The sequence below is a fragment of the Tamandua tetradactyla genome, chromosome 1 (genome assembly GCF_023851605.1).
Source record: "Tamandua tetradactyla isolate mTamTet1 chromosome 1, mTamTet1.pri, whole genome shotgun sequence".
NCBI lineage: Eukaryota > Metazoa > Chordata > Mammalia > Pilosa > Myrmecophagidae > Tamandua > Tamandua tetradactyla.
This window is the reverse complement of record NC_135327.1, coordinates 210,860,865-210,932,953: the sequence shown is the minus strand read 5'-3', so window position 1 is coordinate 210,932,953 and position 72,089 is coordinate 210,860,865.

Below are 72,089 nucleotides of genomic sequence, written 5' to 3'. Positions count from 1 at the left end.
TGAAAAGGAAGGGGTTGATAGAAGTATGATTCATCTACCTCTGTTGTACCAAGTGCTGCACTAGGTGAGGTTAAAAACAATGCTTCTTGCTTTTTAGAATGAGTTTTGAGAGCTCACAATTTGCTGTTGTAGCACACAAATTTTACAGCTTTCTGTAAAATGAGCTATGAAATATGAGCGAGGAAAATAAGTAGCTGCCGCAGTGAGAGATGTACTCGTTTGGAGCTGGAAGACCAGAGTTCGAATCCACATTGCAATATTTAACAAATATTAGCTTTAACAAATTAACAAATTTAGCTTTGTTATTTGAAAGAGAAAGAGAAAAATAATCTAAGAAGGCTTCCCTGAGTGCCTCACATGCATCAAATCCTTTATTACATCGTATAGCTTCATGTAACTCTTTTGTAATTTCTTATCAGAGCAAAAAATTTTGTTTACATATGCTTTATTTGTTCAAAGTATACAATCACCACAAAGTATGATCTTCAGAGTAGCAACATTGTTTTTGCTTACCATTTTAGTCGCAAGGCTTCCATGAATGCATGAGGAAAAGCAGACGAACTCAGTCTCCTCCTCTATAAGCCAGGGATAGCAACAAAATCATAGGGCTATTTAGAGGATTAAATAATGATGCCTATCTGTTACTGAGTGTTTGATGTGCGCTGGCTGCTATTTTATATCATATATATTCTTTCATTTAAACCTAAACAGCAATGTTATAATGCTTTTTAGGCTCATTTGATCTGGAGAACCATCAGGTTAATCATGCCAGGACACTGGCTGTGAGATGGGGGAGACAGTGAAGCAGGAGGTGTGTCTCAGAGCTGCATGCTTCAGTACTCATCAATACGACCATCCCATGGAGGGGGGTGGGTTAAGTGGCAATGAAGGATCAGGGTCACCAGACCCTAAGAAATTTAGGAGTGTGTCTATTTGCCAAGAGGGAAATATGTGCAGTATATCTTAAGGTCCATTTTTTTCAAAGCCAGCAATATCTGAATACTTACATATCAGCTTTCTGTCTCTCTCAGAATGTACCTTCCTTATGTATATGCTTCCTAATGATTTGTTCATTAGGAAGCATATAAACCTGCTTGGAATTTTGAAAATGTAAAGAATGGATGGAAACTTAAAATTTTAAAACGTTTATCTACTAAGTGTGGCTCCACAAAAGAAAAGTAATGAGCTTAGATATCTGACTTAAATGTCTAAGTGACATTTATCAAATTTGATAGGAACTAAAACTGGACTGCTTTAGGTTGACAGCTGTATCGCTGCGGTCCGTGGGTGGTATATGATATCTTTAAGGACCAAACATGCATCCGGGTTACAAAGAATTCTCAATCGGGTTGCGTTTCAACACCGCTCAGTATCACTTCATAACTTCTCCTCTCATATTTTTAGATAGCAAAAGGAGATAGTGATGAAGAGTGCTGTGAGAGAGATGAAAGGTAATGGAAAAAGTCAGCCTTAAAAAGCTCTCGGAATGGAGTGAAAGCAGACAAATTATCCGATAATACCGAAGAGTCAGTCTCAGGCAATGCTGATTTTATCAATAAGGGGATTTGATAACCATTTTCTTCTCAAAAGAAAAGACAGTTACTTTGAAGTTGCCTTAACATGGACCTTTCATCTGAGCTTCCACTAACCTAAACCCAGAATTAGAAATAGTTTTCAAAATCTTGAGGCATCTTTTGTGAACATCATGACTTGGATTTTTAATTATGTCTTCTTTCCCTTGTTGTCTGCACATATAGACTGCGTGTCACCAAAAATGAAATTTCTCTTACCTCTAGTAGCATCCAGGTCTTACCGACACAATCAGAGCTGCCAGCTAACACCTCAACCAATTTGTAGTGGTGCCTTCCCTGCAAATCAGAAGCATTTTTTTTTCTTTTTCCTGTCTATTTGCCTAAGGCTTTAACCACTTCAAACCTTTAAGAGTTCTGAGTAAGTGATGCCTGAATAGATGTCTTTCTAATCTGGTTATAGGTAAAGAGACTTACATCTCAGAATCAGAGAAGAGGAACAAAAAATGTCCATGGCTATTGAAACTCCTGGGGTGAAATTCTTTTGGTAGAATAATTAAATATGCATTTTAAGTAACTGCCTAACATCCCAAAATTCGGGGCAGAAGGTATCTGTTAGCCTTATTGGTAGCAGTAAGCTCAGTGCCAGGATTAGTACTTTGAATAGAGAAGTTATTCATTACATTTTTTTCTTTAATTTAATGAATGGATTAAAAATATTAGGTTTGCAGGTCAGAAGTACTAGTTCTGAGGAATAGAATTGGCCAAAAATGAAATACTTTGGCAGTCTTTAAATTATTGTTCACATCCATTGCCTAAGCTATAAAATTGTTCTACAATGATAAAAATTCAAGGTGTTTTGAAAAAATAATGCAGAAAAAAAATGAAAGTCTGGCCACCTTATTTTGCTATTTTGTTCTCTACTTCTCTTAATTAATGCCCCTCCCTTCTCTTTAATAAAAAACTTTAGCATAACACCTCACGCACTTGAGGTGCAGTCAATGCATGCTGCCTTCTCTTTGCCTGGAGAGGGTGGGGAGTTTTGTTATACTAATGCTTTGCTTAAAGGAATAAAAATTATATGCATTTTCCTTTGGGCCTAGAATACACAATTGATTTTGTTCTTCTCCAAGTTTAGAGATACAGCCATTTCCTGGGATGGAAGTCCTCAAATTGTTCAGATGTCTGGGAAGTTGGAAGTTCTTTTAGAACATTATATACATTAATGAAACTGTGAACCACTGATCTACCTCATCATATCTTGACAACCATGCTAACATATTTCCCCCCACCCTCAATGAGCTGTTAAATTCCATGATCAGCAGTTTATATGTTAAACATGAAGAAAGGTGATTGAGATTTAAGAATATTTTACAGGAAGAAAATATCAAATCAAGAAAATATAATTTGCTAAATTTTCTGCAGAATGAGGAAAAGTCTACCAGCACTCAATTTCAGGAGCAGGATACCCTCAGTCTAGCTCTCAGAAATCCATATTCCATTGTAATAAAATTCGAGAAACACAATAGGAAGATGTGTGTCATGTTTGTTTGTTCCACATCGAAAATTTAGGAAGGATTAGAGTCATTCCGGAGAAGTGGAAAAAGATTCACAGATGGTCTTTTCTCTGCTCCAGGCTCCTAGCAGTTGGCCTTCTCTCACCGTCCCCTTTGTGATGGTGGGAGGGAGGCAGTTATAAATTGTTTATGCTCCAAGCAGTCTTTTGTTGCTTCTTTTTCAAAACCTTTCCCCCCCTTAGGGGAAAACATAAGTACAGTGAGGAACACAGATCTTAAGTATGCACCTCGATGAATTTTTACCGAAGGACATGTCTGTATACTCACTATTGATCAAGGTATAGGAACCTTCCAGTGCCGCTGAAATCTCCCTATCCTCCAGGGCTCTCCTCCAACCCCAATGGTAACCACTGTTCTCATTTCTATCCCAATGGATCAGTTCTGTCTGCTTTGAAATCACCCAGCGTGTCCTCTTTCTGTGGCTGCCATCTTTCACACAAACATTTGTCCTTCAAGTATTTCAATATACAAAAAAAAAAAATTCTTGGGTTTTCCATATGGAGGAATGTTTAATTAAGAGCGCCAATGTAGCATCCTCGTTTAGAAGCTAAGGTTTTAATGCATAGAAACCATGGTAGTATACTGATGTTAAAGGAAAAGCAAGTGACCCTATAACAAATTTATTGCTGATCCATCTGCATTTTTCCCCTGCCCTCAGTCATATTAGGTAACCAAGTTCTTTCTTTGTTATCATTCTCAATTTAACACACTATGCAAACTTCAGTATAAACTCAGATATTTAATATCCAGTTATATAACTAAGATACAAGTGTTGTCAAAGTTTGCTTTGTTGAAATATGACTGTTAGTTGTTTCTGTTCTTAAATATTGTAGAATGAGTTGATCATATGTAGCATTGCTATCTTTGGGGAAATAGTATGTTGCAATCTAACTTAGATAGCTAATTTGACCTTATTTCAAATTTTGGAAATATAAGCAATAATATGAAAAAAGTAAAAAAAAAAAAAAAAATCTTACAATGAATGGGTCCCTGTCTCATACACACAAGGGCCTACAGAAATTTGCCACAGAGCAATTTCTGGGTCAGAATAAATTAGAGTTTGTAATGCATTTGCCTATATTGCAAAAGCATAAAAAAGAAACGAGGTAATTTTGTCAGGGTTTGATGTGCATTGTTCACTGAAACATAATGCAAGTTATGTCTTTAGCTATAAAATAAAATAATGAGGCAATATATTCCAAGTCGTTCTCATAGATTATAAACTCAATATTCCAATTGTGTATATTTAATGACTTTACAGTGCTGATCACTTATTTTCAAATAGAATTTGGAGATAATAAGCTCAATTCTTTGCAGTGTGCTGTGGAAATTATTTTCTCGAAATGAAGGTTGAAAAGAAATCTCTTTATACTACAAGATTCAGTGCATCCCATACCAGAATCATTTTAACAAAGCAAGCCCCAGCAGCTTTTCTTCCTGGCCTGGCAAGCCCTACAGTTTTTTTAAACAAGGAATAAAAATCTATACATTTCAATGCTGGATTGCCACTTCATGAAATGCCTTAATTGCTCTTAATTGTTTAACAATAATTTGGCTTCTGAACCCTAAGGTAGAAAATTAGATACAATGATAATGACAGTTACGAATATACGAATGATGGTCAATTTGAGGTATGAAAAATAATCATAGTACTTAAATACATGTTAACCAAAGGCAGGACAGGAAGGGGTTAAAATATAAAAGCCCAGAGTAAAGTAAATGGTAGTTATCTTTAGTTTTATATTACCCTTAGTGTGTGGAATTGTTTTTCATATTTAGCGCCCCTCCTTTAGGTGGCTTCAATAGAACCATTAAAGTCTTGGTGCTTCTCTCCATTATAATTACCAGAGCCTATTTATTGGGGACCCATTACAATTGTTGATTCAGTATTTCTAGTTGGGGAAAAAACACAGATGCATAAAAGCTAGTAGTTGCTATTAACAAAAAAACTGTATATTAAAGGCAAAATCATGTGTACAATTGAGAATATAATAAAAGATAAGGTGTAATAAATATTAAGTAAGAAACTTAGTGGATACAGTGATTTTTTTTTTATATGAAGCAGGGAGAAAAATTGCACTACTAGCTCTACTATATCAAACGAGAAGGTGGGCAGGCCATGGTGGCTCAGTGGCAGGGTTCTCTCCTGCCATGCTGGAGACGCGGGTTCGTTTCCTGGTGCTTGCCCATGTAAAAAAGAAGAAAAAAACGAGAAGGTTTACAATTCCAAAGAATATTTGAAGAGAAGGCACAAAAAAGTATGAAAAGTCATTCCACAGTGAGGAAAGCGGCCTGTGAAAATGCAAACATTCTAAAGGTGGGTTATCTACGTGAACTCATCTAGAAGGTTATTTGGACTAGATCACATGTGGTCTTGTACAATTTGCTGAATGACTTGGATTTCCTTCTACACTGAAAGAGTGATAGATTTTTAAAGAAGAGGAAAAAAAAACCTTTGATTTTGAGAAATCAGTTCCAATGACCATACAAAGTAAAGTGTGAGAAAATGAAAATAAGGTCAAACATTTATTATGATATTCTGCAGAGTAGTCCATATCGGGAAAAGAATGATGACCAGAAATAAAGGAAAATCTGAAGCAATGGAAAGGGAAGGACGAATATGTGAAACTTTCTGCTATTAAAACCACTTGGATTAAGTTGGCTCTTGTGTGTGCTCATTATGTGTGATTGTGTGTCCTGATGAATAAGAGAACTTAAATCGCAATGAATACCTTATGCCGCAATTAAGAACACAGGCTTGACTCTTTGAGACGTTGGAATTGAGAGTTCTACATAATGGAGTTAAGTGTTTTAAAAAATAAAATTCATAAAGCTGTTTTACTCTTATTTCCATGTTTTTCCCATTGCCTTTGAAGTCATGTAGCAATTGTAGAATATTCACAAGAATGAGCATTAGATATTTCTTGTCACTGCCTAATGGGTTATATCCCATCCAGGTACTGCTCAGACTAGCTAGAGAGCAAAAGCACAGATACACTTATGCGGGAGGAAAGCACAGTTTTTAGTTGATCTCTTCTCTAAGTGTTAATCCAAAAGCCCCACAGAAAGAGACTTTATTTTTCTAAATTTCATGCTCTGCATAAGTTAATCAAATCCGGGCATGAAACTTTTACCAATTTTCTCCTCTCTTCAAATCCCACTACTATCACACTAGTCATCTACTAAGTCCAGAACGACATTTTCTACTCCACCAGTTTTCTGTCAATAGCTTGCTTCAATTGAAACAAACATAAGTGAGTATGAATTGTTGTATAATCTACCTAAGGTGATGTGAATATGTGCTTGTTTTTCACAGCATGCTAAATCAAGCTGCAAGTTAATATTAATATATTATTTTATTGTGTCCTCAGATCACAAGTAATCAGATGATTTTGGTCAAGAGAAAATGAAAAAAAAATTAGGTAATTCATTCAACTAAATTAGCTGTCTGCATTAATTACATTTACCTTTAAAAGACAATCTCTGATTTCTTTACATGTTATTTGCCCACAATTATTGTGCCTAATACAATCTCTCATAAATTTTTTATTTGTTTTTAAATTATCTAATCAAGCCTGCTTTTTATTATAATATCTCATAATTTCCCAAGTAAATGTCTGTTTACTTTATTATACCTTCAGTTATTAGTACTTTCTTCAAAATTGTTTCCTAAGAGGTATTGTTCACTAGACAAACTGGATATTCCTCTTCCAAAGTTCTGTTGCTTTCATTTGAACTCATCTAACAAACACTACTTAAAAACCTCCAAACCAAGCCCTTGTTGCTTGTTATGATGTCAGATCACTGCCATCAAAGTGTTCAATTCACAGTCTAGTATGGAGAGAGCTTTAGGAGTAGATCTTTTGATGCAATGTGGGAAATGCTCAAAAGGCTGAATTCATTGAGTAGAACTGATTAATTTGGTTTAAGGACCAAAATGTTTTTTTTTCTCTCATTCTATATAGAAAATGGGTTTTATTAGGATATAATAAACTGATGAATAGCTTTAGAGTATTTAATTGCTTTGTTGTGAAAAAATAATCTAAAATCTTCATATAGGGGACAAAGTTGCTAATATAAAAATAAATACTATACCATAATATATTATCAGCCTTATAACATATTTAAGTATATATTATCTAAGCATATGCTATTTATATGCACACTTTAGTATTGGACTTTGTTATATATAACAAACGCATGAATTATACTGTTCTTCACATTTTTATTCTAAAAACTCATGTCTCAAGTAAATACCTTTGACTTTATGAAATACATGATAATTGCACATATGCCTATACTTAAGGATGATTGATTTTAAATGTGAAGCCATACAGACAAATAGCTTCTTTGAAGTACAGATAAGTAGCTTATCACAAACCAGGAGAAAAATGTGACTTAATGATAAAGTCACAGTGGTGATTTGGCATTTTCAGCCTCAGACAAATAAGTTGTTATTAATCACTCTGACGAGCAGCATGCTGTACATTTTGAAAACATGAATATGACACCATGAAAGGAGACATATTCATGTGCTTTCAAATCAAGCTTGGAAATTTGTCTTGAATGTTTGATTAATCATAAAATTGAAAGTGAAATTAGAATGATGTCATTCTGACATATAACATCTATACTACGGTTCTAACAAATGATAAAAGACTCTTTATTCTCTGAAGGTTTTTTATGAATGTAAAATGGGAAGATTTTGAGGTTCTAAAAGGGGAGGAGAATTTATTATAAAATTCATTTTCTACTTTGTGTAGTTCTTAAACTAGTCCTGAAGATGCATTCCTTTAGGAATGGGCATAATAGTCTCCGGTTATATCAGCATCCAAAATACACGTGAGCTTTACTGGATTTTGTCCTATAGTGGGCAAAGTCTAAACCGTACTAGCATAAAATAAAACCTTAGTAGGTGTTTCTTTGCCACTGACAGCATGTGTGTGGGGACCCGGGCTGAGGTAGAAGTATTATCAATTCATCTACTTAGAAATGTGCAGGGAAACTAACTCAGTACACATGCTGAGACTCATGTAGAATCGAAAGCGAGATTATCTAGGTCGCATATCATAGTATTCTGCTCTTCTTGATCCACTGCAGTATTTTCTTTTCCTTAAAAGCTTCAAAAATGTATAAATCATCAGTCAAACTGATTTCCATCAACTTCAGTTACAATATTTCCATTACTGCCTTGAAGAAGAGTTACACAGTCCACAAATTTTATGAGCAAATTTGAACATTATCTAAGTGTCATACTCAAAGTCAGCCAACCAAATGCAAATGGTGTACACCTATTAAATTGCTTACAGGGACAATATGCTATCCTGATATTTTAAGACATTTAGAATGCTGACACCATTTTTTTAGATATCAGATAGTGGGAGAATGCTAAGAGGCCCAGGCAGCAATCATCTACTCCTTAGCGTCTTGTGAGGAGCAGATGTTTTCTGAAAAGGCCTCTTTAATACAGTACAGTTTTATTGCTTTGAAATCTGTATGATTGTGTGATAGTTACATGAAATGGAATATTACTCAGCAATAGAAAAGGCAGAAACTATTGACACATACAACAAGGGTGATTGTCAAATGCATCATGCAAAGTAAAAACCCAGACTCTAAAGGGCACATAGTGTATGATTCCATTTATGTGACCTATGAGAAAAGGCAAAATATAGAGACCAAAAAGAGGCCAGTGGTGACCAGAGACTGGCAGAAGGAGGAATTTATTACAAAGGGAGGAAGATTTTGGTTTGATGGAAATGTTCTATGTCTTCATTGTGGTGGTAATTACATGACTGTATGCATTTATCAAAATTCTGAGTGCCATATTCTAACAATATTAATTTTTCTGTATGTAAATTATTAAAATATTTAAATTCAAGAAGTAAATGTTTGTTTATATCTGTCTGCTTTGAAATGGGTAGTTAAATTTGATGAATTAAAAATGTTCTGAACTAATTATAGTTTCTTATTTAAAGTGATAATACATAATACAGTTCAGTATGGTAGCCAATGGTTTTCTCTGTCAAATGAAAATGAACTAATGATTTACACCTGAGCACACATTTATTTTTATTAAGCCAAGACAATTGACCTGTCCTGCATTAAAAAAACAAATACACAAAGAAAAAAGCAGAGCAATTAGTGTGATGTAGTGTTGCTGTGTTAACTTTGTTGTCCTTATTAAATATTTGAAATAAAATACTAAGGTAATTGTTTAAGCCTTTACACACATGTAATAAGATGACATGGCTTAAGAATTTCAGAATACATATACATAATTTAATAATACTTACACAAAGAAAATTTCAAAATTTCTCACACATTATTCAACAGCTGTTATCCTCATTAATGTTTCTTTTAACCCTTAAAGACTTGACTCATACAAAACTATTCTTAAAAGAAAGCTAAATATTTAAGCAGTTGTAGGTCTATTATTTTATCTAAGACACAGATCCATGTAGTATGTCTTGCACAAAGGCTTGAGTTATAGATACCATTAGTTTTAAAATTTGTTTATAGATAAACTATTTTTCTCTTATTCAAAAGAATCAACCTCTGCTTTTCTAATCTAATCTGTTGTAAACCACTGTGAACTTAAACAGGAGTTCCTCACGATGCTCCTGAGACCATTCACAAACATCCAGAAATTTAACTGTTCTCTTATTCATGTGTCCAATGCATATATAACATTCATTTTGTGTGCCAGACACTATTCTTTTCTTTTTTTTTCTTTTTTCTTTTTTTTAAGACTAGTCAAGTGAAGCAGTGGGAGTGGAGAACAGACACTATTCTAATTGTTGGGAGTGTAATAATTAATAGGACAGACAGAGTCCTTGGCCACATGGAGATTATATTGAAAAAACCTCATTACATTCATTTCATTTAGATCAGGAGCTGACTTGTATGTTGTTACGAAACTATAATTTTAAAGATAAATAATCAACATTCCCTTATGAGCAGCAATTACTTGCCAACCAGAATATAAAGAAGACGGCAGTCTTTGTTTTTTGTTCCTACCCAACCTGCTCAGTTAAAATTTAATAAAATTTAGAACTACGTGACTGGGGCATTCTCAATAGTTACAATCGCTAATGCACAGTCATGTTCAGAATTCATCATTTCACTAAAGAATTTTATTTAACTTTGAAACTAATTTAAAGAGAAAATCAGTAAATTTCTTTGCTAATGTTATTTTATCGATTGTCAGTGAATGTTTTTGTGTGCGTACGTGTGTGTGCATGTGCGTGTATGAAACGAATGCAATATATAGTCATGGAAAAATAATTGAAGAAAAACGCAGCATTTTTCTCATTAGTCTCTAATCATAATAACTATGCTTACTAAGTTTTGCTATGATAAGCCATGCTTAAATTTTTAGAATACGCTCTACTTAGATATGATGTCTTATTTCTGGTCTATAATCCTAAGGAAATTTTGCTGATAATTTTGTCCAAAGAAAGCAAATGCCTATGTACTGAGAAGGCAAATTAAGATTCTGAATTAGAAGAAAATAAAATAAAAGACTGAAAATAATTACTGTTTTTCTAACTTTATTTTAATTTTATATTTACCTATATATGTTAGGGATTATTTATGATAAAAGAGGCATGTCTGAGAATAGGTCAGAGGGCACATGAAATATCATATTTTAAAATTGTTTCTGATATATAATTAGAAGGAAAAAGATGATTACTCTTATGGATTGAATTTGTCCTACAAAAAGATAGGCTCAAGACTTAAACCCCAGTACTACAAATGTAATCTTATTTGGAAATACGATCTTTGACAATGTTAGTTAAAATGAGGCTGAACTGTTTTATGGTGGGTTCTAATCTAATTATAATTGTGTCTTTACAAGAAGAAAACTGTAGACACCGTAGAAGAGAGATGGAGAGAGAACACCATAGATTGTTGACAAACCACCAGAAGTTGGAAAAGGCATGAAACAAATTTCTCATATAGAGTTCAATGGAAATATAGCCATTCCAAAACCTTGATTTTAGATTGTGAGAGAACAAATTTATGTTGTGTTAAAAGTTTGATACAAAGTACCATAATTTGTGGTACTTTGTTCGGTAGCCCTAAGAAACTAAGGTAATCACAAGGCAGCACACCTAGAATAATCTAACTTGCTTAAAATTTCTCCTGGTAGCAGTTGAACTCATAATTCATTGAAATCACAGAGAAAATAAGATGCCTATTCCTTTTCTCTTTCTCATGTCTTTCATTCCCCATTTATCACTACTACTTCTCCACCTTCACCTTAGCTTAATTGAAAGAAAAATAAGTTCATAGTACTCTTTCTAAGCATGCTGCCTACAGAAGCAGTTGATTACCAACTATTTTCCTTCTATCAAAATGGCTTGGATGTGACCTATTCATTCATTTGTCCATTTTCTTCTTTGATAAATATATTTGGAGCAGCTACATAGCTCTAGTCTCTATTCTTAGCACTGGTAGTACAGTCATGAAAAAAACAGGCAAAAATTTCAGCTCTCTTAATCTGGAACTTGTATTACAGTGCTCTGGGAAACACATACTAACACACATGTATATAAAGGAGCATTAAAATGTGAACAGATATGGCCTAAATAAAAATAATACATGAACACGTGATGTCAGGGTGAGAGAGCAAGCATATCTGAAGAAAGAGCATCCCAGACATGAAATATAGGAGTCTCTGAGCTGGAAGTATGCCTAGTATATTTGAAAAAGAACATGGGGGCTGTGTGGCTGAAGCTTATTTAGAAAAGGAGATGAGGATGTGCAACTAATGGTGTTAAATCGCTTGGAATTTTGAGAGGTAAGGTGATCATAGACTCCAGTTTCCCAAGGGCAGTCCAATTCATTCCTGCTATTCAGCTGTACTTACTGATGTCTCCATTTTAAATGAACCAATTTGGACTATAATACATATGGTCATCTTTCTTCTAAGCCATTATAAGTTCTGACTTTTCTTGAGATGGGATGATGAAGGTGTTTCAGAAGAGAATTGAAATTATCTGTCTTTTGTTTTAACAGTATCATTCTGGGCGATGTGTCACAAAAAAAAATAGGGATCATCCAACATTATCTGTAAAATGCCAAATAGTAAGTATTTTAGACTTGTGGTTCACCCAATCTCAGCTGCAACAACTGCACTCTGCTGGAGTTAGCAAAAGCAGTCACAGAGCATCTGAAAACAAATAGGTAGGGCCGTGGTCCCATAAAACTGAATTGTGGGCACTAAAATTTAAGTTTCATATTACGTTCATGCCATGAAATATTTTTTTTATATTTTTTCAATAATTTAAAAATGAAAAAAAAATCTTATTTACAAGCCATACAAAACAGGCTGAAGGCTAGACTTGCCCCACAGGCTACACTTTGCCACTTTCTGGAATTAAGTGAAAGAGTAAGGTAGAAGCAGGGAGACCAGGTAGAGGCTATTTCAATACTCCAAATGAGAGATCATGGAAGTGAGGACCAGGATAATAGAGGGAGCATAAGTGAGAAATGGATATATTTCCAATATAGTCTGAAAAATTGTCTTGAACATTTTATGAGGGCTTGGATGTAAGGCACTGGAGAAGGAAAGATTCAAGTGCACACAAATATCCTTTGGTCTGAGTAATGGAAAGGAACATCCAGAAGTAGAGATGGGGATGATGGCAGGTAGAGAGGATTGAGGTGATGAGAATAAGAAATTCAGTATGGGACATGGTCAGGTTTTGATAATTGTTTCATATTCCATTGATGATAAGGAGAAGGCAGTCGGATACATAGATCTGTAATTAAGGGAAGATGTCCAAATTAGCCACATCAATTTAGAAGTCATCAACCAACATGTCGATGATATTTAGCACCAGGATCTTGAATGTCATCATTCAGGGACTGAACATAGTTAGAAGGGGGAGGGATCCAAGGCCTGAAGCCAATATTCACTGATGCCCACCAACAGATGTGATCCATAAGGAGCATCTAGTTAGGAGAAGACACAAGTGAAGACAAGGTTTCAAGAATGAATGATGGATCCGACTGTATTAAATGCTTCCATTAGCTTAAACAAGAAAAGGTCTGAGAACTAGCTATTGGATTTAGTGAGATGGAAATCATTGCTGACTGTTACAAGAGCAGTTTTGGTGGCGTGTTGAGGTGATGTATTGAAATAAAGTGGGTTTTAGAAAGAATAGAAGAAAAGTCATTAAAGAGAGTAGCCGTAGACAACCTTTTAGAAGAAATTCCCTGCAACTCAAAAGAGAAAAGAGAAGTATAGCTGGAGACTGTACTGGGTTAATTTTAAATTTGCTTATTATTAAAGAAAGAAAACCCATATATAAACAAAAGTAGAAATAATAGCATTAAAAAAATTGGCATGTACCCATCATCCAGAATCAACAAAACCAGAATTGTGCACACTTGTTCATTTATCTTTTTATAGCTTTTGAAGTACTAGAAAGCAAATTCCTGACCTCATGTTATTTTACCCATACATATTTCAATGCTCATATCTAAAATAGGGATCATTTGTTTTATAACCACAATGCTTTATAAGACCTAGTAATAAAACGTCTTTGGTATCATGAATACCTAAAAACAATTTTAAGTTGTGAGAAATAACAGCTGAGTTGCATGTTGAGGAGAAAGATGCCATATAGAGGGGGAAATGAGAGAGAACCTGGAAAAAGAGTGAGACAAGGGAATAGAATCTAACACAAGGACGGAGGTTGCATTTTGCAAGGTGCACACTCAATTCCTTAAAAACAATGAGAAAGAAAAACACATGGGCATTTTGTACGGAGGTAGATAAATTTGTTCCCTATACATTATACAAAGTCATGACTCTCTCCGTATCCTGGAACAACTTTTAAAAATCCTGGTTCAGCAGAGAAAATTGTCAACCAAATACTAAGGATTTCACAAAATACCATTCTGCTTATCCTTATGTGGATGACAAATGGAAATATCAGCATAAATTTTAAAAAATTCATAACTTCTGTGTGTTAGTTTGCAAGCTGCCAGAATGCGATTTACCAGAATTGGAGCAGCTTTTAAGAAGGAGAATTTAATAAGTTACAAGTTTGCAGTTCTAAGGAAGTGAAAGTGCCCAAATTATGGCACCAACAAGGGTTACCTTCACTCAAGAAAAGCTGTGTGTCAGGAGCAGTTCTGTTTCCTGGAAAGTCACGTGGCTGGCATCTGCTGGTCCCCTGCTCCTGAACTCTGTTGCTTTCAGTCTCTGTTCTTGTGGGGGGGTTCTCACTTTTCTTCTCTGGGGCTGGCACTTTCATCTCTTGGCTTCCTTTGGCTCTCTCCAGGTTCTGGCTTGTTTAACATCTCATGGCAATGTCTGCTGGGCTCCAAGCATCTCCAAACATCCATGTCTTTCTTCTCTAAGTATTGGTATTTGTCAGCTCTGGGCTCTACTGGGTCTGAGGCTTCTGTCTTCTCTCATTTCTTTCATATCTGTTGTTTCCGACTCTCTCCAAAATATTTCCACTTTTTAAGAATTCCAGTAAATTAATCAAGACCCACCTGGAGTGAGTCCAGTCACGTCTCCATGGAGATAATTTGATCAACAGTTTTCAGCCTACAGTGCTGAATCAAGATTAAAAGGAATGGCTGCTTCCACCAGATTGGATCAGGATTAAAATATGGCTTTCTGGAGTTCATAATACTTTCAAACAGGCACACTCTGTTTGAGAATTAGTTTTAATAAAATCTAGCACTGTTATACAATTTCATAATAATGATGCTTCTTAAAAATTATTTCAGAGAAAATTAACAAATGATACTATAAAATCTCCACAACTTTAAATTGAAGATAGTTGTTTGATATTTTCATTGAAATACTGGCATCTTTCCATCCATCTAAATGTAATTTTCTCATTCAGTTGATAGATCATTTTAATACTTATACGTCTTTATCTCAGTAAGGCACAGGTTATTGGCAAGGTTAAATTTATTTAAAAATGACCATTTCTTTCATGAAAAATACTATAAGATCAGCGTGTTATTTCCCGTACTCTAGATACAACATCAAAAAGTACTTGAGAAACTATTATCTTAGCTGAATTTCAAGTATTCAAGTAGAATTTAGTTTCAAGATCATGTTCATTGGGGCAAGTTCAAAGCTAGGTGAATTTAGTGTGAAATGGCAGTGTAGACTTCCCTAACATATTAAATATTATTAATAAGTCTATATATTTTAATTAATTCTGGTTTTGATTAAATAACATTTGTTTATATTTCTCTTGGAAATCCTTTGTAAACATGATTCTTTTTTTTAATTAAAGAAAAAAAAGAAATTAACAAAACATTTAGAAATCATTCCATTCTACATATGCACTCAGTAATTCTTAACATCATCACATAGATGCATGATCATCATTTCTTAGTACATTTGCATCGATTTAGGAAAAGAACTAGCAAAACAACAGAAAAAGATACAGAATGTTAATATAGAGAAAAAATAAAAATAATAATAATAGTAAAAAAAAGACACAAACAAACAAACAAACAGACAAAAAAAAAAAACCTATAGCTCAGACGCAGCTTCATTCAGTGATTTAACATGATTAATTTACAATTAGGTATTATTGTGCTGTCCATTTTTGAGTTTTTGTATCTAGTCCTGTTGCATAGTCTGTATCCCTTCAGCTCCAATTACCCATTATCTTACCCTGTTTCTAAGTCCTGTTGGTCTCTGTTACCAATGACATATTCCAACTTTATTCTCTAATGTCGGTTCACATCAGTGGGACCATACAGTATTTGTCCTTTAGTTTTTGGCTAGACTCACTCAGCATAATGTTCTCTAGGTCCATCCATGTTATTACATGCTTCATAGGTTTATTCTGTCTTAAAGCTGCATAATATTCCATCGTATGTATATACCACAGTTTGTTTAGCCACTCTTCTGTTGATGGACATTTTGGCTGTTTCCATCTCATTGCAATTGTAAATAATGCTGCTATAAACATTGGTGTGCAAATGTCCGTTTCTGTCTTTGCCCTTAAGTCCTCTGAGTAGATACCTAGCAATGGTATTGCTGGGTCGTATGGCAATTCTATATTCAGTTTTTTGAGGAACCGCCAAACTGCCTTCCACGGTGGTTGCACCATTTGACATTCCCACCAACAGTGGATAAGTGTGCCTCTTTCTCCACATCCTCTCCAGCACTTGTCATTTTCTGTTTTGTTGATAATGGCCATTCTAGTGGGTGTGAGATGATATCTCATTGTGGTTTTGATTTGCATTTCTCTAATGGCCAGGGACATTGAGCATCTCTTCATGTGCCTTTTGGCCATTTGTATTTCCTCTTCTGAGAGGTGTCTGTTCAAGTCTTTTTCCCATTTTGTAATTGGGTTGGCTGTCTTTTTGTTGTTGAGTTGGACAATCTCTATAAATTCTGGATACTATACCTTTATCTGATATGTCATTTCCAAATATTGTCTCCCATTGGGTAGGCTGTCTTTCTATTTCTTGATGAAGTTCTTTGATGCACAAAAGTGTTTAATTCTGAGGAGCTCTCATTTATTTATATCTTTCTTCAGTGCCCTTGCTTTAGGTTTAAGGTCCATAAAACCGCCTCCAATTGTAAGTTTCATAAGATATCTCCCTATATTTTCCTCTAACTGTTTTATGGTCTTAGACCTAATGTTTAGATCTTTGATCCATTTTGAGTTAACTTTTGTATAGGGTGTGAGATACGGGTCTTCTTTCATTCTTTTTCATATGAATATCCAGTTCTCTAGGCACCATTTATTGAAGAGACTGTTCTGTCCCAGGTGAGTTGGCTTGACTGCCTTATCAAAGATCAAATGTCCATAGATGAGAGGGTCTATATCTGAGCACTCTATTTGATTCCATTGGTCGATATATCTATCTTTATGCCAATACCATGCCGTTTTGACAACTGTGGCTTCATAATATGCCTTAAAGTTCGGCAGCGTGAGACCTCCAGCTTCGTTTTTTTCCTCAAGATACTTTTAGCAATTCGGGGCACCCTGCCCTTCCAGATAAAGTGCTTATTGGTTTTTCTATTTCTGAAAAATAAGTTGTTGGGATTTTGATTGGTATTGCGTTGAATCTGTAAATCAATTTAGGTAGGATTGACATCTTAACTATATTTAGTCTTCCAATCCGTGAACACGGTATGCCCTTCCATCTATTTAGGTCTTCTGTGATTTCTTTTAACAATTTTTTGTAGTTTTCCTTGTATAGGTCTTTTGTCTCTTTAGTTAAATTTATTCCTAGGTATTTTATTCTTTTAGTTGCAATTGAAAATGGAATTCATTTCTTGATTTCCCCCTCAGCTTGTTCATTACTAGTGTATAGAAATGCTACAGATTTTTGAATGTTGATCTTGTAACCTGCTACTTTGCTGTACTCATTTATTAGCTCTACTAGTTTTGTTGTGGATTTTTCCGGGTTTTCGACGTATAGTATCATATCATCTGCTAACAGTGATAGTTTTACTTCTTCCTTTCCAATTTTGATGTCCTGTATTTCTTTTTCTTGTCTAATTGCTCCGGCTAGAACCTCCAACACGATGTTGAATAATAGTGGTGATAATGGACATCCTTGTCTTGTTCCTGATCTTAGGGGTAAAGTTTTCAATTTTTCCCCATTGAGGATGATATTAGCTGTGGGTTTTTCATATATTCCCTCTATCATTTTAAGGAAGTTCCCTTGTATTCCTATCCTTTGAATTTCCTGTTTTCAACAGGAAAGGATGTTGAATCTTGTCAAATGCCTTCTCTGCATCAATTGAGATGATTATGTGATTTTTCTGCTTTGATTTGTTGATATGGTGTATTACATTAATTGATTTTCTTATGTTGAACCATCCTTGCATACCTGGGATGAATCCTACTTGGTCATGATGTATAATTCTTTTAATGTGTTGTTGGATTCGATTTGCTAGAATTTTGTGGAGGATTTTTGCATCTATATTCATTAGAGAGATTGGTCTGTAGTTTTCTTTTTTTGTAATATCTTTGCCTGGTTTTGATATGAGGGTGATGTTGGCTTCATAGAATGAATTAGGTAGTTTTCCCTCCACTTCGATTTTTTTGAAGAGTTTGAGGAGAGTTCGTACTAATTCTTTCTGGAATGTTTGGTAGAATTCACATGTGAAGCCCTCTGCTCCTGGACATTTCTTTTTAGGAAGCTTTTGAATGACTGATTCAATTTCTTTACTTGTGATTGGTTTGTTGAGGTCATCTATTTCTTCTTGAGTCAAAGTTGGTTGTTCATGTTTTTCCAGGAACCCCTCCATTTCATCTAAATTGTTGTATTTATTAGCGTAAAGTTGGTCATAGTATCCTGTTATTACCTCCTTTATTTCTGTGAGGTCAGTGGTTATGTCTCCTCTTCCATTTCTGATCTTATTTATTTGCATCCTCTCTCTTCTTCTTTTTGTCAATCTTGCTAAGGGCCCATCAATCTTATTGATTTTCTCATAGAACCAACTTCTGGTCTTATTGATTTTCTCTATTGTTTTCATGTTCTCAATTTCACTTATTTCTGCTGTAATCTTTGTTATTTCTTTCCTTTTGCTTGCTTTGGGGTTAGTTTGTTGTTCTTTCTCCAGTTCTTCCAAGTGGACAGTTAATTCCTGAATTGTTGCCTTTTCTTCTTTTCTGATATAGACATTTAGGGCAATGAATTTCCCTCTTAGCACTGCCTTTGCTGCGTCCCATAGGTTTTGATATGTTGTGTTTTCGTTTTCATTCGCCTTGAGGTATTTACTAATTTCTCTTGCAATTTCTTCTTTGACCCACTCGTTTAAGAGTGTGTTGTTGAGCCTCCACGTATTTGTGAATTTTCTGGCACTCCGTCTATTATTGATTTCCAATTTCATTCCTTTATGATTCGAGAAAGTGTTGTGTATGATTTCAATCTTTTTAAATTTGTTAAGACTTGCTTTGTGACCCAGCATATGGTCTATCTTTGAGAATGATCCATGAGCACTTGAGAAAAAGGTATATTCTGCTGTTGTGGGATGCAATGTCCTATAAATGTCTGTTAAGTCTAGCTCATTTATAGTAATATTCAGATTCTCTATTTATTTATTGATCCTCTGTCTAGATGTTCTGTCCATTGATGAGAGTGGTGAATTGAAGTCTCCAACTATTATGGTATCTGTGTCTATTTCCCTTTTCAGTGATTACAGTGTATTCCTCACATATTTTGGGGCATTCTGGTTCGGTGCATAAATATTTATGATTGTTATGTCTTCTTGTTTAATTGCTCCTTTTATTAGTAGATAGTGTCCTTCTTTGTCTCTTTTAACTGTTTTACATTTGAAGTCTAATTTGTTGTATATTAGTATAGCTACTCCTACTCTTTTCTGGTTGTTATTTGCATGAAATATCTTTTCCCAACCTTTCACTTTCAACCTATGTTTATCTTTGGGTCTAAGGTGTGTTTCCTGTAGACAGCATATAGAAGGATCCTGTTTTTTAATCCATTCTGCCAGTCTATGCCTTTTGATTGGAGAATTCAGGTCATTAACATTTAGTGTTATTACTGTTTGGATAATATTTTCCTCTACCATTTTGCCTTTTGTATTATATGTATCATATCTGAGTTTCCTTCTTTCTACACTCTTCTCCATACCTCTCTCTTCTGTCTTTTCGTATCTGACTCTAGTGCTCCCTTTAGTATTTCTTGCAGAGCTGGTCTCTTGGTCACACATTCTCTCAGTGACTTTTTGTCTGAGAATGTTTTAATTTCTCCCTCATTTTTGAAGGACAATTTTGCTGGATATAGGAGTCTTGGTTGGCAGTTTTTCTCTTTTAGTAATTGAAATATCATCCCACTGTCTTCTAGCTTCCATGGTTTCTGCTGAGAAATCTACACATAGTCTTATTGGGTTTCCCTCGTATGTGATGGATTGTTTTTCTCTTGCTGCTTTCAAGATCCTCTCTTTCTCTTTGACCTCTGACATTCTAACTAGTAAGTGTCTTGGAGAGCGCCTATTTGGCTCTATTCTCTTTGGAGTACTCTGTACTTCTTGGATCTGTTATTTTAGGTCTTTCATAAGAGTTGGAAATTTTCAGTGATAATTTCTTCCATTAGCTTTTCTCCTTCTTTTCCCTTCTCTTCTCCTTCTGGGACACCCACAACATGTATATTTGTGCGCTTCATATTGTCATTCAGTTCCCTGATCCCCTGTTCAAATTTTTCCATTCTTTTCCCTATAGTTTCTGTTTCTTTTTGGAATTCAGATGTTCCATCCTCCAATTCACTAATTCTAGCTTCTGTCTCTTTAAATCTACAATTGTAGGTATCCATTGTTTTTTCCAGCTTTTCTACTTTGTCCTTCACTCCCATAAGTTCTCTGATTTGTTTTTTCAATTTTTCTATTTCTTCTTTTTGTTCAGCCCATGTCTTCTTCATGTCTTCCCTCAATTTATAGATTTGGTTTTTGAAGAGGTTTTCCATTTCTGTTCGTATATTCAGCATTAGTTGTCTCAGCTCCTGTATCTCATTTGAACTACTGGTTTGTTCCTTTGACTGGGCCATATTTTCAATTTTCTGAGCGTGATCAGTTATCTTCTGCTGGCGTCTGGGCATTTAATCAGATTTCCCTGGGTGTAAGACCCCACAGGCTGAAAGATTTTTCTGTGAAATCTCTGGGCTCTGTTTTTCTTATCTTGCCCATTAGGTGGCACTTGTGGTGCTCATCTGTCTGCGGGTCCCACCAGTAAAAGATGCTGTGGCTCCTTTAACTTTGGAAAACTCTCACTGTAGCAGGGGGGTCGCCAGTCGAAGCGGCTTGGGAGAGTGCCAATCTGAATCTCCCAGTCGGCCTGGGGATCTGCATGCGGGGAGGGTTGCCGGCCTCCGTGGCTTAGGGGAGCGCCTGTCCAAATTTCCCAGCCGGCCTGGGGCGCCAAGCGTGGCGGGGGTTCACCAGCCGCTGCGGCTTGTGGGAGTGTCTATCCACCGTTCCCAGTCAGACTCGGAAGCCACGTGTTTGGAAGGGACCCTGGTCACCATTCTCCACGGTTTGGGGATCTCCGATCCAATTCTCCCAGCTGGTCCGGGGGGCTGCACGTGGGTGCTAGCCGCCACAGCTTGAAGGGACTGCCTGTCCAATTCTCCATGCCGGCCCGGGAAGGAGAGAGGGAGGGACTCTTGCTGCCTGCTGCCCTGGGCCAGGGAAGCCCATGCCCCTCGGTGATCTCACCGGAGAAGATTCTCCCAGCCAGTCAGCCATTCCAGAATGGCTGACTTCTTGGTCTCTGTCATGGCTCCGGGAGCTGTTCTGTATCGTTTCTACTTCTCTAGTAGCTGTTCTGGAGGAGGAACAGTGGCTGCATGGTCAACAGCTCAGCTGAGAATTGTCTTCCTCTGGGTTTACACTCATAACAAGATAAGCACCAGGTAAGCAAAAACTGCACGTGGCCCATGTACTCCACGAGTTATTGGTGCCTCCTCCGTCAACATGATTGTGTTTTTATTGTGTGTGTGTGTGTTTGTGTGTGTGTAGGCCTAAAACTAAGGTAAAATAGCAAAGTGCAGGAAAGAGAGTAAGAACATCACTGAAATACCATAACCTGGAGATAACAGCAGCAACAACATGATTAATAAACTATTCTCCCCACGTAAACCCCAAACACATACTGGCCCACATATACTTCCATAAATCTGTATAAAATTGTGATGACTAATGTTATGTATCAAGTTGACCAGGTGATGTTGTCCAGTTTTTAGGTCAAACACTGGCCTAGCTCTTACTCTGGAGTGATGTTCTATAGATGAAACTAGTATCTGCAGGTAGTTTTCTTTACGCAAAGGATGTTCCCCCATAATGTGGAAGTGCCTCATCCAGTCAACTGCAGATCTTAACAGCAAGAACTTAACATGTCAGAAGTTCCAAATTGACACTTCAACATGAACTCTTACCAGAAAATCCAGTCTGCTGCCTGACCTATGGAAATGGGACTTGCCAGCTCCCACAGTTGTGTGAACCAATTCCTTGTAATAAATCTCTTGAGATACACACACACACACAACACACACACATACACACGAACATATCCTGTGGTTCTGTTTCTCTGGATAATCTCGACTGATAGAAAAACTGACAAGGAACAAATCTTAATGTTTTCTATAGCCTCTTTTATTTACTCAATGCTATGTTGAGGTATCCTTCCAAAACGATACTTATTTTTCTACTTTTAAAACTTCTTTGATTGTGGCTACTAGGTTTGCTTGCTTGCTAATTTTATTTATTCCTTTGACAGTTTTTTGTAGTCAAATCTAACTCTTTTTCTCTTGTATTTCTATACAAGCTATTTAGAAAGACAATTCCTCCTTGACTTATTTCATTCATATTATGTCCTATTCTCTAACATTAATATCTTCATTCTATCTGTAAATTTTTCAGCATACTGAATAAAATAAAAAAGAAGCTTCATCTATTTTTCCCAGATTATGAACTAGTTGCTGCAAATACATTTATTGAAATATTCTAATTTCCCACCACTTATTTGAATCAAAACACTATCACTCAACAAATTTTTATCTGTAATGCTATTTATTTTTGGCATCTTTGTTTTTTTCATGACATCTATATATTCAATGTTGACCAGGACCACATTTCTGTCACTAAATCAGATGCCATGACTTCATGACTCTTTTTACATCTCAGAATGATCCTGTCTATTCTTCAATGTTTAGATTCTCAGCAAATAATTACAATTGTATTTTAAGTTCAAAATATTTCTGATACTAAATAAGTTTACTGTATTTCTGGAATTTGATATACATGCAATATTATATTTTCCCCTTACTCTTCAGGGATACAGTTGTTGTTTCGTTTATTTGTTCTCCCCAAATTTCAAATCTTCCCGGTGGATTTTGTTGTTGTTGTTTGTTTTTTGTTCCCCTGGTAGATTTTTACACTTAAATTTATATGGATACATTTCATGAAAACTTTACTGCTAGAAATTTTAATTTTGTATTGCTAGTGTGAATGGAATTTTTTACTTTAATACATATTTTCATTACCTATTGGGATATATAAGAAGACTTAAGAGTATGTGATCTTTTATATCATTTTATTTTTTTATTGTTAAAGACATTCCCAGTTATTTACTCTGTATATTACAACTAGAACTTTTTACTGAAAAAATAGGAATTTGTATCCTCCTTTCTGATAGATTCTTCTTCTCTTTTCAGATTCATTGCCTAGAACTTCCAAAATATTATATGGGTCTTAATAAACAGAGATGCTTAGTCCTTGGCTTTTCTGTCACATGCAATGCACATGGCAGCCTCTCCTGGCTTCTCTCTCTTCCAGATTCCATTAGCTTTTGGCTTCTGGTTGATCTCTCTGCTCTCTCTCTCTCTCTCTCTCTGTGGCCTTCCTTATAAGGCCTTTAGTAATAGGATTAAGACCCATCCCAATTCCATTGCACCACCCATAAGCTAAAGTAACCTTATCAAAATGTCCTATTTCCAATGGATTCATCCAGGAATGGATTAAGTTTATGAACATATTTTTTTCTGACATATGTAGCTCCAAGTCACCATGACTATGATTAATTTGGTTGGAGCAGAAGTAAAGGATGTAAGAAGTAAAGTATATAAGAATGGTAGTAAATGGTGCTAAAATACATTTTATGGCCATATATTGATGGGCACTATTGACTGTTTGATGTGGTCATTATCGTGATATACTAACCTACTTGTGATTTCCTCAATATCAGTTGTAACCCATTTGGTAAAGGACAGAGACATCAAAAGATGTCAGAGAGCCTGAAACATTCCTGGAGCTTTCTGCCACATGTGCTTGAAGAGAATAATACTTAGGGAAGTGAAAAAGAGAAGCATAGGTGATTCAAGAAACTTGGGAATTAAATACAATAGTTTAAAAATGTTTTTAAAATATGGCAAATGTTAAGGTTATGATCCATCAAATCATGGTTTTTAGCATAATTCTAAAATCAAAACCAAATGCTCTATTCAAAGGTATAATGTAAATTAAACATTGCATTCTTTTCATCTTTCCTTTTTTACTAAACTTCTTAGAGATATTTAATTAAGAAGATGCCTTTGTTTAGGGAACATCCTAAAAAATTCCTTAAGAAGGAGAGTATCATATGTATTGTCGCAAGATGAGAGAAATAAACCCTCACTAAAAGAGAAGTCAAAATATCACACAACTGAAGGACAATAGGGATAACAAAAAGGAGGGTTTTTTCCCCTCACACTTAATACATTAATCTATATGAACAAAAATTGGAATATTAATTCATAAGTCAGAAGTAAGACTTAGCTGTCATAAAATGATAAGTAATGATACCAATTAAAAAAGTCTACAACGTATTTTGTAAATGTGTATTTTAATTCATAACTCATAGATTTTATTATTGCAAGGAGAAAGCGACTGCTGAAAGCACATGCTAACATTTAAAGTGCTATTTGCACCTCCTTTTAACTGAAATAGTACATGCATAGGTTTTAAATGGGCTACCTTTTTAGGATTTTCCTCCTGTATTTGTCTATTCAGACTTATATTTAAATGTACCTTGAAGCTTCATCACCTGAAAAAGAACTGGATGCTTATCTGCCTAACAAATAATATCTTTTTTCTAAGAAAGAAGAAATACAAATGGTTGAATTCATTTAGTCTCCAAACTACTCTAAACATTTCAATCAGCCGTAAAATTGCTTAAACATTTAGATAACAACTTAGCTTTAATATTGTCATTGGGCATAATTGAAGATCTTAGTTGCAGTAAATTTCATTTCAAGTACATTAAAATATAAATTCACTATAGTTTAGGACAGCATTCTACTCTGACAAATTTATTAATTTTTCATGCAACAGTGAAAAATCATCTGGAATCCTTGACTGGAAGAAGACATAAAGATTAAGGTCAAACTAGGAGTATGGATATTTTCATTATAAGGCTCCCAAATAATAAAATATTGATGCTTTTATATTATCCTATATTCTAGAACATAATAATGAAAATACATACATGCACACATACATACACACCCATACACTCACACACACACACAGTAAAGGCTTTAGTGGAACATTGAAAAGAAATATGATAAAGTGATCATGTTATAGCTGTGCAGGTAATTAAATATAAAGATGAATGTTGAAGAACATGGGTTTTTCTTATCACATTGAAACCAGCCCCTGAGTTCTTTAATTTAGAAATTGGAAAATGCAGAATTCTTTGTGATGAACAATATTTTTAGTTAGATAATAAAAACACTGTGTAATTACATATTGCTTTTAAGCTGAGCACTTGGCAAAAATTGCCTGAAAGCATTGCTGCTGAGTTGACCATGCTTTTTGATTCATTTGGAAACCCTCATTTATATGTGCTGAAAAGAGTTATAATGTTTAGAATATATAATGATAAAAGTAGGGGAGCAGAGGGTGAATATAAGTTTTGCAGATTATTTTCTAAGGACGACCAAACATGTAATTATAGTTTTCCTTATGTAAATAGTGGCTTACATATTTTCTTATATTCATTTATTTGTATGCACATACAACAAACTTCAGTTGAGTGTCTACTACCTGCTAGAAATGTTATTAGGGTATGAAATTAAGCACCTAGCTGCTGCAACAGCAAAACAAACAAAACACCTCAATTCCAGGCTTAAAAAGATAGAGGGCCTTTGTTTGTTCCCTCACATGGTCTAATGCCCTCAGTGAACGGATTGGGATCCCACTGCTACATGCAGTCATTTAGCATCCCAGGTACCTTCCATCTAGGAATCCTCACAGTTCTGTCCTTGCTTGAAAACAAGAGAAAAGTCTTTCCCCAATAATACCATGTACACTTCCACCTGCATGTACCTTAATCATATCTGCAAATTCCCTGTTACCACATGATATTGCACTCATAGGATCCAGAATTTAGGGTGTGAATATCTTTGGGGCCATTTTTCAGGCAACCATATTATATAAAGCCAGAAAAGCCACATCTTTCCCAAGAAGATCCAGTCAATATTATATTTATGAAAACAATAAAAAACACAGAAACGAGGAAATTCGCAACACCAGCGAGAATTTTAGTGGTGTTTCTCTTCTCTAACTTATAGCTGACATTAACAGATGCTGTTGCAGAACTAGACTCAATGACAATGATTGAACCTTAAACAGATTAAGAAAGTCTCTGTCTATGGAAATCATATAATAAATTAAATCTTGGCAAAAAGTCCAGCTCGCAGGGAGTCTATTAAATCAGTGGACATGTCAAGTGATAATTTCCCTAGTTTCCAAATTTGTAAGTAAAATGGACATACTTGATAGTTGGCTTGTGGAGTAAGAGCTGCCAGTGGACCAGGTCAAATGGAAGTCTCTGAATCTGCCTTCCCATCCCCAACCTCCATTCAAAATAGTAAATAAAAAAGCATTTCAAAGGCAATAATGGTAGTACATTAGTACAATAATACAGTGCCACCCTATATACAGGTGTACTAAAGGATATTAGCTTTCAATTAGGGGCCAGAGTAAGAAAAGTTTGTGCATCAGGTTAGATATCATTGTGAGCATCCCTTTGAACTTTGAAGACTAAATCCCACAAACTCTATAAGCAGTGCCCACAGTGGGACATGATTGTTTATGGCAATAACCAGTAAGGAAATTGCAACATAAATCTATTAGGTTCTGGAGCAAGGCCATGACACCTACAATGAAGAAACACATACTTTCAGAAAAGAGCTCCTGGTATGTCTCTGGGCTTTTAATATTAGAGGACCTGACTATACATCATCAACTGAATATGCAGTCAGGATTAGCCACTATGAGTTGGCTTCTGTCATGCTCACAAAGTTGTAATGGGCCCAGCAGCAATCTCTTAATAAGAGCAAAGTGTTACTACTAGGGTCATGAATAAATAGAGACAGAAAACAAAAGTCAGTGGTTCAAGCAGGTGGGCTGGACCTGCATGTCATCCCCATGGTGGCACCAGTGCCTTTTCCTCAGCCCCTACCACTGGCTGTATGGAGATTCCACTAAGACTAGCTGAGAAAGGAAAAAAAAAAACGTCTGTATATGATTAGCAGATTGTTATAGTTTGAAGCTGTTTAGCTGTTTGTACCCCAGAGAACATGTTCTTAAATTTAATTCATTCAGGTGGGTGGGAATACTTTTGAGCACTTTTGATAAGCCTACATCTGTTAGGATATGACCCACCTCGACCAGGATGGGTCTTCATCCTATTCTTGGGGTTCATTATAAGAGAAAGAAATTCAAACCGAAAAAAAGAAAACTGCAGGAAGCAAGAAACTGAAAGCTATGAAACCTGGAAGAGAAGAGAGAGACCAGCAGATGACCCCATGTGCCCTGCCATGTCGCAGAACAGTCAAGGATTATTGGCAGTCACTCTTCAAGAAGGAATAATTGCTTTGTTGATGCCTTGTTTTGAACATTTTCCTGGCTTCAAACCATGAGCAAATAAATTCCCAGTGTTTAACCTGAACCGTTGTCTGGTATTTGCTTTTAAGAAGCCTGGCATACTAAAACACAGATCAATTAGTTTGGTTTTGGTGCAAGCTAATATGAACTGTGACAACACTAAACTCCCACCACAGGGTAAGCTTAAAAGACATCACTGAGAAAAATTTTCCCATTAAGCAGAGTTCTGAACATCTTTTTTTTTTTTTTTTTTTTTTTTTGTGGAAAGATAATTAGCCAGTGGATAGAATATATACAAACCAATGGTCAGTGATGAATGGCCTGGGCAGTTCATCAAGAGCCTGGAAGAATAAATATTGAAAATAGAATGTAAAGAGTTAAGGAATGTGGATAAACCTTTGGGAGTTAGCACTATGCTTGAAGATCATTGTAATGCGTGAACACCCACAGAGATCATCTAGTAGGGAAGAAGCTTTAAACAACCAAGGAGGCAAAATGATTTGGCCAGCTGATATTATCCAGCCCCTGTCATCATAAACACATCATAAAAAGTGCTGAAACAGTGATCAAAAATCATTGATGCGTGGAGTTGCTATGGTGACAAGGAGTGTGCTGTTTTGAAAGGATGTATATCCCTTAGAAAAGCCATGTTTTAATCCTAATCCCATTTTGTAAAGGCAGCCATTTCTTCTAATCCTTATTCAGTATTGAATGTTTGAAACTGTAATTAGATCATCTCCCCGAAGATGTGATTTAATCAAGAGTGGTTGTTAAACTGGATTAGCTGGAGGCATATCTCCACCCATTTGGGTGGGTCTTGAGAAGTTTCTGGAGTCCTATAAAAGAAGAAACATTTTGGAGAATGAGAGATTCAGAGAGAGCAGAGCAGAATGACATAGCCACGAGAAGCAGAGTCCACCAGCCAGTGACTTTTGGAGATGAAGAAGGAAAATGCTTCCTGGGGAAATGACACAGGAAATCAGGAGAGGAAGCTAGCAGATGATGCCGTGTTTGCCATGTGCCCCTCCAGATGAGAAAGAAACTCTGACTGTGTTCGCCATGTGCCCTTCCACTTGAGAGAGAAACCCTGAACTTCATCGGCCTTCTTGAACCAAGGTATCTTTCCCTGGATGCCTTTGATCGGACATTTTATAGACTTGTTTTAACTGGGACATTGTCTTGGCCTTAGAACTGTAAACTAGCAATTTATTAAATTCCCCTTTTTAAAAGCCATTCCATTTCTGATATATTGCATTCTGGCAGCCAGCAAACTAGAACAAAGAGGGAGATTATTCATGAGTTCAAAAGCATTAGGTGCCACTCACCAAGGCTAACCCAGATACTTTCACTACCAATTTCCAATATCAGAGACTCCCAACTAAGGTCTTGATAGAGAATCATCCCTTGAGAAATGATTAGGTGAATCTGCCAATTTAACAACATTAAGCTCCTTCTACTATGGACGGGAGAGCAAATTATTTTGACTGACACAGGCAGATGCATTAAAATGGTCATGCCTTTCCTACCCCAAAGGCTTCAGCCTACATCACCCTTCAAAATATTATTGAAAGATAATATGATGCAGCAATGGGGTGACATACACCAGGACGTAAGATGCACTCTAAATCAATTAAATCAATCAACGCTTTTTCACATAAATGTTTTTGCACCCCAACACATGAAAAGAAAAGTGAATTTAAGAGTGGCCCTACTTATCTTGACTTCTAGAGACCCATTTTGGGTTCTGAAGATTTAGAAATTCTGGTCCCTCAGAAGGAACCTTCCATCAAGAGAGAGAGAGTCAAATTGAACTCTAAGGTGTGACTTATACCTGGCCAGTTCAGATTCCCATGCAAAGATCCCTTCCTATTGTATTTCATGAATTCAAGGTTATGTTCAAAATTGTATGTGAACACATTCTGTCAGCATAGGTACTTAAAGCCTAAAGCAATACATCTTTAAATTTGAGAATTGTCTAAGAGCAATACCAAGATGAGATCAACATGATTAGAAATCCTGGTTATACTTACTTTTTTTAGCAAAGAATTATCAAATCATTTTAACCCGTAGACTACAGTAAAGCAAACTGCCTAAGGTAATGAAAACATTGAACTTTACCAGAGTCCTGTAATGTGGAAAAAACAACAATGGTTAAGAAAGCCCCTCACTTTAATGTGCTCCAGGAAATACTTTTCTACAAAGAACCACTCTTCCTTATCTTCTATAACATAGATAAGATTCTCTGATGCCCTCCTTGTTTATCTATGGCAAGGCCAGACACAAACCCTCCAAATTTCCATTCTTTGTTTTATACATTATTAGCTGAACCATTTTTCCTCCCTGGAACAAAATGTTTGATAACCAAACTTTGACTAACTTTTCTCCTTCCTCCTGAACTTTGACTCTTCCTTAGCTGAGCCAGCATGCATACATATGCTCCTTAATAGGCTGAGCACAAGGTAAAACATTCTCTGACCTACTCTCTCATCAGATCACCCACACTCATCCCATTTCCAGACCTAGTTCTTGTTAGCCTACTTACTCCTCCCAATAAGAAAAGTCCTTTTCTGCCTAACCTTTGAGACATTTTCAGACCTTACTCAGAAGAGCTTGACTCCCTTAAACAATAGTCCATCTACTCTATAGCATTAGTACCTTTCTCCTGCTCCTTCTAATAAATCTTTCAAACAAAGTCTCTCCTTAGCTAAGACCAGATTTTTTTTTTATTTGACCTATGTAATTAAGGAAGCTAATATTACATATTGGCAGCATTTTATCTAAGACATAGCATGTGGTATACATATGGTGGCCAGTGGGATTCATTGAAATGAGATTAATGTTTAATTGCCCCAAGTTTGCAATCATTAACCATGTATACATAGATAAATGAGCTAATTTTTCTGAGTTATCTATTTATGTTTTAAGTATAGTATTTGTTCTCCTTAACTTCTAAAGTTGATCAGTGGGCTAAAAGTAAGGTAATAAATGTGAAAGAGATTTATAAGCAATAAACAAGTAAAAAGAAAAAAAGAAAAAGATTGCTATATAAGCTTCAAACAAATTTTTTAAGGTCACGCATGCAGAACCTTAAAAATATTTAACTGGAATTATTACCGACAATAGCCCAAATAAAAATTAGAGAGTAATTCTAACCAAAGGTTTAATGTATATTTTTTACATGATTCCTTTTATCATTAGACTTTGTAGAGCACGCATAAGCTATGGAAGACACTTAAGGCAGTTTCCTTAAGAGGAATAAAACAGTATGTTTGGATGGACCTTTATTAAAAAGGCCAAATTGGCTGGTGTCATTGGCAACTGTGGGCAATCCCAAGGTGAGTCTGATGCCAACTAAATTTTCTTGTAATGCTTTTCATGATTTTGGCAATTTTTTTTTAACCAGAGTATTTAGTCTTTGCAATTTGCATTGATTCATGATAAGTTATCTCTTTATTATACTGTAAATACATTATACTGTAAAATAAAGATTCATAATCACATAGATGGGAAGATAGATCTTCTGCAGTTTAAATAAATCTAGCTTTAAGGAGACTTAAACACACAATGTCTCCTTTCTTCCTTCCCTCTACTCCAGAACTTTGCTGTGGGTTCTGACCTCCGTTCTTCTCCTTTTATTCACTCTGGGGCTGTGGGTGAGATGGAGAAGATGTGCTCCCAAATATATATCAGCCCAACAGCACTAAGTCTCCTTCTTTATTATTAAGAAAATGAAACAACGAAAAATGGCATCATGGATATGAATAGCATTGTCAAGTATATTAGTTGAAGTATTTTTCTTTTTTGTATTGAGTTCTCAAATTTAATAGATTAATGTGCCTTGTATATATGTGTGTGTATATATATATATATATATATATATATATATATATCAAAATGCTCTTCTTTTATATGAAGGAGTCTAGCATTTATGGAATGTCACAGTCCAGTTGATCATTAATTATTGGTTCCTTTAGAATTGGAATTATGTCACTGCTTTTATATATTTTTTCACAAGAAGGCCAGCAAAATGAATATCACCTAGTTAATATGCAAAACTACCTGAGGATTTGCATTGACAAAACTGAAATTTCATTACTAGAAATATTTCTTCACCTTTCTATGAAAGAAAAGAATGATTCATTGCCACTAGTGATGGGTAAATCAATTTTTAATTGTCACTATTTCTCAATGAAAGTAGTCTTTTGCTCTTTCATTTCACTTTCTCTTATAAAGGGGGAAGAATGAAAACTGAAAAATAAATCAGTAGTAAGTTGAACAGATTTAAACAGAAAGAGGAATTCTACCTTCTCCCAGTCCTGGGTGATGTTATATTAACAGGACAGATTTTCCTTTTCCTTCAAATGTTCGTCAAAGCTATTCATCTATAAAAGGAAAGCATAATGTTTTCTATGGCTGAAGGCAAGGTGAATTTTATTTTCAGAGGAACTTGTCTTTTTCCTGGAAACTCAGTAAAGACCACTGAGGGAGCTGACATGTGGTTCTAAAACTAATGTTTTGTCTTGGTCATTAAGCTAGAAGGCTGGGTTACCTCAGTAATTAAAAAGCTCAATTCACTTGAGTCAAGAGACCTTCCTATAGCCAGTGGTGCTGGCCAGACTGCTCTAGGCAGGAGGCAACATTCCAGCTGAGAGAGGTTTTTAAAGTTTAACTTGAAAACATGCTAAGAGCCTCTGATCCCATCAGGTGGCTACTTGTAGAATATGTTCTGCCACCATTAGCTGATCTGGGGAATAATTTGCCTGCCCTTCAAAAAAAAAAAATATTGCCTGAGAATCCAGGCTTTCCTAGGCTAGGAGCAGCAGACTGCAAGACTATTTGAAAGTATAGCTAGCTGGGTCACGAAAGGAAAATTAACACCTGTCATAGTAATTGCACTTCTTCTTCATATATTCATGAGAAAAGATCATCTTCATCATTTTGTCAAAATCAATGGTTTTGTTTCTCAGCTGTAGAATAGTGGTTGCATCTGTTTGACAGAACAATAAGTTTCCAGGTCCTTAACTTGCTCTTAAAAATGGTATAATCAAAAAGACAAAGACTATTTTTCTTTAGACATTGTTTTCTTATTTTACTTCATCAAATAATTACTTTGGGGTAGTTAATAAATATGTATTAAGTCCTGTGTCAGACAAAATGACAAAAAATGGATGAACAAAATTCGTCTCCCAAAGTGCTTACAAACTGTGCCTGTTTGAAACAATTATGTATATTTAAAAAGCCATGTTTTAATCCTGATCCATTTTGGAAGGCAGCTGTTTCTTCTAATCCCTATCCAGCACTGCAGGTTGGAGGCCTGATTAGATTATCTCCATGGAGATGTGACTTGAATATGGGTATTTAACTTTGGTTAGAGGGAGATGTGACTCCACCCATTCTAGGTGGGTCTTGATTAATTTATTGGAATCCTTTAAAAAAGGAAATATTTTGGAAAAAGCTTCAGAGTCATGAGATCCACGAGAGCCTTGAGCACCCACACAAGCAGAGACCTTTGGAGATGAAGAAAGAATACGCCCCAGGCGGAGCTTCCTGAAATAAGGAGCCTGGAGAAAAAGCTAGCAGATATCACCATGTTCACCATGTGCCTTTTCAATTGATAGACAAACCCTGAACTTCATTGGCCTTTCTTGAATGAAGATAACCTCTTGTCGGTGTCTTAACTTAGACATTTTTATAGACTTGCTTTAATTGGGACATTTTCATGGCCTTAAAACTGTAAACTTACAACTTAATAAATTCCTGCTTATAAAAGCCATCCTGTTTCTGGTATATTGCATTCTGGCAGCTTGCAAACTAGAACACAAACAAACTTAGAAAAGAGAGGAACCTATGAAAATGATATTAAGAATATATTAAGTTTTATGATACTGCAAAGATTCATTAAAAATTCATATGGTTTACAGATTGGTCTGGCCCAGAGTAGTTGGGGATTTTCATAGAGGGCATGAGAATGTTTCCTATGTTCACTTTTCTAAAACATAGGTGTTAACAAAAGCTTTCATCAAAACATGATATTCTGCTTAGCTATTTAGACTCCTAGGAATTTTGAACTTTTTATGGAGAAATGTATAACATAGGTATATAGAAACCCATTAGTAGTGACATTGGATTTTTCCAAATAAGAGGGGAAATATTTTTTAAAAAGTTGCAAAATGGAATATCAACCACTTACTGCTTTTATTCTACAGTATTCTAAATACTTTATCCAAAACTTTGAAAAAGGCATTCCTCTATATCTTCATTTATATAGCATTGATTCTGTAAAAATACTAACAATACCAAATCTTGAGAAGAGCCAGAGTACGAATATGATTAATGCCTTCAAAACACATGTAAGAACTTCTCTAGAGAATTTTGAGGTCTCCAGTCAATCACTTAATTAAAAATTGACAATTCTACAACAATACATATAAGCTGAAGAGGGAGCAGTTTTCAATCCCAGAGAGGTCCTCAAAAAGTAATAAATGTGAAGGATTATTGCCCTAATATATGCAAATTCTCTTTCCCCTCACTATTTTTTGTTTGCTTAAGTGCAATGATCATAGATAATAAGATCGCATCATTAATTCCTTCAGTAAAGAGTCATTAAAACACAGAAAAAACATGCCAGCACTGGATGTACAAAGATTAGCCATGATCTATACTCAGCTAATACGTTCACTTGCACATGGCCACCACACTTTTTTCAAATGTTCCTAGATAGATAGATTGTGAATGCTGTGTAAGATGTACTATATGGTGAGGAATCTGATTGTGACTCAAGACATACTAACAGCAAATTTACTAATTAAAAAATTCATATTACTAATTGCATCAGTGTACATTTGCTACAGGCAGACCATACTTTTTACAAAGTCGATAGCGTTCTGGTGGTAGCTTGCCCGCAATCTGTGACTCAGTCTCTGCCTCTATCACCTGGCCATAGTTCCTTTCTGTCTTCCCCTCATCCCTACTGCATAGAAGGACTTCAGTCAGATTGGATTAAAGCCCGCTGTGATTCAATCTGGTCTCATCTTAATAAGATCTCCAAAGACCCTATTTACAAATGAGTTCACACCTATAGGACTGACAATTAGAACTTGAATATGTCTTTGTGGGGAACATAATTCAATTTATAACAAGGGGATGGATCTAGGGCAGGTGAAGAATTGAGCTCAACCACCCAAGATAGCGTGCTGTCACTGTGGCAAGCTTTCTTAATTGCAGACCTGAAATGAATATCAAATCACATCTAGCTCCTCAAACACATTCGCAGCCTGTTTCTTCCTAACCAGTGCCAAAATAATACCATAATAACATTACTCTGGACAACAGAAAGACCATTGACAATAAAACAATGCTGAAAACACCTTTGGGATTCATTTGTATGAAGAATGAACAGGACCACAAGCAAATATTATGTGACAGGCGAATGATCAGAAACCAGTGGACAATGAATGTCTTAGATTCTCTTAAACAAAAAACTGGTGATGTATCATTTTCTCTTAGCTCATTGGTCGCAATACTAAAGGCAATCCAATCAGCTGTGTAGAATTAGATGCATGTTTGACCAGTGAAATATTCCCATGTATAAATATAGGCTGAAAGTCACTATTCCTAGGCTTGGCAAATGCACTGTCAAAAGGCTAAGAATAAATTTTCTCAGCCACTCTCAACTCCTAATATTTCCTTTATAGATGCATCTTCAAACGTAAAAAACTGAATACTATTGGATCTACTGCAATATTTAAATCCCCAAGAAAGTTGTCATATTTTTTTCAGTTTTTGTTTGAGTTGTATTGGCTTAATACCCAAATTGAGATCTGCAAGAAGCATTTTTAAAAGTTCATAGCAAAAAAAGTTCATAACAACTTTAATTCAATTTTATTTGCATTGTTGACATAGATACCTTCATTATGGTTTTAAAAAAAAGGATTCTTTGAAATTTTAGGTAGTATTTTCTTGAATTGTCAGGCACAGGATATGTCCCTTGGAAGGAGATTTTTTTTTTTGCCTATGCTAACCTTCGTCTATCTCTAATTAATTGGCCTTCTTTACAAACTTATACTTTGACAACATACTTGACTCCATATAGATGCCAATCTCTCCACAAGGTAAGTCAGTTTTTGTACTTATTAAATGTACTTAACTATGCCAAAAATTAGTCAATGGTTTCCTCTTTTGTGTTGCCAGGGAGGTTGTTTTCCTCTTTTGTGTTGCAAGAGAAGTTATTAATATTTCTGATTCACATTCCTCAGAAATATTATCATTGTTTTTTCAGATACTTAGGGAGTTCTTAAAAGTCTCCCACTGTCAATATTTCTGTCTAAAACTACTGGAAACTTTTGTAAGCTGCCCTGACCCTTTGCTAAAATATTGGGAGGGATTTCCCCAACATTGAGAATGAATGGACCATGCTTGTGGAACCTAACAGATCATAACGAAAAGTTCTACTACAGAAATGAAAGACTATAAGCCCTAGATTTTCTTCCCTTTTATTAGATTTAAACTATTTTTGAAGGGAGGGAACCCGAGAGAGTCTGAAACATGAGATTATGCCTTTAAAATTCAATTTTCTAAATAGACAATTATCAAGGCTATTAGTAGAAATGAACATTTTCTAATCCCAAATTCATTATTAGCTAGCAATGGATGATCTTAAGCAAAATCATTTTTTGCATTTTATTATCCTCTTGGAAAAATGTGAATAATAATAAATATGCTTTCTTCCAAACATCATCATGAAGATAAAATCATCACCTCTAAGATTACACAATTATTAAAAATAATAATTTCAATGGCAATAATATTTCTTATAGATTGTCAGAAGGAATGCTAAAAGTAAGGAAAGGAAAAGTCATTTAAGAAAGGGAAAGAGAGTAAGAACTGCAGAACATTATCCTTTTCATTAGCATTATACAAATGGGAGTGCCAATTCTGAGCATAGATTATTTTCTGCTAGTTAAGGCATTGTTTAGTACAAGAAGAAACAGAAGAAATACAATCAATATATTTGTGGAAGAGCGTGATACCATTAAATTGTTTAAGTCGTTGAGCTGCTACATTATTGTTGAGATTTAAAAAAGGAAAAACAAATCTTAGAATGACATGCCTATTTGCAAATATTCTCATGGACTGAGTTCTGAACATCTTTAATGGCAGCCAAAATTAATCACTATTTCAAACATTTTAAAAGGTAGTTCCTTGTAATGCTGATATCAACTCCAAATTTAAATTAAAATACAAGCAAAAAAAAAAAGGAACATATAACGGAGGTATTAGACCTTTATGAACCTGGTTTCTATTGCTCTGAGAAGCATGGAAAAGGAATAAGGTGAATTTCTCCTTGCTTGTATAGTCATTGTTAGGTTTAACATAGACTTTATCACAGCAAAGCAAAGAATCACACAGCACAAAGTTGAATATGGGACCAATTCAGATAATTCAGGCAAAATTAGCTCTCTCTAATTCTTCTCTTAGTCACAATGTATAGATAAACATATACTAATTCATAGCATAATCAGAATTTACCTGGACACATTAAAAAGGAGGAAAGCACATATTTTGTGTTGGGAGGATTATATATCAATGCAATTAATTTAGGAAGTTTATAAGACCCTGGGTTCATCATTGTTTCTCAGTGGGAAATCATTAGCAAGTGAAGCAGAGAACTAGTTCTGTGGAACTTGAAAGCTGCTCCGGACGTTATAGTCATGCTCAATTATATTGAACCGCAGCCATCTGCCAGGCAGATGTGCTGAAATCTTTAGATGCCATAGGGCAAAAGCCGAAGTTTCTCTTCTCTTACAGTTTGGTGTTTGGCTCAGGAGCTCACAAATAGCTGTTCTGTTGATATTGCAAAGATGTCCATTTATATTTTAACAGGAAGAACTCAATTTTGACATTGAAGTATATCAGAGAAAAAGTGATGCTTTTTTGATTGGCATTGGACAGAGTAATAAGATTAGAAGGAGATAAAAGGGAAGATCGCAGTGAGAGAGGCTGGGGAGGGGAGAGAGAGAAAGACTGAGAAATATGTTGAATCAGACAGTTCTGGTTTTTCTGTTCTGTTCTTGGTGATTAGTGCACTTTATGTATTTGGAAAATGGGGCACTTCAAACCTTGCGAGTCTTTGGCAATTGACTTATTGTGCATACTAAATTATCCTGAGATATACCAACAAAATCTTCTTAGATTAGGGTTTTTAATTAAAGATATAGTCTTTTCAAAATCATTTACTTGCCTATCAGCTTGAACTCCTTGCATAAAAACAAGGTATAAAAATAATGTTTTCTTTCTTTTGTAACCTCTAAGAGTATTACTGAAGATCCAATTTGTGTTCTTATATTAAGCTTTACTTCACAATTCAAAATTTCTATCACTTACCTTTTTTTCTTCTAGAAAAGTAATGTGCAAGTTATAGATAATCTTGACCAAAAATGGTTGGTTTTGTGATACTTAAAAACATACAGTTTAGAAAAATATGCTTATGTTTATAATTCAATAATAACAGCAAATACATAGACTGATATCTGCTTGGATTATCCACTAATACTCTTTATATTTGTCAGATATTTTTCTATACTTCACTTCCCTTAGACTGTGCAAAAATGATCTAAGAGAGCATTATATCCTTTGCCTATGGACTCTGTTACAGATTTTCACTGTTGTTTTATTTTCTCTCTATAGTGAGCATCATCTTTCTGTGTTTGGCTATGAATAATTGAATAATTGAGAAAAAATTCAAACATATTTCTATTGAACAAATGTATTTTCATCAATATAATAAGTGGTAATATCTATTCATAGATGATAATCTTTTCAAGTAATCTGGATGATGTGAGGTGATATAATGATAAAGAACAAACCATAATCATGCTGCAACCACATCCTTCAATTCTTAAACTTTTCCCCTAAAAGGACATTTTTGGGCTTTTAATTTCAGTAGAATCTTGAAGATACAGAGTCATTAGAACTTGCAAAATTCAAAACAAATCAAAACAGATCAGCAATATCTACAATACAATTTTTGCTATAGAACATATTGCCTAAAAAGCTTTTTTAGCTCTTGTATCACTCATTTCATTGCTCTTTAACAAAGTGCAACTGTCTAGTTGGAGATATTATTTGTTTTTATTATAAAATTGACACCAGTTTCTGCTGTTCCAGTAAACACTTATTTTTGATGTAGTACATTACAAATTCATTAAAATTTCCATTTAATTGGCATTGGTGTCAACATATATTGTCAGTTATAGCAACAAGCAACCTTATTATTGATCACATGGAGTCCTACTTCTGACAGAATATTTAAGCATTTCAGGTAATTTTCCTTTGATGAAAAAGGTAACCATCACAGATTGGGACCATTGTATTGGGAGATAATTTTCATGGATTTCTCACTTCCCTGCATGGTGCAAGTCTTCTGAGTTTGAATATCTGAATTCAAATATGCTTTAGAAGACATAAATTGCAAATCCCCCTGGAGAGATTTAAAATGTCTCTCTCCTTAGAGACATTTCAGTCTGATAAACATAGAGAAGCCTTTCACCTCTCCCCTGGAAAAGATTCATTACATTCCTGGATAATGAGTAATCTCTCTGTCCAGAGGAGAAGTGAGGCAGATGTATCATCAGTCTGACAAAAAGTCTCCTATTTAGTGGGTTCCTCTCCAGTGGTACAATGTGTTGCATTTGCATGTAAACACCTGTGTCTCATGACATTATCCTTTGGGCCCTGAGACACCAGTGCAAGATTTCTTTCTGGCTGCTGCCTTGTGCTGTGAATAACAAATGGTCACTTTTTCTGACCCAAGGGGCTTGTGTTGTATACACAAGAAACTGGCACAGTAGCCTTTAGCTTGCAAGGAAGTTAAAATCTCAGATTCTTTCTAGTTTCGATGTAAATAAGTAAAACGCAAATGTATTTACAGCAAAATTTTAAAAACATAGAATATCTAGATCAAAAATAGTAAAGGAATGATTTAAAGATTCACTTGTATTTCTGTGACTATAAAGAAAATATATATTGTGAATATGACCAGAGGAGTTTCGCATTATTCAAAGTTTTCTATACAATTTCTATGCTAATTTCATTCATGGCATTGTTGGCTGAGAAAATTGTCAAGCAAAACAAAAAAATCAGGGAAAGGGGTCAGGCTGCTTGGAGTTGAAACTGCTAATGTCAGGATTTGGAAATAGGAAGTACATCAAAGAAGAAAATAAGGAACCAGTGATATCAGAATGCGAATGTCAAGACAAATACAGGATCAGAAAAGGTGAGAATCCTAAAGCGCTATAATTCAGATATTTAAACTGCCACATGGTAGAGGAAGACAACGACAGAAACAACTAGGACTTAAATGTCTAGATGAAGCAAGAAGAAATCCTACTTTCTCCTTATCTTATTTTCTTCAGTGGCCCCACCAAATCATAGTAAATTTAAAATGAATACTGCACACTCAGCTACTACCTGAAGATGTTGGGAATTTAGAGACTGAGACAGATTAACTCTGTTCTGTCATTACGACTTCAAAAAGACATTCAGGTCAGAATCCCAAATTCAACTAAAATCTTATCTGGATAAAAGAGTTACTCTATTATAAATTTTAATACTATTATATGACATTAACTCAAAATTCAGTAGAAATTCTAAAGCAGCTGAAAAAGTTTGATAGTCTCTCATATGGTTTCCCCTTTGATTGTGTGTTAATTTCCTCTTCTAAATACAATTGTGAGTTTTATTTTGCAAGCACTTTTCTTTCCTTTAGTTGCTACTTCATGAATTTGCCTATGAATTTAACTGGACCCTGAATCATTTATTTTTCTCAAATGCGATGGTAAAAAAAATAAGCGCTGCATAAGGAAATTAGTTTATTTTTAATTACAAAATCAGTAGTTCAAACCCAGTGAATGTAATAGAAAAGCGCTCCAAACTTTACTTTGTTGGGCTTTTACTCTAGTTAAAATGTATATGTATATATATTTGTCCTTGATTTACCTCTGAAACTGGAGCTTTTTAATATTTCAGTTCTGCATGAGCTGCTTTATTTTCTAGAAGAAATATGGTTCTGAAATCTTTTCATATCATTGCCTTCACAACTGATTTCTGTATCCTTTTATTGTTTTTCAAATTCCATCAAATTTCAAGCAAGTGTCTTGGAAGGAATAATCCCTAATGCTTATTTATTATTTACTTTGTGCCAGACACTCTTCTAAGCCCCTTGTATTCACTGACTCATTTATTCTTCTTGACAACTCTACTGTATAAATATTCCCATTTGACTGATGAAGAATTTGAGAGGGTTGAGACTAAGCTATTAGCTTAAGTTCCCAGTAATATTTGGTGCAAGAACTAAGATTTTTAACCAAAGAAGTCAAACTATAAATCTTGGGCCCCTATCACTGTAGTGTGCTGCTGTATACATTGCAGTTTTAACAAACACTTCTGAAAACAACTCTAGCAATTTCCCAATAGCACAGTAATACTTGAATTATAAAAACAAAAGCAAAAATAAAATAGTAAATAAAATTCATTCCACCATGTAAGTTAATTACCACTGCCTGGCAAGAGAGTCCATGGACTACTTCTTGAGTGAGGAAGAATTTTTAAAAAGACATCCAATGTAGTCCATAATATCTGAAACCATCAGTACAATTTAAGCTACCTTTTGCTTACATGAATCTCGGGGTGGGGGCCACAGGGAATGGAGATCACCTCATAAGAAAATAGTTGGGACATTGTGAGAGCAATATTCAGAGATAAATCCATAGCTTAAAAGAACCTGTATCTGCTTTCCCCCACTTCTGTCAACCTCCAACATTTTATCTCTCAGTGCATGGAGCCCATAACCGTAAAGGATAGCCTCTCTTTCTTATTCACATTTCCAATTTACCACCAGTATCTATCATTCTGCCTCCTAAATTTCTTTCAAATAAGTTCTTTTCATCTCCAATGGTACTGTTCTATTGAAGTTGCCACCATCTCTGTCCTAGCCAACTACAATTGTCTCCTACATGTTCTGTCTTCATCTCTTAGCCAACCCCAACACCAACCATATCCACACTGCATCCAGAGTGATGTTTCAAAACACAAATCTGATCTTGTCACCCAAAATTAAAACAATTCAATGGCTTTTCATTGAATTAAAAAGAAAATCAAAATTCCTTCACATGGCCTCCACTCTCTGAATTGTCCAGACCCTTCCTTCCTATCACCCATATCACATCTTGCTCAGACTCCACCTAGTACTTTAAGCTCCAGCCACATAAATGTTTAAGCCCTTGAATCCCTGCTCATAATGCCCACCCTCTTCAGGCCCTTTCCACATGCTCTTCACTCTGGCTAGAACACTCCTTTCTCATTTCTTTGCTCATTTAATTCTACAGAATCATGAGATCTTAATTAATTAATACTAATGCAATGGTGAAAATTGTAACAAAAGAAAATTTTCATTTAATTAACCACATTGGGAGAAATAAATTGAAAACATTATCAAAGACCTAAATATCTAAATACCCTTGTTCCAATTCCTTAAGCGATGAATAATTGAAAAGCTGCAAGGCAAAAACTTGTTCTCTACCCATTCTCACAATAGGTTTAAATTGGTTTAACAGAGAAAGAAAACTGCTTTACAGTGCAAACATAGTTGTGGTTCCAGAAACTGATAAAAGAAACAAACTGAAAAAAAATTATATCATTTAAGATTGTTAATTTACACAAGATACAGGTTAAATAATCCATCAAAATTATACCATGTTTATTCCACAAATGGAAAGTTCTCTCTTAATAAATCTAGTAATCCTATCACTCTTATCTCTTGATGGACCAAATATGCAAAATCTTATGAATTTGCCCAAAATACTCTAAAGTAAGTTTTAACAATTCAGTTTTGCATGAGTTAAATATAGAGAACAATAAGAACTTTATATTTGTAGGCAATATGTAGAACTCCTTAAATAAAGAATTACAGTTTAGCCTCCAAGGGAAATTTTAAAAAGAGGGCATGGATTCTTGTGTTATTAGAAGAACTAGCACTTTGCAACCAGACAAAACAAACAATATCATTAAAGTGAGATCTAAAACGGGTAATATCAATAACATACCATAAAAATTATAATGTGAAAGCATTATTTAATACTCAATTGACATGCTCTACTTTTAAACAGGTTTTGCTTTTGTCCAATTTGCAATGACTATGAGAATATCTTTGAGAATAATTTCTATAGAAAATACTACACTTTCACTTTTCCCTGGTATTAATTTTGCTAGGTGATTCAGATGTAGGAAAAAATAATTTAATAGCTTGTAATTATAAACCTTTTGTGATTATTTTAAAATTCTACTCCTCCTTTGTATGTGCCAAGATTTTTTATAGCATTAATAATCTTCATTTCCCCTTTCATGAGGATAACTTACAAAAGTAAGCAAAATGAAGAGGTTGGCAGCATCTGTATTTTCATTATATTGAGCTATAAATATTACATGATTTCTTCTTTTTAACATATTTAGGTATGTTGGATGAATACCATAGCATTTTTTTCGGAAGGGAATATATTGACCTTAATGTATTTTCAGAGCAGCCTAAAAATGTTTTTACAAAGTCAATAGCAAAGGGATTAATAAGGTGTATTTGACAAGGCATTTCTTCTCTCTCTCTTAAAGTATAATAACTTTGACATTTTTATCATCACTTTTAAATTTGGCTTCTAGGTTCCCAAAAGAATCAGGACTTCTAGAAGTTACTGAGAGAAGGATAATTTCTCAGGTAAAGGTGGAATATCATTGTAAACCAGGTGTTTAGTGGATACTGCCACTGTACCGAGGTGGCAAGAATAGGTGGGTGTTGGGTTTTGCTTTCCCATTTCCTTAGGAAGAACTTTTGATGTTACACTTCTTATGTACCTGCCTTTTCAAATCTTAGCTGAGCATTTTCAGCATTGTGACATCTTCAGGGTACCCAGGAGGGGCTCAATGGAGATGACACCATCAGGTAATTACTGTTCCTTCATAACTTTTCTTGGCCTTGTATTGGATGAAGAGAGAAATTCGTATTTTGTTGATTTCTTAACCTGAAGTTTACATAAATGGGAAAAGCCACAGAACTACATTATATCATTTTGTCACAGGCAAAGGTAAAACTATTTCATTGACAGCCATTTGAAATCTGACTGATTGTTAGCATTTAAGTGATACACACACACACACAACTAATCTGTATCATGAAAGGAATGGCTCATCCATAGGAAACCTATATCAGAGAAAAAAAAATATTCTCACACGTCTTTCTACATCTTACAAAAATATTTCAAATATAGTCTCTATTTTCTATTTTTGGTATAAAAAGTATTATAGAAAATACTTTTCTATTTAAATAAAAAGTATTAAGAAATACTTTTTAAGAAATACTTAAATTAAGAAATTTAAAAGTTATTATCCTGCTTGAGATAGCAATTTATTGACATTTTATGGAATTTCTGATTTTAAATTTGTTGATTTTATATGTGTTCTTTTATCCATATGTTTTGGGTTCTCATGTGTAAGAAGTTTATAAATAAAATTCGATAAGATATATAAAATTCCTTGAATATTGCCTAGAACATTATTGTTATGCAGGAAAATTAGTTTATTTACCAATCTCTCCATAATCCCATTTATAATAAATGAGGTCTTTGTTCTATCTGATTCCCTGAAATCAATGGATGCCATGAAAATGTGGGATCAGTCTAGAGTCATTTTTGACCAAAGTAGATAACCATTTATTTTAGAGTTGCTCAAGTATAACTACTCCACTCCTAATAAAAAGAGTGTTCTGGATTATACCAGATTATGACAAACTAAATAGAGTGTTCTGGAGAAACTGAGAGAATATGTTCAGACAAAAAAAAATTTCCTGGTCTATTTAAGGATCAGAAACAATTCTAAATACATTCTAAGCATTTGGTGTATTTGGTAAAGGACAAATATCATCAACTACCTTTCTCATGAAAGACCGGATAGCAAAAGTTGGAGTGATTTTGAAAACTTTTGCTGAGGGCATAACACTGGAAATTTTGTTTTTCTGAATTAAAGTTGCATTTCCTTGTTTTGGTACTAAAAAGTGTTTATTTTAAATCACAGTTCTCAAAGTATTATAACAAAATATTCTGTAATAGTAATAATGATGACAATTTTATTCTCTATTCTTGTCCACACTTTGCATAAATTAATTTAATTATCACAAACTTACTAAATTTATGCTATTATGATCCTAATTTTACATATAAAGAATCTGAAGTTTCAGACAGGTTTATTTTTGAAGGTGTAGCAAGAGGTTCACAAATCTGATGGAGACCTAAGGAATAGGAATATAAAGAGGGAAACTGAGAGCATTCCAGAGGCTAGTCTGCAAGGACACAAGAACAAACTTGAGGTATAAACAGTCCGTCACTATTGTGGTGACCAACCCTCCAATTTTCTGTCACTAGCTCACATTTGAAATCTCCCCCTCCCTCTGTTATGCATCTGATTGACCAGATTTTGTCACACATCTGCTTCTGCCTTCAAGGAGAAGGAGAGATAGAAAATCTGTTTCCTTTAGTTTCTTGAATCAAAAGATTTTACCAAAAATTATACAATCAATATGTTTATACCCTTTTCCCCAAATGAAAAAGGGGGTGCTAGTAGAAAAGAGGAATGGATGTTGGGGAACACAAACAGCAAATATCTGGTACAAAAATAGCTACCATTTATGAGTTTATTCTTTAGCATGTTTTTTACATATATTATCTATAATTCTCACAACAACCTCGCACGACACATATTATCTTCCCTATTTTACAAATAAGAAAACTTGGCTCAGGAATATGGGTAAAATGGTTCAAATTAATACCTCATTAACACTGAGCTAAGTTCTAATATACCTGCCTGGATCCTAAAGGATGATTCTTCAATTCAGTGGTGATTTTTCTCTTCTCCCTCACTGGTAATTTAAATTGAAGTAATAATCTTCCAAAAATGAAATATAAATATAGCTTCATCCATATTTAGCATTAAACTAGAGATTTGTATCTTGTAAGTTTACAGAATACAGATTATAGCTATTTGTAGACAAAGAACCTAGAATCAATTTATTCTTCAAGGAGTTTTCTTCTATGCCTTGTGTTGTGGATTGGAGTTAAATACCTCAGGAAAAAAATATGTTCTTAATCCATTCCTATGGGTGGGAACCCATTATAAATAGGATTTTTAAAAACATTATTTTTAGATAAGGTGTGGCCAATGGAATCAGAATGGAACTTAATCCTAATGTGGACGCCTTACAGAGACGGCTGTAGAAAACAAAGCCACAGAATCTGGAAGAGAAAGGAGATGCCGCCATATGCATTGCAATGTAAGGGAAATGCCAAGAATCCAAGGATCACCTGCAGCCTCAGAATGCCACAGTCTTCAGGAAGAAAGTATCAATGTCTGATGTCTGGTTTTGGGACTTCTCTTAGCTTCAAACTAGTGAGCCAATAAATTGCTGTTGTTAAGCCAATCCACTGTATGGAATTTGTTTTAGCAAATAGGAAATTAAAACAAGACACTTTCTTTGAATTCTCAAGAGCTCAACTTTCTAAGTCACTCAAGATGGCATCCTTCATGACCTGCCAAAGGCAAAAATAAGCACAATTTTAGTATTGAGAATTTCTGATAAAGTGCATGTTGAAAACCGAAGCTTTAAATGTTATAAAAATAAAAGCAAGTCACTTTTTGTAGGAAAAAAATGTCCTCAGCAAAACTAGTAAGATGCCATTTTAACTACTCCATTTTACAGGTTTCAAACCTGGTTTATTTAGCCATTGTTTAGAGTAAGAGCTATAATAAAGGATCATGTTTAGAAATAGAGCATAGTAGCAAATATTTAATTCCAGTTTAGAATGTTATTCAAAAAAATGCAACTATACTTGGATCATGCTAACATATCTTCTCAGAAATATAGAATTTAATTAAAAATAAAATACATAAAATAGTATTTTAACTGATATTTTACATTTTAAAATATACATTTACAAATTTAAGAGTATTACTTTAATGAAAGTTTAATAAATATATAGCAATAATTCAAGGTAAATGCATTGCTGAAAGAATGCACTTATTATAATCTCAGCTTCCTATATATTGGAGGTACAAAATGGAGAGTAAAAATACCAATTAAAAATTAGAAAATTGGGCGGGCCGCGGTGGCTCAGCGGGCAAAGTGCTTGCCTGCTATGCTGGAGGACCTCGGTTCGATTCCCGGCCCCAGCCCATGTAACAAAAACGGAGAAACAAAAATACAATAAAACAAGAAAATGTTTAAAAAAAAGATGTTTCCCTTTCTTCCTCCTTTCCTTCCTTCTATCCTTCCTTCCTTCTCTCTGTCTTTCCTTTAAAAAAAAAAAAAAAAAAAAAAATTAGAAAATTATCATTAAAATCAGAGGGGAAAGTTTGCTTATTTTTGTTTTTAAATACACTTCATGTTTCAAAAGAGTTTTAGATTTATGCAAGAATTGAGAAAGTAATATGGAAATCTCCCATACCTGACACATAGTTTCCCCTATATTAATATCTTATATTGGAATCATAGATTTGTTACAATTAATGAATTGATATTGATATAGTATTATAAAGCCCATATTTTATTCATATTTCCTAAGTTTTTACCTAAAGCCCTGTTTCTGTTCCAGGATACCAACCAGGATAATCTATACATTAAGTCAACATGTCTCCTTCAACTTCTATTACCTATGATGGTTTTTCAGACTTTTCTTGTTTTTATGACCTTGACAGCTCTGAGGAGTCATGGAATGGTATTCTATAGGAAGTTCGTCTAATGGAATTTGTCTGATGTTTCTCTCATGAGTCTATTGTTGTTTGTCTGAGAAGAAGACCACAGGGGTAAAATGCTATTTTCATGACATTATACCAAACATACATAAAATCAACATGATTTATCACTATTGATGTTCACGTTGATCACCTGGTTGATGCAGTATTTTCAGGTGTCTCCTCTGTGAAGTTATTCCTGAGTCACCTCCCTCCGTCTTTTTACTGTCATCTTTGGAAGGAAATCAATATGTACAACCCACACTTAAGGAATGGGTATAAGAGTCTTCTTGATGAAAACAGAATATTTAGATAAAGTATTTTAATTTCTTGTGCATATGCGTGGAGTGTGTTGCTATCACTATACACCAGGAGTATAACAGAAACTATCAGCAAGTCATCCTTTTATTGTGTAGAATAAAGAGTACAGAAAGGGCAAATTTCCTTGTCATTTACATAGCCCCAAAAGTTCAAAAGAGCAGAGGAAAAAGTTCCATCACGGTCATTCTCTGGGGTGGCCAAAACCTGCTCTGGCCTATAGCTCCCATCACATACCCCAATTTGTGTTGGAGAAGAAAGACAAATCTATATTGTTTGAGTATGGTTTGCAATCCATTTCGGGGGGAAGGGTTCTGCCATTGAGAATTCATTTTCTGATAAGCACCTGGGGTTGCTTGTTCTCAGTTTCCAGGCTTAAGTCTAGGCTTAAGTCTGCCTAGGCCTTTTTAATGGATTTAACATCTCTCACCACATTACGAGATAGTATACAGTAAAAAAGGAGGTTGGGGTAGCAGAAGGCCTGAAAATGGCTGCTTAGTAGTGGGGAGTTTGTGACTTCCTCAGAAAAAGAGCAAAAGTAAGTATGTTCTGGGTGAAGGTCTGTGATTTCCCTAACAATGGTATCTTTGTCTCTTTTTCCCCATTTCTTTAATTATTCAATCATTTATTTATATCAGTGTGAACACAATAGCATTATTTTATACTATGGGTTATAAACCAAAACTACCTTATTTTGTTGCTCAAATTGTTCCATCTTTGGCCATTGGGAGCTCTTTCAGTTTGTTCCTTGATATTTTGACAACTTCCATCATTTTTGAAGCTCTTTATTTTCTGGCACATAAGATACAGGGTCACTTTGTTTATTAACTGCCCCAGACTTAGAATCAGCTGTTTCTTCACAAGGCCCTGCTACTTTTTATAAAAGAAAGGTATAAGAGACCAAGGTTTAGGTGCCAGGTGTTCTTGTGGCAACTGGGGTGTCACTGCCCATAGGGCTCTATTTATAAAGCAAGGGAACTCATGTGTATACTAATTACATTATAAACAATATACATACTAATAAAGATTTCTGTATGTATCCATACACATCTGTATTAATTGCAACATGAGTCCATACTGATGTATTTAGCCATAATCCACTACCACATGGATCATTCCAGCCTCCTCCTCTTATTTGTCTGAGAATTCCCATTACAGCATTGATAAATCTGACTCCTGCCACCTCTCATCCATGTCCTTATATTCAATCCCAGTGTACATGAACGGTAATTAACAATCATAATTGTTAACCTATACCCCTGTGGGGAACAACTTTATAACTAGAGTGCATTTCTTCAATATGATTCCTTTTGCCTTAGTGGTATAGATTCCATTCTTTTTCAAAGTTACTGAGGTCAGTCCTTTTCCTAAATTTTTATTTACCTTTAACTCAAAAATGTCTTATCACTTCTAATCAAGATGACACTACAAGTTCATGCTTTAAGGTCATGCTCTACTTCAAACAAATATATTAAAATGGTAAATGTAAGCATATCATTTAAATATATCCTTTTTCTGGGAGGTGAAAGAAGATAGACTGAATCTCTGAGTCAGGACCTGGGGGCTAGATCTGAGATTTTTCCAAACCATCTGTAGAACATGAAATATTATCTCAGATTCTTGGCTTTGGGCTGTAAAGCATGGGAACGTTATGTAGAAAATCCAAAAATCTGCTGGAGAAGGAACAAAGAGTGTAGAGAGTAGAGGGATACTTTCATCATGATTTTAATATAATAAAAACTGAGCTATTTGAAAATTATATATATTTTAACATATTAAAAGACATAAAATACCATAAAGTACATAAACAAGGAATTATACAACAAAATAAATGAACAAAATGGCAGGGACAATAGAAGAAGAGTATGAAAAAAATAGCTTTTAGAAAGGCAGGACAGTAATTGCAACATGAGTTGAAGTATAAGGAAAAATTAAAATTAACTCAATAAATGAAATGCATGTAAAAACCATAATGTAGAAATTACTGATTTGAAAATAGGGCAAATATTTATCTAAAATAAAGCACCAGGAAATAAGTAAATAAATTCCTGATGAAATATGCCAAATGTTCATTTTTTAATTTTCAAAATTATTTTCATATTAATCATAGTTATTTTGAAGTCTTTCCCTGATTAAAGCTCCTTTGCACGTTTAATAATTATTTTTTAATACTTGCTATATAACATGAATGATATGTTGTAGAAGTTCTGTATTTTTTGTTCTCTATGCCTGGTGATTTTTCTGGCAAGCATTTAAATTTCTGACAACTCAAGTTGATCCAGGTGACATACAGGTTTTTGTTTATTTGTTTGTTTTTTTGCATGGGCAGGCACAGGGAACTGAAACCAGATCTCCGGCATGGCAGGCAAAAACTCTGCCAGCTAAGCCACCGTGGCCCCCTGATATTCAGTTTTGATCTGTGTTTAGAACACATCAGTATCTGTTCTGCCTTTTGTTTGCCTTTATGCTTGGAGCACAACACTTGCCTCAAGTGAATGATCCTAACTTGTAGGGTATAAGGCATTTCTCGTTCTCAACTGAAGTTTTCACCAAAGTGTCTCCTCTATGGCTTTAACAGATCATGTCTTCTCAGCACTCTGTGGCATCTGATATCTCTGTTGGACTCACATTCTCCTATTCCATCTATGCATAATTCAAGGCAGAACGGGAATCAGTATGCAGTGGCACAGTGTCTCCTACTGTGGTAACCTGCCTTTCTAACTTCTACCACCTCAGCTGCTCCAAAATACAAGCTTTCATTGTTCTACCTGACATGACCACCACTTTCTCCTGGGGCTTCATTTCCCTGCACAACAATTTGGAAAATATCCACTAGAAGAAAGCTAGGATATAACCACTACACAGTCTTGCCATTTAATATCTGGAAATAGATTTTTTTCACACATTTTGTTCATTTTCACAGTCTTTCAACACAGAGGGCACAGTTGATGTTAGCTTCTTAATGATGATGGAAATTGAAATTTACCTAAGCCTCATTCAAGGGAAACAAACAATACTGTAAGACTTATAGTATTGGATAACATGTCCTATATAGCTACAATAAATAAGTGATTTATTCAAAGATAATCTAAGAGTCAAATGGAATTGAACAAAAAAAATCCAAAAACAGACCACATGTATGCATTATCCTAATTTATTCCAAAATCTCCAGTGCCTTGTAGTGGGGAAAATATGGTCTTTTCAATGAATGGACTAAGGGCAATCAGAAATCCATATTAAAAAGAAAGAAAGAAAACGAACCATGATTTTTTCCTCACACCATAGAGAAAATTTAATTTAAAATGATTCAGAGAATTAAATGAGATAGCAAAACAATCAAGCTTCTAGAATAGGAAACACATTCATGACCTTAAGTTAGATAAAGATTTCCTAAACAGCAAATAAAATTACCAACTACAATAGGAAAAAATTGAACTTTTTAAAAATTATTAACACCAAGCTCATCAAAGACACCATTAAAAGACACCATTAAAAGAACAGTCCATAAGAGGGGAAAATATGTATAAAATGTTACCCAACAATTGAGTAATATCCAGAATATACATAGAACTTTTACAAACCAACAATAGACAAAAAAACAAACAAACAAACAGAAACACTCAACTCACAAATTAGAGAAAAGTCTTATCAACTCTTTAAAGAAAAGGATGAACAAATTACCAAGAAAAAAATCTTAAAAGTGGGAACCTAACTTATCAGCTGGATAATGCAATTAACTTCACAAACAGATAATATTAAACATCTACCAAAATTAAAATGACTGGTAAAACCATATGTGAGTGAGGATATGGTGAAATAGAAACACTGTTACAATGCTCCTGGGAATCCACTTTTGAAAAAATGTTGGGCAGTATCAGACCCAGTGATTTCATTTTTGTGTGTATTCAGTACAGATATATGTGCTTATGACTACCAAAAGACATAAATTATAATTTTCTTGGCAGTTTTATTTGCAACAACTGAGTATTAGAAATGACACAAATGCTTATCAGGAGTAGAATGAAATATAATTTTGTAATATATCCATATAATGGAACATGACAGAGATGAAAAACATAACTATTGTAACACACAAAAACCAGGTGAAGTGTACAGATTTAGTATTGAGTGGCAGAAGAGGAAAATAAGCTTTGATTTTGTCTTTCCATATCCACGTAGTATAAAAACAGGCCAAACTCATTGATGGTACTAGACAAGACTAAGGTGTTTGGGGTTGCACTTACTGAGATAAGGCATGTAAGGATTGTGCTTGAAATTTCTTGTACTTTCATCTGCATGGTGGTTATATGCGTGTGTATATGTAGAAATTTATTTAGATGTATTCTTAAGATTAATGCCCTTTACTACATATAGTACACTTCATTTTAAAAATGAGCAAATAAAAATGTACTTACCTTACAATAAACTGTCCCATTTGTGAATTTTGCTATCACTGAATTTTGCTTTCATAGAATCACAATTCTATGAAAAAAGTGAACAATTTTATTTTTATTAGACAGGCAACTTTTGAACTAGAAAGAAAAGAAAACATGACAACTCACAAAAGATGTATTTTTGATGGTCTGAAAAAACAACAGAAAACATTATTTTAAACTGAAAATTAATTATCAGAGTCCCTATGAATGGCTGATTCTCAAATCATAAGAATATAGCTATAAATTCTGATAGAAAATGGTAGTTTATTCCAAATCCTTTTAATTTCAATCCTAGATACTATACGTATGAATAAGGAAAACAGCAACAAAAACAAACCTATGTATTCAACAAAATTAAGAGACAAAAAAAATCACAAACTTCAAATTGTATGTCCTTGTTTCCAAGGAAAGTGACACCAGTAAAATTTGTTTGTGCAGGATAATGGTAATGGATTTGGTGGGAAAAAACTGGAAGCCTGGGAGGTAGTATTTAGCAGTGCCAGATACGATAAAGCACTAGCAAGTATTCATTCAGTGAAGAAGGCCCTGGTAACAGTAGGGACTATTACATGCCGTGCTGGAATTAAACAAGGCATGGTTCATAGGAGAAAAACGAGTCAAACATTTTCTGGGAAAAAAGGTCTAGAGGGCATGAAATCTTCAAAGGCACCACCTTCCTCTCAGGAATATCTTGAGGGTCACAGCCAGAGAAGGCATGAGGAGAAACTAAAGTCTGAGGTAGAATCCCATACGAATTTAGCTCTGAAATGTGAAGTGGATATCTCTACACAGAAGGGTCCTATTTTAAATAAATGCCACACTAAATGCACTATAGGCACATCTGAGGAAGCTTCAGAGAGGAGAAACTTGGAAAGTTTCATAAACATAAGATCATGCTGCAGTAGTAAAATGCAACTTATTTATATATGAAAGGAATAAATAGAGCTTCCATTAAAAAATGGCATAAGAAAATAAATGTAAGAAAGAGAAGTACTGATCCCTTGCATGTTAAGAAATGGGGAAAAAATTCCATGAGGCTGAAGAAATTATAATCCAATACTCCAAAATGAATTTTAAAAAATATTATAAAGCAATAAAAATTATACACACACAAAAATGCAATGTAGAGATCCAAGATCTAGAAAAAGAGACACTTTGACAGCAGGAGGTAATGTTTAGACAACCAAGGAAGGTGAAATAAGAACTAGAGGATCTGAGAAAATAAAGGGTAGATAAGGAGAACACCATTTCAAGAATAAAGACTAAAATTCAATAAGCACAGAGTCAAAAACAACAAAACTGCAGCATACAACATAGGGGCAGAGTGAGAAAATTGGACAAACTAAAACAGAGATAATTATAGACAATAATAGATACAGAATACAGGCAAAACACATCCAATATGTAACTTATTCAAGTTCCTGAAGAAAAAAACCAACGCAATGGAAAACTATTAAATATAAGATAAAAGTCAATAAAATCTTCTTACATAAAAGACTACTTTAATCTACTTAGTAAAAGAGCAAACCATATTCTAGTGAGACTGGACCAAAATGAATGATCTCAATGCATATAGCAGAAAAATTATTAAATAGTAAGAAAAAGTCCTGGGGAAAGCAGACTAAAAGATCAAGTATCTTAAAAGGGAAGGAAAAATAAGTCATGCATCAAATTTCTTTACAGCAAGTTCACTGACAGATTATAGTGAAGGAAAGACTACAAAATAATTGAGAGAAAGATTAAGTCAAGCATCTTTCATACAACTAAGTGATTTGCTTTCTCTAAAGACATTGCACACTAAAGTTCCACAAATGAGGATACTGAAAAAATCATCCCCACAAGTCTTTTTTGAGAAAATTGATAGAGAAAGAAACAAGCACACAAAATGATGAAAGAATGACAAGGGAATTTTTAGGAAAAGTAAAAATAGAATGTCAGTGAGCACTGAATATTTTTAAAGCCAGTTTAAAGTAAAACAAAAACAAAGAAGAGTTAAATGGCATTATGAATATTATTACTGTTTATAGAAACTATGCAACAAAATTGGGAGAAGTAAGTAGAAATTTTGAAAGCAGGTCAGCTCAAATATTTGTTTATTTGAAAAGACCTGGAGAAAAAAAAATAGAACTTAAAATGCAAAATTCAAATAGTACAAATGTCAGCATAATTAAGAGAATGAAGTTCAATAATGACTGGGAGTTTTGAAGAGAAAGGAGCAGAAAAGGAAAAGAAGTTAATTTTATTGATACCTATTTAGAAAAACTAATTGACATGATTTAAGCAAAGAGGAGATTGATGTTACCATATGTTCTAGTTTGCTAGCTGCCAGAATGGAATATACCAGAAACAGAAAGGCTTTTAAAAGGGGGAATTTAATGAGTTGCTGGTTTACAGTTCTAAGGCCGAGAAAATATCCCAATTAAAACAAGTCTATTGATATGTCCAATCAAAGGCATCCAGGGAAAGATACCTTGGTTCAAGAAGGCCTATGAGGTTCAGGGTTTCTCTCTCAAGTGAGAAGGCACATGGCAAACACAGTCAGGGCTTCTCTCTCAGCTGGAAGGGCATATGGTGAACACAGCGTCATCTGCTAGCTTTCTCTCCTGGCTTCCGGTTTCATGAAGCTCCCTGAGAGGTGTTTTCTTTCTTTATTTCCAAAGGTCGCTTGCTCATGGACTCTCTGCTTCATGGTGCTGCAGCATTCTCTGCTCTCTCTGAATCTCCCATTCTCCAAAATGTTTCCTCTTTTATAGGATTCCAGTACATCAATCAAGACCCACCCAAATGGGTGGAGACATGTCATCACCTAATCCAGTTTAACAACCACTCGGCTAAACCACATCATCCAGAGAGATGATCTGATTACAGCTTCAAACATACAGTATTAAATAGGGATTATTCTACCTTTATCAAATGGGATTTTGATTAAAACATGGCTTTTCTAGGGGGCATACATCCTTTCAAACCAGCACACTATATAAAGTATAATTTTAAAGAATATGTCTACATATTAGAAGATACACATTTTTAAAATCACATCACTGAAGAAATCAAATGCATAACTTCTCTCTTCTACTTGTCTAACTTCAGACAATAGAATATAATGCATGGCATAATTTAGAACATGCCATTATCAATAAATACAAATGGACTTAATTCAAATATTAAAAGAAAATTATCTTCAGATTGGATCTTAATACAAAACCTAACCACTTTACACAGTCTAAACTACCTCTTTATCACTACTATATTATATAGTAAAACATACATGCATACCAATAATTGCAAAAGTTAAAAAATTAAATGAGTTTTACAAAATTTTACCAAGCAAACACAATTTAAGCAGGTGTATACTCTTAAGACTATCTGATATTAATCAACAGACAAATTTTAAAGCAGACAAAAAAGCATTAAAGTAAAAATAGGTACTTTATATTATATCACCACAGTGTATAATTAAAGAGAACATTCACATAGAACAGCATAGCACCGACATTCATAAAGTAAAAGTTATAGGGCTAAAAAGGTAAAATAGATAAAAGACCACTAATAATAGAATCTCAAGTGGAATAAGAAAATAAGAATATAGAAGACAACACAATAAGCTACATCGTATGATTCAGAATTCTTCTCGTGCTGGTGCACATGTTTTTAAGAGCACACATAGTATTTATGAAAATTGACTATATATGAATGAAATATCAATGAAAATTGATACCTCAATGAAATATCAAAGAAAATTGATCATGTGAAAACAACAATAAATCCCATTCCCCAGAAGATAGAAGTACTAGAGAAAACATTTTCTAATCACAACACAATAAAAGTGTGAATTAATTAAACACAGAAAAGAGAAACATCATTTAAGAAGATATTAAACATCAAAAAGATTATTTTTCATTATTGGGTCAAATGGAAAACACAAGCTGAAAATTAAAAAAATAAAAATGAATGATATAAGTACTCACTAAAAATGGTTAGAGAAAATTTGCTAGAATAATCTGAAGATACCCAGAAGCAAAGAATTAATTAAGATAAAAGAGGAACATAGGAAAACAGAAAATCTAATATCTTAGTCAGACAAGCTGCTTCTGAAAAAAAGAAACCAGATAAGTATGCAAATCATCAGGTTAAATAATCAAGAAAAAGATGAAGAAAAAATAGCACAAGATAAATCCTAAGTGAGATACAATATCAGAAATGAAAAACTTTAAAAATCATATTACATTTTGCAAAATCTTGCATTAAATATTAAACCCTTAATGACATTCTTTTGGAAAAATGATTTGAAAATTAAATCCATGAAGAAATAAAATGTATACGCAAACCAACTGCTATAGAATAAATCAAAAACATTTTTCAAAGAGCAGCTTTCCTCCAAAAGAGCAATGCATTCAGTTTATATGACAGAAGAGTGCTATACATTTTTTAGAGTGGAATCTAAAGCATTACAAACGTGGAAAAATTTGTTTCTGAAGTTAGTGTTACAATTATACAAAAAACACAAGACATATAGCACAAGAAAAACTTATAACAATTTCCATAATGCATGTCAGTGTTAGAATACTATATAAACTATTAGCAAACAAAATCCAATAGGATACATTAAAGGAATAATGCATCACAACCAAATGAGACTTATTCCAGTAATGAAAATATAATTTGGTATTAATAAAATTCCTCCTATTAATGGAACCAAGGAGAAAGATCTTGGTGACTATTCTTAATGAAAGAAAACACTTAAAAGAGGATTCTGTGGATATAATATGAATAAAATTGAGTACATTTATTTTATCACAAATAATATTATCATGCTTTATGAGTGAAAACTGGAAACATTTCTGCTAAAGTCAGGGAAAAAACATGAGTTCTACTATTACTATTATTATTTCATGAAATAAGAAAAGCAAGCAAGAGAAAAAAATTGTATAGAAATTCCCATTTAGTGGAATTGATCTTGTAGAAAATCTTGTACACGTACTAAATTATGTATGCCCAAGATGATGCATTGTTGTACTAATTACCAAGATTACAAACCATGATTGCCAAATGTTTATCACTAGGGATCTGCATAAATAAAACCTGTGATATATCCATGCAATGAAATATTATGTAAAGCAGAGGTCACTGGACTCCATTGTCATGTCCTCTTGGCTCACTTTCACTTCAGGCAGGCTTTAGTAAATGGTGGCCATGTCAGCTGAAGACTTCCCAAAAAAAGCACCTGCCTCATTTCTCAGCTTTTTCTTTCACCGGGACCACTGAAATTGTCTCATCCCAGACACAAACATACCCTGGAAGTGAGCTGGAGATGATGTCCCCTCCGCTACAGGAACAATTCCAGCCAGAGGGGTTAGGAGTGGATGTATCTGTGCTTCAGCTTCCCATTCTTTGGAAGAGATATTTCTGAGGTGTCTGCTACATGGTTTTGCAGAGGGAACCAATGGGTTTGACTTCTAGTGTCTATTGTGGTAACCAACTCAATACTGCACCATTGGCTTCTTCATCTTTCCCATCCATAAATCCAATTTTCTCAGGTCCCTTCCCAAATAACCTGCAACCAAGTCCTTGTCTCTAGCTTTGCCTTCAGAAGAACCAAAACAATAAACTTCTAGGCAGCTATGAGGTAGCTCCACATATACTGATGAGGATATATTGTTAAAAGGAAAAAAATAAATAGAAACAGTACATGACATGCTATTTTGGTAAGATATATTATCACATGTTTATATGTGCTTCTGTACCCTTTCAGAGTTTTTAAAGGAAATATGGAAATAACATAATGAATTAATTAGAGGAAGGGGAAATATTGTGGGGAGAGATGGGATGGAAATATGACCTCTCAATTTTTATCATTTTAAATTTTAAAACTTTGAAACATAGAGATGTATTTCCTAGTAAAATATTAAATTTAAGAAACAAAATAATAATGTCTCAAAGAACTTATGCATGCCGGATGACTAGGGAATGGTAAAAGCAGCAGACACTGCAGTTGGTCCATCCATACCCCTTTCAGAATCACCTTTCCCAAACACCCACTGGCTCCTTACCTCCCTCCTTGCCTGTGTGGGACAACCCTAAGTTTCCCAAAATGATGGAGTCCTGGTTGTCCTCAAAGGTAATTAGTTCATTGATCTGGCATTGGCTTTACTTTGTTTCTTGCCTCATTAATCCCCCTGCGAGAATTTATTGGTATCATAACCAAATAAACCATTTGCCCTAAAAGCATTGTCTCGAGAACTGTTTCTGTATTCTAAACTTGAAACAGTTGTGACCAGCAGTGGTCTTAGGAAACAGACTCTCAGAGTGAGATTCTGGAATGGAATCACTTCACTGCCCAGCTGAAACATGAGGCACAGTGTTGGCAGTAGCTGAGATGGTAAGAATTTGATGTTCTGTAGAGTAACAATTACTAAGACTTTCTCCTGTTGAACTGGTATGGGAAACAGAAGGAATGAAGTAATTATGTTTTGCAATAGCTCTGGCACTTCATCAATATGGGAGAAGTAGAGTTATAGGAATTTGAATTTGCGTTGCTGTTGTTAACAGCCACGGAATTCCTGATGGAGGAAAATGACAGTCAAATGGACACAATGTGAGGACTCAATGACAGACTCTAAAGAGATTGTCATCTCCCTGTATGACTGCTAAAAAGAAGAATAAATCTAAAGCCCTTTCAAGTCACCTGCCCCAAAGTCTGGCCTTGAGAGCAAAAGAGAGGAACCCTCATGCCTGCGTTGGAGACATTTAGATGGGATGCTCTGAGAACATGGGGCCTGTAGATCCCCTTAATTCATCTGGACCAGCAGAACTTGTTACTTTCTTCCATGATGAAGGACAGTGTCCTCAGCAATCCTGAGAGTATTCAAGGGATTTTTATGATGCATGTAATTCAACAACAACAAAAAATGTTGATTATCTTCTGCAATGAAAATCACAACCTTTATCCAGTTTCTGTCAGTTGAAGATAAAGCCAGACCCTTTCAAGGAAGTATTAATAATAAAAAATGAAAATCCAGAGAAATACTTCCCTAAAACCATCTTTACCTATTTATAGAGTAACTGTTCGTTGTCAAAAGTAGAATCCCAATTATTTTGAAGTCTGTTGGATACAGATTCTAATGTACTACTGGTTTGGGGATTCAAACACCAGCATGACTCCCATCAGAGAACGGTTATGTAGTCCTAACTTAAGTCGCCTCACATTTTTTTGCAGTAGATCAGCAAAACACTCTATAGTCATTGCCCTAATCCTTGAGTGGATATTCAAGATGGATATGTTAGAATGCCAACCAACTACCTGATGCAAATTAGTTAAATTGGATAACTTCCACCCTGAAGTGAGAAATAATATATCCTTCTTGGGATTGATAGGCAGTCTGGGTATATATTGCCTTTACTCCTTGCTGTACCTGGCCCAGTATCATTATATGAAGGCTCACAGTGTGTTTGATTTACTAACATAAGATTCTGCTTAACCTCACTTTTTACTACGAGACCCACTTTACTACAATGAAGGTACAACTATATTCACATGTTACGAGATCCACTGGTCTCTCCATATATCATAGCACATGGGCTATGGCTGTAAGCCATTTAGATTGATAAAATAGCAACTTCAGACTTCAGAAAGGAGATTCCTTGAGGATGGCATGAAGGCTGGGGCCCTGTTCTACAAGAAGCAGTAACTATTTTGAATCAATATTATATCCTTGATAGTTAGAGTACATGGTTACAGGAAGGAAGTAGGAGGAGGAATGACTTCTGGCTTCATAACTCCCAGTGAGCAATTGGGGAATTTGTGCTTCCTTTTCCTGCAACATTAAGCTTGATTGATTAGGTGTTCTGCTTCCTGGAAGGAAGGAGAAAGTCTTCTTTCATATGACACAGTACAGGTTTCGTTTCACGGAACCTAAAGCACTTGCTGCCAATTAATCATTTAGGGACCCTCACACCTGTACATAGCATGAGAGGAGAAAGAGTTACTATCTTGGTAAGAGCAATTTACCTTGATAAGCGTGAGGAGATAAGCGTTTTACTACATAATCAGGACAGAAAGGAGGATGTCTGGAACACTTGCTAGAGTACCTTTCTGTGAATCCACTCACAGTGAACACTGAACTGCTCCCTTGCTCCTATGGTGAGACAACACATACATTTGTGGATTATAATCTCCTAGCAGTGGTTTAAAACTCAGTTGTCCCAAGTAGCAATCTGCTCATTAGCATGCACTGTAGTGGTCTTTATTTTTCTTCTCTCACTCCCATATTCCTTTCCCATTTTATTTCATAGAAAATTGTTGTGTCAGGGTTTGCTTCTGTGGAAAACCAACCTAATATAGCAAAAATATAATACAATACAAAGTAATATAAAAATATAATATTGTATATAATAATAATTCCTAGTAACAAAGATGGCCACAATTTCTTTGACAAATTCTCTGACACTCTTCTCAGTGAGAGGTGAGGGCTGTATTGTTGAATCTGGATTAGCTCTGTGACTGCCTGACTAGAGAATATGGATAAAGTGACATTTTCAGTTTCCAGGCCCAAATTTTAAGAAACTTAAGCATATACTTTTTGTTCCTTTCAACACTTTCTTTAAGAACCCTGAGCTTTCTTGAAGAAGTTGAATACATGGGGTTCTCTAGGCTGAAGGGGTCACAAGAAGCAATTCTGTTGACTCTCCCAGTTTATCCCAGACTTTTAGTCATCCCTGTCAAGTAAGGTCATCTTGGAACCTCCAGTTAAGTCCGTCCTCCAACTGAATGTCATCAAATGATCTCAGTAAATGTCATGTGGTGTTGAAGACGCTTCCAGCTTAACCCTGCTTGAATTCTCAATGCAAAAGCATGAGATAGTGTCTTAAGACAATCACGTTAATAAAGATTGGAAATAGTTCCTTAGGTAACAATATGTAACTGGATCAGTGCTCAAAATCATCGCTTACAATGAAAGTAAAAATTAAGAACACAATAAGATGATACTATACATCCATCAAAATGGCTAAAATTAAAAACACTGAAAATTCTAAGTGTTGGTGAGAATGTGGAACAATAAGAAATCTCACACATTGCTGATGAGAGTTTATATGAATCCAGACACTTTGGAAAATTGTTTGGCAGTGTTCACTGAAGGTAAAACATGTCCACAAGCTATAATACACTCCAAATATTTGCCTCCCTGTAGAAACTACCCCATGATTTGGGTACTTGTTTGGGTTTACAATTTAACACATGGCATTGCAACTATTCATGATGAAATTAAACTTTCAAGAAATATTAGGAGTCATACAGAACAATATCAAGAGGTCCACTAGTTACCTAAAATAAATCTTTAAAGAAAAGCTCAGCTTTTCAGTGTGATATGTTACATATGTGTGCTCTGCAGCTGAACTTGTTAAATCGTCATCTCTTGATTCAATTCTTAGAAAGAAATATCCATTTTTGAAGTAAATCCTGATACATCTTCCACAGATTTATCTCTTTCAGCTTTCATGTGATCAGTGATCCTGCTATTTATACACAATGGTGGGTGGTGATTATCAAGAAACATTTGTTGTAGGGTACATATTTATCTTATTCCTCTTTTTTTCAAAGAGGAAATTTGGTGCTTATATTTCACTAAACATGTGCTTTCATTTTTATCTCATTTCTGTCTAAAATGTTTTTAAAATTAATCTTTGTATATTTGTACCATAGAATCAACCACAAAGCTGCAGTATCAAGAATGCCAGACTGCTCTACGTGGACTTCATAACAAGACAAGCTAAGTTTACACTTCCCCACCTGCTTTAGCCTCAGTTAACCCATAATCTCCTTGTTTTTTATGACTTCTTAGATGAATTTCATAGGCTTCAACAAGGATCAAGTCCACTGAGGGCTCAGCACGGAGAAGCAGCCGCTCAAATACTTCTCCCACCACTACCAAGGACCCAAGGCAGGACGTTATCCTTCCCCAGTGCTGTTGGAGCTCATGTTCTTTGATGCGCAAGTGCTCTGCATGCTCTTCCTTGACAGTGTTGGGTTAGCTACATGGTGCCACGAAAGTATCTGTGGGGAAGAGTGGGAGTGTCTATGGCTAATGAGTTTTTCAGATTTAACCAAGTATTGGAGTGAGATCTCTGTTCACAGCAGAAACTGGAACTAAAACATGGAAATCTACTATACCTTTCTAATGGAGTTTTAAGAGTACTTTGTTAATTTAAAACATGAAATAGATTGTAAACCAGACAGAGGGCATAAACCAGAATGTATCATTACCCTATGAATAAACATATTATTTAAAATTAGAGAAATAGGCAACCCAAGACTTACAAAGAAACTGTTAAAAGGAGGTCCTCTGTAGAACAAAAGATAGTAAAAAACAAAAAATGTGTGCATTTTTGGAAGTCTTTAAATACTTCAGTATTTCCATATGTATATATAAAGTATATACACACAAATATATACACATATACACACACATGGTTAGACTGAAGTAATGTCACCATAATTGATTACAGCTTTGTATGCTCTCTAGGTGCCAGATTTTGACCTTAATATCAAATTAACAAAATCACTAGGAGTTCTAAAGAGAGACTTATGTATGACATTATATATTTCCAAATTATATATTCCCATATATTGATTCATAAAAGCAAATCTTATTCTTCAGGAGAAAAATAGAACATTTGTTTACTTTTTAAACTTGTCATGTCCAGTAGTTCAGTGGTTACAATGCTCACCTTTCATGTGGGAGACCCAGGTTTAATTCCCGGACCATGCACCCAAAAATAAAATAAATTAATTAAATTAAACTTGTCATGTCTACTGAAGTGCTTGTTTCACAATGAACCATTAATAAACACTCTTCCAATTTAAATTGAGCTTCATGTTCTGTATGATGATGGTCATTGCTAGCTATTGTTCCTATTAGAGAGCCAGTACGATGTCAAAAATAGAAATCTACTTATAAATGAACGACTGTCCTTAGAAAGTAAGAGGTTAAAACATTTAAATATTTGCTTGGCTAAACTTCAAAATCTTGTACAATGCTCTCTCTCTTCCTTCTGAGAAAAAGAAAATAAGCATATTACTATAAACTATATTATTTCTGTACCTCATATTTGAAAGGCTGAACTGATCATAAGTTAATAATGACCATGAATGAAAAAGAAATTCAATTGAATTTAGAACTTTTAGTTTGTTTTGAGGTTAATACTGTATTATCTTCAAAGGTCTCAGAAACCATACCTAAAATATTAGTAAGAACAAAAACTTTTTTCAAAAAAGTTAAAATAATAGGTGTCATTATTATCACAAAATAATGAATCCATTTATTAATTATATTAATATGAGACCATATCAAAATCAATAATGTCAAGAAAGGCAGTATTCAAATATTGATTTTCAGGATGCTTTAGTTTCTTCATTATTATTATTATTATTATTATTTATTTATTTATTTTTTGCATGGGCCAGCACCAGGAATCGAACCCAGGTCTCCAGCACAGCAGGTGAGAACTCTACCTGCTAAGTCACTGTGGCCCACCCAGTTTCTTCATTATTAAGGTGTGTAAAGATGATTGGAAATCCTCAGTTACTTTAAGAAATCTTCAAAGTTAATAAAATAGGACCCTGGAATGTGTAGTTTATGGTTAAGTGGAAATCTAAATGATTTCAGTTTATATACATAAATTTATTTATTTAATTATAACCCATAGTTCCTTCTTCTTATAGAAACTTAATTACATTTACTTAATACAGTAAAACTAACTTCTTCTCAATGTAGAAAACCAACCAAGTTCATGGTAATATTGATCTGTTTCTTATGACTATTAGAAACAAATTATCCTGAAAACTAACTGAAAGCAACATAAAGAACTATTGCTTTCAGAGATTGTAGAAAAGAGAGTTATGAGAACCTTGTTTCATAATGGAGTTAATCCTCAGTAATACAAAAACACAAACAAACAAACAAAAAAGAATCTTCTACATTAATCCAAACAAGTTTGATGTGATTAATAACTGTTAATTTTAGTTTATAAGATTTTTAGCAATCACAGTCCAGATATATGCACATAATATATAGTCAGAAACTTACTCTACTCTCAATAGTTTCTCACTGAAAAGTCATCAAATAAGATTGTAATTTCTAGCCATAAGAAGAAAGGGGACTTGTTTATATGTTTTGCTCACTTTGTTGACTAGAAAAAAATATTTACTGTATATCCTGCTGCCATTGGATGCTGTTTTCAAAATAAAGGCAGACCCTTGTTTATCTTCTGCATTATGAAATTATAGGTATGGTAAAACAAAACAAAATTGAACAAAATAAAAAATAGAACCAAGCAAATTAGAGAAATGTCCAAAGCAAAACCAAATAAATGAGCAAACAGACCAAATCAAACATACGCAAAAAACAACAAATCAAAGTACAAACAAGTAGTAGACATACAACAGGTGTGAACATAGAAGTAGAGGGGAGTTTTATTTGTCTATGGGAAATCAAGTAGACTAACTGCAAGAGATTGCAGTCTGTAGTTACCAAATTCTATCACTTGCCTAACAGCACCTGGCCCTGGATTCACAGCTACAGCCAACACTCAAGACACTAAAACAGAAACAATTTCTAAAGGACAAAGCAAGCATCCCAATGGTGGGGAGATTGGGTGTGTTACAAGATTTTAATAATACTTCTCCAGCTCTTAACATAATTGTAGCATTACCATTCATGCCTCTATAGTCCAATAGATGTCACATTTGTATTGGGCTCCTTTTTAAAGCCAAATGGAGTGTTTTATCTTCTCTAATGTAGCACTGATAAAATGCCTATTCTTCATCCCTGTTAATATACAGGAAAAATTTATGTTGTGCCAGATCTGAAGGTGTTATTACAGAGTGAATTACATTAATAGTCCCCTGTTAAAGTTTTCACAAATAGCAGGGTATTGTATGTTTTATAAATGATGCTTCCTAAGATTAAGCCACAGACCACATGAATTCAGCCAAATGTAATGTGATAGATAATGTATCCAGAAGAATACTCAGACTTTTAACTTCGGAGTTTGCTTAGCTAGGTAGTGAAAGACTAAATTCAATGAATTTGGCATAAATTACATAAGAGCAGTAAATGAATTTTTAATAATGGAATAAATTCACTCAGATTATTGCAAATGTATCTCTTTTTTCCTTCTGATCCTTCCAATCTGCTATTAGTGACAGATTTAAAATTGCATTATGCATAAGAATACCAGGGGCAGTATGTACCGTTAAACAAAGAGGGTATAATAGCAATATGGGGAGGAACGTGGAGATAGTGAAAACATGTTCAGTCTTGGAATAGGATCATATGCCCAGTACTAAATTCTCTCTGGGAACATAGAGTGAAAGCATTACAAATGTTCTCTCACTTTAAGAAAACAGTCATCAAAAGTATATAGAACAGAGCTACTTTGTGTTATCATTATATCACAATGTGCAATGGCCATTTTCCTATTTCATCACTTTCAGGATGGGAAAAAAAATGTTTTTCAGGTACAGTTAATTATTATTTTTTAAAGATTAAATAAATCTATCCAGATGATATATGTCCTGTGCAAGACGAGGATTTCTGAAACAGCAGTGGTAACTTTGATGCAGTGAATTTCAAGTCACCTTTCATCATATTTATTTAAGAACATCCATTCCATTCAAGAATATCAGCAAAACACAAAGTTTGGAACACATTCATGAATGACAGGTGTTTTAGTTTGTAAGCTGCTGGAATGCAATATACCAGAAATCAAGTGGCTTTCAAAAAGGGAATTTATTAAGTTGCAAGTTTACAGTGCAAAGGCCATGAAAATGTCCAAATTAAGGCACCAAAAAGAAGTTACCATCACTCAAGAAAGGCTGATGCTGTCCAGAACAGCTCTGTTAGCTGGGAAGTCATGTAGCTGGCATCTGCTGGGGTCTTTGGGTTCTGGACACTTCTCTCAGCTAGGAAAGCACAAGGCAGTGTCTGCTAGCTTTTCTCTCATTTTGTAAGGTTTCCCCAGGGGCACCTTCCTTTTGCATCTCCAAAGATCTATGGCTGTGTAGTCTCTGTTGGCTCTGAGCTTTTTCCAAAATAGTTCCATCTTAAAGGACTCCAGGAAGCAACAACACCTTGAATGGGTGGAGAAACAACTCCATGGAAACTGCCTAATCAAAAGGTACTACCCACAATTGGGTAGGTTACATCTCCATGGATACAATAAAAAAGATCCCATCCAGCAATATTGAATGAGGATTAAAGAACATGGCTTTTCTGGGGTCCATAATAGCTTCAAACCAGGAAACAAGGTTACAACATCTTTTCACTTAAGGAAATTATAGGATGTATCAGCCCATATATGTTAAATTATACTTCAGTAATAAAAAAAATCCTCAAATCCCAAATTCTCATTGAGTTTACACAATAAAAGTTTCTTTTTCACGTTACATGTCCACATGGGTTCACAGAGATGTTCAGCTCACCGAAGTCACTTAGGGATCCCAGCCAGAAGACATTTCAGTCCATGCTTTCCATTGCCAAGCAGGAAGAAAGTAACCTGGCAAATACTTACATGTTCTGAAAGCCATTGAGAAATGGCATATTTCCAGCTTGCTCACATTTAATTGGCCAAAACAAGTCACATGACTCTACCCAAGTTCACAGGTGGGAGGAACCTGAATTGCCATATGTGGCCAGGAAAGGGAAAGCAAGATAATTTCAAACAGCCTGAATGAGTACCACATGAGGTAGTCAATACTAATTTCCCAGTAGACTACAGTGAGGCACTGTTTCTTTCCCTTTTTTCCTTCCTTCTTTTCTTTATTTGTTTTAAAACCATAATCTATGAGCCCAGAAATGTGACATCACTTACAAAAGATGATAGTTTAATGGTAGAAAGTAGACTAGTAAATTCTGAAACAATAGTTTTATAGTAAAATATACAGTGTCTTGTGACACGGTTCCCTATACTTATCTGAACATCCCAAAACAGGTGGTTTATGGACAATATTCATTTATTGCTTTGACAAGATGTCCTTATGAAACCTGGATTTAAGAAAAAAAATTATATATAATTACTTAGCCATAGGCAATCTCCAAATTAATCTGAATGTGTAAAAGATCTTCAAATTATTCTGAATACCTATAAATATTTATTTCTATTTATTGTACTTAGCAACTCATTTTTATGCCTTGCTTTCACCACCACACCTGATTTTCAGTAATCGCCCTGCCCCACCCAGGCAATTTTTTGGGACCATTACTCTTCTAGCAGTCTTAGTCTCTCAATCCTCTAAGTCACTCCTATATATATATATATATTGTTTCTTTTATTAAAATTTAAGTCATCTCTATTATTTTGTAACCAAAATGTTTCAAATATTTAGGACAGCCATGTATTTAGTCCTCTATATTAGTCCTATCATAGATTCATCATTTCATTTCTGTATTTTTCATTTTGGTTTATTCTTTTTGGTTGTATTTTGTCATTGAATGGCTGCTGCAATTCAAGATGTATTCATCAATGCCATTTTGCCTATGTATTTCTGTTTTTTACGTTTAAGCATTTTGACTGCTTTCTTGAGATTTTGTGCCTGAATTAAAACTTAACATGACGTAACGTATTTATATAACCATGTTTCTTTCTATCCCTTAGAACTTTATAGATATTGGTCTGTGTTCTGGCATGGAATCTTTTTGTGAGATGTCTGGCTTTAACCTGACTATTCTCCTAGTCAGCAACACAGTGTAAATTCAGGCAGTGTGTGCATTGCCCAAAGTTTCCTGGATTGAGAGGGGAATAATGGATATCATTTTATGATGAATCACTCAGTATTCAGAGCTTTCTAAAAAATTTTTTTCAGCTCAAGGCAAGATAGGAGCTTGCAGTAGAGCCTCCTACTCTCCAACTCAACCAGCAGAACTGAAGATTTCTATCTTTATTTTAAAGTTTAGTAATTTTTTGCTTTTGCTTTTTTATTTATTGAGCCTGTAATGATATTCTTTTGGTCCTGATTTTGAATAATTACTTTCTCATCCCATTTTTGATCTCTTCTTTACTCAAACTTCATATTATTATTATTATTATTGTATTTTTATCTAGATGAGCTTTTTTTTGATGAATTTCATTCAGATTCTTGCTTTTTTCCTATAGATTATCCTTTTGTACATGTTTTCATATTTTTTGTTTTTTTCCTTTTTTACATTTGATCCTTTATCTATACTATATTTATATAATTTTCATACCATAGTTTTCATTTTCCCAAGCTTACGCAGTTCTATCCAGACCTTCTGCTTGTTTTGTTATGATATTGATGAATTCTAACTGATTCCTTATGTGTCATTCATTTTACCAGTTCAGTAAATGTGAGGATATTATTTAGGCTGAAGGGAGGTAATCTTCAAAAATATCTGAGTCTTGTTTTTTCCTCTGAAATGATTCGCCCCTGTTTCAGGTTCATTCCATCTAGCCATATTGTATAAAATGCCCAAGGTGTGGTCATGGTTTCTCCATATCCTGGACCTATTCTTGGAATGGGGCCTGTAATTTGGCCAGAGAGACTTGACCTTTAGTTCCTGACCATCTTCAATTCATCTCTCTTTCTTTCTCTACTCTTAAGGAAGGCTATTCAGGTATTCTCTTCAGATTTAGATACAGCAATGTAAGTTCTTCAATTATTATTTCTTTTAAATTTTTCCCTTTACATGACTTTTAATAGGTAAGAATGTGATTAAAAATGTTTCTCCATAATCTTTTATTCATTTTCTAAGTCATTGACTTAGAAAAGCAAAGCAACAAATGTGCTCAGTTTTTGTGTTTTGTTGTTTTGTCATGGTTTTCTTTATTTTAAATTTCATTAGCATTTTGTGGAGAAAAAAAATCTGTGATGCCCTTTTACTTTAACATTCTTTCTGGGGAAGAAATAGCTTACCATATGCTAACCTGTACATATACATCATTTATTCCCACAATGATCCTATTATATCAGTATTATTATTATTAATAGTCAATATAAAAATGAGTTATGGATTTTAGATTTACCTAGGCTAAAAGAGAAAAATTGAGAAAATAAACACTGAGTTCTATTTTGTTCTAAAATTCGAGATAGTAGACATTAAAATAAGAACATTTTCCTGGACAAAAAATTAAATTTAAACATAAAATGCTTTATATTGCACACATAAAAAAATTTCTGGAAGATATGATAAAGTTGTTTATTCCCTCAATTAATTATATGTAGTGTTAATTAAAATGCTACTACTAATAGTACTAGTAATAGCCCATGTATTTAAAAAATGATTCTTTGTAGCAGAACTTGAACTTTTTATATGAATTGTTCTTTGTTTTGTGTCAGATCTGCAACTAAAATAACCATACTTACCATATTTAGACTATATTATTTCACTATGGGAAAATAAACAGATTAAATCTGATATAAAAAAATTCCATAATACAATGGAAGATTTATTACAATTTCTTAAATCTCTCTAAAGATAGTTTGAAATCATTATTTTCTGCAATATCAAGAGCAAAATCTTTGTATCCCATAATAGCTACTTCATTCTATGTAGCATGTTCAAATTATAATTTTGCATATAAATATTGTATATGCTATTTATCTTAGCTCTTATTTGCTAAGAAAAGAATAAGTAGATAGGTTTACCAAAAATATTTATTTATTAAATATCTATAATACATATGTCACATACAAACTAATCATTTTTTATCATTGTGCTTTCACTTGCAAAACATTTATGACTAGTCATTTTATAAAAATTCTATAACATTCAAATGGGGTTCCTAACATTCTACCTTTCCCTGAAAATCATCTGCATATGCATCTATAGAGTAATGAAATTTTCATCATTTTACATGAAAAGAGTGAAATTAAAAGTAAACACTAAAAAAGCACTGAGGAGAGAGGCAAGGAAAGATGGCAGCGAAGTGAGGTGTGGACTTTAGTTTGTCCCCAAAAGCAGCTAGTAAACAGCCAGGAAAGGTAAGGAACAACTGCTGGGGGAACATCAATGACCAGACACACAGCATACACCAATCTGGACCAAGTGAAATGTCTGAGATCTCACACAGAACTGTAAGTCCCCCAAGCAGTGGAGGTTGGTGCCCCTCTGACAATGGGATGGCAGGCTGGTTCCCTAATGGGAAAAGAAACAAACTTATTAATAACAAGGGCTTAGCTCAACTAAGCTCCAATTGCAGAATTAATAAACAAATTCTGACTACTGAAAATGGGCCTCCAGTACAAATAAACCTCGAATAAGCACTAAAGGAACTAGGAGTTTTGCCCAGCAGAAAAGGAGAGGGGTTTAAGGGGGGTAAAAAGTCTATTTCAGTTTGTCAGCAAAAAATACTGAAAAGGGCTGGACCCCAAGGAAAGGGAAAATTTAGTGCCTAAAGATGCAAAGAGCCATGTATCAACTCAACCTCTTGATTGGGCAAACCCAAGGAACCAACGGGTCCAGCTCTGGAAAAGCATTTTTGCTTTTTTTTTTTACTTCTTAACAGCTCATTAGACAGAAGTGCAGGCACTCTCAGGCTCCAGCATTGCCCCAGGCAAGGGTGAAACTAAGGTCTGTCTGAGAGACAAAGTTATTAGTCAGATGAAAGGGGTTAATTCCCTAAAGGACATTACCTCCCCAAGTAAAGGGGAGTGGGGCCCAGCTCAAGTGAAATTCCTTCTTCAAGGAATTCAGGCCCCAGGGACTAAAACAGTTGTAATCAGAACCCACCTACTAGCTCACCTCTGTCTCAACCACATCCCTCACAGGGAGAGTGCTGAAATTAAAGGCAATATATCACTTTAAGCTAGTGGGAAGCCGTGGGCAGACAAGCATCACATGATGGGCTGGATAGGAAAAGCAGAGCCTACAGACTCCATTCATAGGAATATCTGACAACCTTCTGGGTCTCACCGTCAGGGAAAACTAATGCTGGTTACTCCCTCCTCTTGAGATGTGGCCTGTCTGGTCTGGAAGAGGAATGGAAAACTATGAGCAGGGTCTCAGGGAATTAAGAATATGAAGTGGATGAATAGATGTGCTGTGTGCATCCCAGAAGAAGAAAAGAAGGGAAAAGGAGGAGAAAAACTAATGGTGAAAGTAATCACTAAAAATTTCCTGTCTCTTATAAGAGGCATAAAATTTCAGACGCAAGAAGTGCATTGTATCCCAAACAGAATAGACCCAAACAGACATACTCCAAGATATTTATTAATCAGATTTTCAAATGTCAAAGACAAATAGAAAATATTCTGAAAGCAGCAAGAGAAAAGCAATCCACAACATACAAGGGAAGCTCCACAAGACTATGTGTGGATTTCTTAGCAGAAACCATGGAGGCGAGAAGGAAGTGGTATGATATATTTACGATTCTGAAAGAGAAAAATTCCCAACCAAGAATTCTATACCAAGCAAAACTGTCATTCAAAAATGAGGGGGAGATTAAAATATTGTCAGAAAAAACAGTGGTAGTTTGCAAGCAGCTGGTATGCAATATACCAGAACTGGAATAGCTTTTATAAAAAGGTAATTTAATAACTTAATAAGTTACAAATTTACAGTTCTAAGGAAGGAAAAGTGTTCAAATTAAGGCACCAACAAGAGGTTACCCTCATTTATGAAAAGCCAGTGGATCAGGAACACCTCTCTCAGCTAGGTGGTCATGTGGCTGGCATCTGCTGTTCCCTTGTTCTTGGGCTTCCAGCCTCTGTTTCTGTGGAGGTTCCTCACTTTAATTCTCCAGGACTGGCTTTCATCTCTTGGCTTCCCTTGGCTCTCTCTAGGTATGCTTAACATCTCATAGCAATGTCTCCTGGGCTCCAAGAATCTCCAATTACCTGTTTGTCTGTTATTTTCTGTTGGTTCTGAGGCTTCTGTCATTCGTCTATGCTATGTCATTTCTGTAGGCTCTCTCTCTATCAGCTCTAAGGCTTCTGTCATTTATGTAGGCTCTGTCTTCTCTGAGCTCTCTCCAAAATGTTTCCTCTTTTAAAAGACTT